Below are 71,888 nucleotides of genomic sequence, written 5' to 3'. Positions count from 1 at the left end.
TGCTCACTGGTTTTCTCCACTCACCCTCCTTTGGATTTCTGGGCTGCGAGCCACACTGGTTCTTCTTCCCCGCCCCCCGCTCCCCGCTGTGACTTTCCCCACACTCCTCTAATGTCGTCGCTGTAGCTTCTCACTGCCCCCCTCACCTCTGCATGACTCTAGATGACTCTAGAATCTACAGTCTCGTCTTCAGGCTTCTCCTCTGCCCCGGGCCCACCTTTGCTACTGTCTGCTGGGCCACCCTCACAGGATAAACCCCTCTCTGTGGGTGAACCCCTAGGCAGGCACACTCGTGCCTGAGGACACTAACAGTCCAGTCTCCTACTCTCAGATCTCTTCTCCCTCCTGACCTCCCTAACTCGGCTGTGGATCCCGCCACTCTCTAGATACCCAGGTCTGAAACCCTGCAGTTTTGGACACTTCCTTCTCCTCCCAAATCCAGTGCCTAAACTAAAGTACAGTAAGTCCCCTACACATGAACCTTCAAGTTGTGAACTTTCAGAGGTGCAAACATGCCCCTGGATGCCGGCTGTTGTGCTGTGCTACTGTACTTTTCAAGGTACTGTACTGTAAGATTAAAAGTGTTTTCTTTTTTGTTTGTTTTTTATGCATTATTTGTGTGAAAAGTATTATAAACCGCTTACTGTACAGTACTATACAGCCAATCGTGTTAGTTGGGTACCTAGGCTAACTTTGTTGGACTTAACAAACAAATTGGACTTCTGAACTTGCTCTTGGAATGGAACTTGTTCGTATGTAGGGGACTTACTGTAAGTGTTTAGTAACCAAAGGTTATAATCAATGAATCCCATTGGTTGCCAAGTCCTGCCCTTTTCTTACTTTCTCTCTAGCTCATCACTTTTCGATTCCCACTATAGGCCCTATGGTAAGCATTTGCTATACTTATCCCAATTCATCTGTTCAACCCTGTAAGGAAGAAGTTGTGTTTTTTTCTGTTTTATGTACATGGACACTGGGGCTGGCAGAGTTTAGGGAATTTGCTAAACGTATGCTGGTAAGCGGCAGAGCTGGGATTCGGACTCAAGCCTGCCTTTCTCCAAAGCCCACCCTCCTGTTATGCTCTCTTGCCTCTAGCAGTTCCTGTACCAGGCTATGCTCTTTTCAGAATTGAATACGTATCGTGTATGTACATGAACACATCCTTCTGTGCCTGTATTGTTTGCATGTTGGTGTTCTATATACCCTGCTGTTACCCAGGCTCATCGCTGGTTTATTTCAGAGTCTGTGCCTTGACCCTCAGTGTCAGGACTTGAAAGCCTTCACTGAGCCCAGGTCCCCACCAGGAAACGCCAGAGCCTGGAAGTAGGAATGTGAACACATCTTCCAACAGGACATATGTTTCCCTTTCTCGGGTCTCAGGCTCCCCATCTGTAAAATGAGAGAGTTGCACAAGTTAATTGCAAGAGCCTGTCCTGCTCTTAGGCTCCATGAATCTGTTTCATGGTTCTGCTTACCTGGGGCCTACTGTATGCTCAGCACATGACAGATGCTGTGGGCAATGCAGAGAGAGCACAGGAGGGATCGCCCCAGCTGTCAAGGAGCTGACAAAATTATTCCGGAAAACAAGCCAACATTCAGGAAACTACCAGCAGTATAAGACATTATGTAATTATGCCTGCAATCTCAGATTATTGAACCATTTGTGATGGTTCAATAAAGGAGAAGAAAAACTGCTGTTCTTTTAAAAGAAAAAAAAATTACATAAAAGGAGCCGTTAGTGAAAAGCATTGTCTGGCCAGACTTCTCGTCAGATTTGCTACTCTCTCTTCCCTCTCGAAATCAGTCCATAAATACTTACTGTCTACTAATGGGCCAGGTCCTAGGGACACACACACTCCCTCATTGCAGCCAGAGCTGTATCCCAAACCCAGCCTTCATCTGGTTCCTCTCCTGCTGAAGAACCTTTGTGGGTTTCCTACTCTCTATAGAATAAAATGAGCTGACTTCCAGCTCCTGCCTTCTCCCTCCTGGGCCCCCCACCCTGCATGCTAGGCCTGGTGCACTGGTCATTCCTTAAGCCCACTGTACCTGTTTTCATCTCTTGGCTAGAGGGCTGCTTTACCCAGCCTGCCTAGTGAACTTCTCTTCATTCTTCAAAGCCCAGCTCAGATACCACACTGTGATGCTTTCGTGGTCTTCTGTCATGCCTTTGCCCACCCCTATGACACCATGTGTACTTGTTTAGGTCTCTACCTCCTGTTTTGAACCATGAGTTCCTTAAAGGGTCTTTATCCCCTGTCTTCATCATCCACGAATCCACAGAACCTAGCCCTGAGCATGAACAATAGTTTCTGATGAATGGCTGATTGAATACCATCCATAGAGGTTGATCTTTGAACAGGAAGCTCCCTTGCTTTCTCTCAAGCTGCTGGGCTGTTTAACTCCATGCCTCATGGCCTGCGAAGGAGACTGGATGGTTGAGAAAGCATCACTGTTTTCCTCTTTCCACACAGTAGTGGGGACACACCGCCACAAGAGCCTCACTCTAGCCCTGGAGGGGGACTTTCAAAATCAGCGGCCGCTGACACCATACCTAGCAGGGGCTGCGCTGAAGGAGGCCTTTGTGTTGGGCTTGGCAGGCAGGGGGCTCTGTGTTCCAGAGCACAAGTGTGTAAGTATGTCGGGCAGGCTCCAGGCTGCACACACCCGCCGAGGGCCTGGGCCCCTAACGGCTCCTGCCCTGGGAAGAAAAGGAGGCATTGTGTGCGCTGGCTGCGCTCCAAGGGAAATATTCCTGTTGTTCTTCTGTTTTGAACTGCTCCCTTTTTAAAGGGGAAAAGTCCGGAAGTGCAAATCTCTCTCCCACTCCAACACATCCTGTCCACCAATTCCAAATCAGTTGCTGCCTTCAAACTATTAATCAATCTGCGAACCCATCAATTCATTCGTGTGACTGCTATGTCTTCAAGGAGCACTGCTAGGGGTCAGCACTGTGCTGGGCACGAGGGGGACAGCCCTTGTCCCTTTGAGGCTCAGTTCGGGATTGCCGGGTGTCCAAATCCTTGTGGAGTCTGGCCCTGCTCCTTCTCTGGGGCCCGATGTCCCTCTGCAACTCAAGACTCTGCCTTGAGGCCTCTGCCCCTGCCTGTCCTCCACCTCCACGACCTGGCCCTGCATTATATCACCTCCGAGAGGCACGGGAGGTGTTATCAGGCCACCACCCTACCCCCACCCAGGCCTTGCAGGCAGGTGTGGTCAGAACCATGGCCCAGTCTGGACGGTTAGAAACTTAAGCAGGAAGACCTGATTCAACCCTAGCTCTGCCTTTCACTATCTTTGTGACTTGCACCAAGTTACTCAAGCTCTCTGGGCTTCGGCTTCCTAATCTGCAAACCAGAACAAATGATACCTGGCCTCACACACAGAGCCATTGGGAGGAGGCAATGGCAGTGTACTGCCTGGCACCAGGCCTCTCCTGCCACACGGCAGCTCCAGATTAATAATAACCAAACAATGAACAACTACTGAGCACTTACTAGTCTCATCCTTCCCTCAGAAACAACAGCAACCACGGCTTCTGTTTGAGTGTTTTCTACATGCCAAGTTTTGTGTTAAGTCCAGGCACAGCGCCATCAGAACAGCCTCTAAAGTGCTTGGTTCTTTCTTATACCCTTTCATAGCTGGGGAAACTGGCTCCGAGATAGAGTGACGTGGCCAAGGTCACACAGCTTGCAAGCACCGGAATGAGGAATTGTGCCTAGGTCTGTTGGACCCCTTCCCATCCCTTCCCAACCAGACAGATGCCCATCACAGGCCTGGCTTCTTGGTTCTGGGACCTGAAGCATCAGCATCTCCTGATAGCTCATCGGAAATGCAGATTCTCAGGCCCCGCCCCACACCCACTGAATCAGCATCTACATTTTATCAAGATCTTTGGGCGCTGTGTGTGCATAATACAATTTGAGAAGCACTGAACTGAGTTTCTAAAGTGTTTTTAAAAGTAAGTTAGAAAAGGACTTCTCAAACTATAGAGTGCATAAAAATCACCAGGAGGGCTCGTTAAAACACTGATTCCTGCCCCGGAGATTCTGATTTTTGTATCCATTGCTCCTTCCATTCTTATCTATTGCCTTCACTTCGTGGGTTCCTCGGTGTAGGTGTAGTGGATGTGAGTAGGATCCAGGCAAACTTCTGGCTCAAGTCTTGGCACAAGGCTGCTCATGGGTTACGTATGCAGAGCCATTAAGGGAAATCTGGGCTGGACTTGGGGCCTGCACTGAGTCACTGGCAGCAGCATCCCTCTGCTTTGGGGGAAACTGCCCCACTGGCAGGGAGGTACATCTCTCTCCTGAGTTATACGAGGAAGGAGCCATGGATCCCTGCAGCAGCCACACCACCCTCCCTACCCCTTTGAACAACAAAGAAAGGAAATTAATTTGTAACCTAAAAGCCTGAAAAGTACATCTTTCTAATGGAAAATTTGACAGAGCGATAGATCTGCAAAGAGCATTTTCTCTAAAATTCACATCTCTGTGACTTGACTGCTGCTATCTGGTTAAATAGCAATTAAACAGCTCAAGCCGCCTTGGAACTTTCAAAGATTATTTGAAAAGTAATTGTGTTGTATTGATTAAATAATTTTAAGTTAATCAGAAAGCCACTGCATTCCTTAGTCTGTTCCTTTGCAAATAAATTTATCTTATTTATAGTCCTATTGCATGCCTCCCAAATGTTGTTTGTTGATAATCATCTGATATTTAATGAGCACGGCTGGTGATGGAATTTAACGGTAAATTCGTTCCTTTGCTAAATCCTATCTGGTTCCTTCTCTTTCTGTTCTGACTCCACTGGCAACTTACTTCATAGACAGTTGCAGAACTAGAACCTGAGAGACAGAGAACACCGTAGTTAAGAGGTTGGTCTCTGGAGTGAGACACACCTCAATTTGAATTCCAGTCCTGCAGCTGACTAGCCTGTGCCCTGAGCCTATCATCTGTGAAGAGGGTATAATAGCACCTACCCAATACGATCATTGTGAAATTAAACGTCATCATTGTACAATACTGGAGAGTGTCTGGCTAACAATGATATCATTATTATAACAATATGAGTAGTCACTGTTATGACGATGCCACCTCAGTTTTCTAATCTGTAAAATGGGTGTGACGGGGAATAAAAGCATAAACACAAGAGTATTCAAAACTTCTCTGCCCGTAGAGCCTTGGAGTAATTCCCTTCTAGGAAAATTTCTGGCATAGCTTGCTTGGCTGTTACCCCTCCACTATTATGCCATCACTGGGGTCATCCAGTGATGAGAAAGCTCTGGACAAATGGAGCCAATATTGGGATTGTGACGAGGATAGAGAGAGATGGCAGCGGATGGGTGCGTAGATGCCAGAGGTGAGGGAGTGAAGATCCAGGCAGAAGGGATTGCATAAGGGATGTTGGGGATCAGCACGCTGCTTCTGGAGCAGTTACTTTGCTGGAAATAGATACTGAGAGTAGCAGAGATAGGAAAGGAAAAATTTAAGACTTTTGCTTTGTGCTAAGAATGCACTTCCTCTTTTGTGTTTTCTCTAGAGACTGCAGTGAAGCTTTGGATTGCCTCCAATTCATTTTTTTCTACTTAAATGCTGTTTCTTTGAACACAACCCTGAGCTGTGGCTGGGCCATAAGGTGGCCATCTTTACCTCATTTACAGGGAAATCGTGATAGGACCATCCCAGGGCTGAGTGAGGATGGGTGAAGGACTCAGTACAGAACACGTGCTTAATTGCCATTGGCAACTATTTCCATTGCTGTGCATCATACTTTGTCTGTTTCCAGAAGCTGCAAGCAAAGGTCACCATTAGGAAAATGAGCAGTTCTCTGGCTCTCTTTACCAACATCAGGCCATTATCCCACATTTAAACTAGGGACACCAGCCATATTGTTTTCAAAGAAGCCATCAGTTCGGTGCCCTCCAATGCCTACTGCAGACCAGGGCCATCAGCATGAAATTTATAAAGGAAAGCAGGAGTCTAGAAAGCAGAATCTGACCTTGGCCCTGCTGTATGGTACGGGCAACTCATTGAGCTGCAGTTTCCCCATTAGTAAGTGAAGATAAGGTCCAAAGTCCTGTGTTATGTTCCCCTGCTCCCAATTGTAGATAATCAGCAGAACTGATTGAACATTTGCCACCTGCAAGGCCATGGGCTGGTGACCTCAAGGATAGCCCAAAGCATGAAAGAGGGGCCTCAACTTGAAAAAAAAAAAGCCCTAAAATCTGGCTGGAAGAAAAGATGTGAGCAGGGAAAAGAATCTGAAAAAGAATACACACACACACACATAACTGAATCATTTTGCTGTACACGTGAAACTAACACAACGTTGTTAATCAACTATACTTAAATTAAAAAATAAAATAAAATATAAAAAAAGAAAGAAAAGATGTGAGCGTCTTTATTTTTTTTATTGGAGTCACCTAATGAAAGTCTGCCTGTCCTCTGCTACCAATTCGCAACCACTATGGGGTGATACAAACATGGGATGTCAGTTTTGGAAACATCTTTTCTTAGTGACTTTACTCACATTAAAACAAAACAAGACAAAACCCAAACCACAATAGTGTATGACCTTCCTTTGTATTGCCATGTGGTACACTGACAGCGAACCCTATCTCTAAGGGAATTTGAGGTTGATAGAAGTTTCTAGAGACCTTCTTCTCTCACTGCCTCTCTCTGGCTCATCTCTAAAGATGCCCGACCTTCCCTCAGTCGCATGCCGCTGAGGCTGAGTGTTCACCCTCTTGTCTGACCCACATCACACATGCCCGCTCCTCTCTGGACTGTGCTTGCTAGAGGGCCAGGCGGGGCCTTGTGAAATAATAATAGAAAGTTTTCCAACTTGCCTGAAAAATCTGGAAACATCACTGGCTTCACCCAGGTGTCTGGAGATGACTTATCAGGTTCGGTTTGGTTTAACTGACTTCCCTGCGCCAAGAAAAATCTTCCTCCCAACCCAGAAGGCAGATGCCACAGCCCACGCAAGCCCTAAAGCGTCTGCACCTGCAGCCGTGTTCCAAAGCCAGCCTGATGCCTGTGAAGGCTTCCGCTGGACTCTGACCAGGACCATGATGCTGGGACCGGGGGCTGCCCAAAGAGGGTGGGTGCAGGGGCGCCCCACGGCAGAGGGTGTGTATGTGCTTACCCTTAAGATGCTTTCACTGAACTGACCCAGGAGGGAGGAGGGGAGGCTGAATTCCTTGGTTTACTCCAAGTTGTGGTTCCCAGGCTCTTCGGACCGTGGCCCAGTTCAGCCAAGCAAAAGACCTTGTGGCCCACCGAGCCCACTGATTCCCACTTTCCAGTGAGAAAGAATTTGTTTATAACAAAGGATAAAGGGGAAGAGAAAAAGAATCGAAATGGTCACGCAGCAAATTCTTAGGACACAGCAATCAACAGAAACTCCAAAGAGTAATTCTGCACGTAATGTAAATTAATGGAATAGAGCAATTAAAAAGCAAGCCAACGCCGATGCTGCATCGTAGCAGTCAAGGTCACAGTTGCAAACAATAGAACCGATTCTAGCAAGCTTACGTGAAAGAGGAATTTATTAGAGGATGTCAGGTCACTCCACCACCCTCCTCAGAATCACTTGCCTGCAGCCCTTCCTTTTCCAGGGCACTTTCTTCCAATCTGAGGTCTGGCCTGGGTGCCTCTGCCTGCTGAGTGCAGGTCCCACGACTGGGTCCTAGCTGTAAAGGAGTCTGGCACTGTAAATTCTGTTTTCAACCTTCAGGAGGTGGAACTCCTAAGGAAGGAAATAACCCAGACATAGGAAGGGTGTTCACATGTTCTGGGTAGCCCAAGATAGCAGGACAAATGTCTTTTGCAGTAATAACAAAGCACCCTTCCTGAGAATTGCGGGAATTCCAGCTCTTCACCTGCCCTAGTTCTGCAGTGTTGTTTACTAGTGGATGGAGGCCACACATTTTTATAGAACAGAGACTTAATATTCTCAGTAAACTCTAATAAACTAATTTTTGTTTATGAATGCCAAGGTTTATTAATTCTCAATAACTCATTACGTTCCTAATTCCTTATAAAAATGAAATCCCATGTATGAAGTTTCCTTTGAGGGTGATGAAAATGTTCTAAAATCTGATTGTGGACTTTTCAATAACTGGTTCTGGGAATAGTCACATGCAAAAGAATGGAGCTGGCCTTTATCTTAAACCAAATGACCTCAAAATGGTTCAAAGTCCTAGACTTAAAAGCTAAAACTGTAAAGTTCTTAGAAGAAAACGTTGAAGAAAATTTTTATGACATTGAATTTGGCAACAATTTCATGGATATGATACCAAAGCACAGGCAACAACAACAAAAATAGATAAATTGGACTTCATCAAATAACCTTTGTGCATCAAAGGACACTGTCAAGAAAGCAAAAAGACATACTACAGAATGGGAGAAAATATTTGCAAATCACATATCTAATAATGGGTTAATATCCACAATATATAAAGAACTCTGACAACTCAACAACAGCAAAAACAACCCAATTCAAAAATGGACAAAGAACCGATTTGCAAGGCAGAAATGGAGATACAGATGTTGAAAACAAATGTATAAACACCAAGGGGGGAAAGGGGGGGTGTTGCTGGTGGTGGTGGTGGGATGGATTGGGAGATTGGGACTGACATATATACACTAATATGTATAAAATAGATAACTAATAAGAACCTGCTGTATAAAAAAAATGTGACGGTGATTTTAGGGAAATTATTTTGTCTCCATTTTCTCATGTATGAAATTAAAACTAGGATCATTTAGATGATCTCATTAGATGGATGATGTTTACAGACAAATATCTGATACTTTTTCATCCTAATAAATAAGAACCAAACAAATTTTTTTAAAACATGGACAAGGAACTTAGACATTTCTCCAAAGAAGATATACAAATGGTCAATAAGCACGTGAAAAGATGCTCAATAATCATTAGTCATTAGGGAAATACAAAACAAAACCACAATGAGATAATACTACACACTTACTATACTTACTAGGATGTCTATAATGATTTTTTTTAATGAGAAAAAAACAAATGTTGGTGAAGCTATGGAGAAACTGGGATCTTCATGTATTACTGGTGGGAATGTAGAATGGTGCGGCTGTTTTGGAAATAGTTTGGCAGTTCCTCAGAAAGTTAAACATAGGGAACTTCCCTGGTGGTGCAGTGGTTAAGAATCCACCTGCCAACGCGTGGGACATGGGTTCGAGCCCTGGTCCGGGAAGATCCCACATCCCGCTGAGCAACTAAGCCTGTGCGCCACAACTACTGAGCCTGTGCTCTAGAGCCCGTGAGCCACAACTACTGAGCCCGTGTGCCACAACTACTGAAGCCCATGTGCCTAGAGCCCGTACTTCATAATGAGAGAAGCCACTGCAATGAGAAGCTCACGCACCGCAGTGAAGAGTAGCTCCCACTTGCCGCAACTAGAGAAAGCCCATGCGTAGCAACGAAGACCCAATGTGGCCAAATAAACAAGTAAATAAATTTATATATTAAAAAGAGTTGAACATAAAATTACCATATAACCCAGCAATTTCACTCCTAGATATATATCCAAAATAAATGAAAGCAGGAACTCAAACAGATACTTTCACAGCAATGTTCACAGCAGCATTATTCGCAATGGCCAAAAGTTGGAAGCAACCCAAGTGTCGATTGATAGATGAATGAATAAACCAGATGTGATACTTACATATGATGGAATATCACTCAACCATAAAAAGAAATGAAGATTTTGATGTATGCTACAACTTGGATGGACCTTGAAAACATGCTAAGTGAAATAAGCCAGACATAGGAGGACCAATATTGCATAATTCCACTTATAGAAGGTACCTAGAATAGGTAAGTTTATAGAGACAGAAAGTAGAATAGATGTTACCAGGGCTGGGAGCAAAGGGGAATGGGGAGCTATTGTTTTATAGGTTACAGAGTTATGTTGGAGATGATGAAAACGTTTGGGGTATAGATGGTAGTGATGGTTACACAGCATTGTGAATACCACTGAATTCTACACCTACCAGTGGTTAAAATGGTAAATTTTATGTTATGTATATTTTACCACAATTAAAAAAATTAGGTTGTGGCAATGTTTGCACAACTCTGAGTATATTACAGCTATTGTATTGTACAATTTGTATGGGTAAATTGTATGGTATGTAGATTATATCTAAATAAGGCTGTTAAAAAAATCCTTTCCAGCTCTGGCAGTCTCTATGATCTATCTATTAATCCATTTATTTATTCATTAATTCAACATATTTTTGTTGCATTTCTACCATACCAACAGTTAGGAATAAGGTGATAAATAAAATAAATGCAATCCCTAGCCTTTCCTTGCTTAAAAAACTGTGGGTTTTAAGAAGTAATCATAGCTAGCATTTACTGAGTGTTCATTACATACTGAGCATTGGCACAAGCACTTACTGTACCTTATCTCATGCGGTTCTCACAACCGTGTCCTGAGCTGGGCTCTTCTTGAATAAGGAAATTTGCTCAAGGTCACACAGCCAGGATTCGAACCTGGTCTATCTTACCTTGAAATCTGTGCTCTTAATCATTCATCGTTATATGTGGTAGCTGGGTTCCAGCACCTGGAATTGGGGTATTCCCTGGAGACCTGCCCAGAGACCTGTCTGTCAGGCTGGCTGATCTAGTAAGCATTACAGGGAGAGTTCAACTTGAGATGAAATGACCTCTAGGAGGGATTGGGTTTGGAAAATAAGGCCAAAGTCCATGGAATCTTGCACAGCCATTTATGGTAATCATTATAAAGCAGGTGTATTTTCTAAATGTTATGTGATTAGAATTTTAAATACAAAATTGAATTCAAAGTTGAATTTATATCATTATGTTACTAGCTAATATATTTATTATTTATTGAACACAGACTGTATACCAGCCTCTGTTCTAAGTTGTTGACATGTATTGTCATCTTATTTAATTCTCCTGACAGATCCATGATGGGTAAGGTGTATTACTATTCCTATTTTACCAGTGAGGCAGCTAAGGCACAGAGAGGTTAAATAATTTGTCCAAGGTTACAGAGTCACTGGCAGAGCTGGGATTCTAGCCCTGGCTTCTTGACCTGGAGTCCAGACTCTCAGCCACTCTAGAACGTGCTCTTCAATTATGTTAAAATATGCAAAATAGATGGACATGGCTCTGCTGAGACTTTCTGCGGAGGGTGTGTCCCCTTATCACATTCTTATCAACACTGAGGACCTTTCTTTTAAAAAAATCTGTGTTTTCTAACTTGTAAGAGAGTCTGTGTCATACCATGGTTAAGAGCAGCACGTTACCTGGATTCGAATCTTGGCACTGATGGTCTCAGTAACTGGGCAACTGCTCTGAGCCTTGTCTTTGTCCTCAGATAATGGACATAACAATACTACTTTATAGGGTCATTGTGGGAATTAAATTGGCTGGTTTTGGAATGGACCTATAGTGCCTGGTGCAGTGTAGGGTAAATAACTAGTATGGCATTTCGATGTTTTCTAGCAACTTTTTTATTATTAATCCATGCAGTTAAAATTTTCTTTTTAATATTAACCATTGGTATTTCTTCTTTTCTGAATTGCCTGCTTGTGCCCCTTCATCATTTGTCTATCGGCATCTTTATTTAACAGAGTGTTTGAGTCAAAGGCTAAGAGCATTCTGGAAGGGTCTAAGTGAAGGGAGGGACGAGGATTAGAAGTCTTTTCCCCCGTGGGCCTGATGCCTTTCTTTTTCTCCAAGGAGCATTTTTCACTGGTTAGTGCAGGCTCCTCTCTCCCTGCAACTGGCCCTGTTTCGTGCCTGAGAAATTTTCATCTGCCTTAAAGGGTCAATCATTTGAATAGCTCATTCCCACTGGACACCTACACCCACAGATCTCCCATGTGTGGTTTCTTTCTCTGTCCAGTGAAGTTGCATTTGGTCAGAATGGCTGTAACCAGTCTGCTCTGAGAGGCTGTTTCAGCAGCACGTGTACCTAAGCAGCGCACTGCTCCCCGGCCCTGCGTAATAGCTGACCACCCTGGGCAAAGTGCAAAAGCCTCAGGGACCGCTTAGATAAAGGGCACATTCTTCAGATAGTTCCACCTCTTCTCCCTCTTGCCTGGCGCCATCTTGCCTGAAGTAGGTGGTCCACCTTTTTCCCATCATGGGGCAGAAGGGACCTGGGCCATAAAAGTTGGAGGTTTCTAAATTGCGAAAGGAGTCAAACCTCCCCTTGGCTAAATGATTCCTGCCAAAAAATTTCTGATGGATAAGTGTGTTTGGTCCAGGAGAATTTTCTGGGTATATAGGTGGTAACATGAAATTGGCTACTAATATTAAGACATATGCATGAGTGAGTTGTAAGGGTAGAGACATGCCAGTATCCCCGCATGGCAAGGGCCAGAGGCTATGGAGGGGATCGCCCCCAAAGAAGCTCAGACTCCCCTAGAGAAAGTTGTTGATGTTTCTCATGGAGACCCTCCCTAAATGTGAGGTCACCTTCTGCCTGGACAGCACCAGCATTGAAGCTTACATCCTGGAGTTTGTGTGTCTCCTGCATTCACCTGCATGCCCAGTTCAGGCTGCGTGGTTTAGAGGAAAGGATATTAGACTGGGAGACAGAACATCTGGGTTTGAGTTGAGCCTTTGCCTTTTCTTAGCTTTATACCCTTGGGAACCAACTTTGTTTTTTCATCTGGAAGATGGTGGGTAACATTCTCGGTTCTGCTCACCTCCCTGCTTGACCATGGAGTTAATTGAGAGTACTGGGTAAGTGCAAAGACAGAAAAGACAGAAGAATCTCTCCTCCTATTAGAGACATAGGCAGTCAGCACAGTGCCTGAACCTTCATCTCATGTGGAGCTCAGAGAACTGAAAATGCTACCCATCTTCAGAAAGAGAGCTGAAGAAGGAGGGTTAGAGGTGTGTGTGTGTGTGTGTGTGTGTGTGTGTGTGTGTGTGTGTGTGTGTATCTTCTGTCCTGGCATCTGAGCCAAGCTGATCTATGGCACTGCTAGGGGCTAGTATTTCCTTCCCTCATTCTGCTTGCTGTCTTTTCCAATCTGATGAGAGGCCTGGCACCTGTTGGAAAGGAGAGGTGCTTTCTTGGTACCTAAGGGAGTATCTGGAGAGGTCACTTGTGTTTAGAGTCGTCGGTATCGTGGATAAGTTCAGTTTCACAAACTTTACTGAACATCTAGCCTGTGATCCTGGTCAGGGAGACACAATGCCAGCAATTAGAATTTAGGTGACACCTGCGGCAGTTGAGGGCTGACAGGAGCAGTGTAAGCAGGAAGGCTGGCCACTGCACTTGGAGGGGATGCTGAGTGGAGCTTGGGGGACAGGCAGGAGCTGGCCAGTGTTCCTGGAAGAACGTTGGGTGTTTCAAGAAAGCTTGAGAAAGCTTCCTCTGCAAGGAAGCCTCTCACCATTTTGTCTTGGATAAGGAAGAATTTATCCTGGGAGAGGAAATGAGAAGGCTTACCTCTATCATATAGATAAAGCAGAGAGGAAAAGTGGGTGGCTAGAAGGTCACGGGACCTGGTGAAATGGAGAGTTCTTTTTCACTCAGCTTCCTGGTGAAATGTCTTATGCTTCTAGCCGTTCTCTAGCCAATTCAGAGGGGATGGTCGATGATCATTTAGAATCTAACAGAAAGACAGTTTGCTCCTCAGTTTATTTTAAAATATAACCTCAGAGTTCAAGGTACATTTCTGATTTTTTTAAAAAATTCTGGTGGTTTGGTCTGTGTACTAGTTAAATACTTTTAGCAGTTGAGAAAAGTGAATGTTGGTGTTCCATAGTCTCGTCCATCACATCATCCCATGCCTTTCGGTAAATTTGTTAACCTCCGTCTTGAGCAAGATGCTCCGGAGTCTTCCAAGGAAAATAAGAAATTTGATCCAGTGTAGTGGGAAGAACACAGAATTCCACCCCCTGAAATCTTCATTTTAATCCAGATTCACTCCTGGGTGAGCCAAGGGAATTCGCTGAGTCTGTCTCATTTTCTTCACCTGTACGATGGGGATGCTCAGCCCTGCCTGGCTGCCTTAAGCTGGTGTGAGGCCCTGGATGTGAAGTGTTTCCAAGTGTCCCGGGCTGGATGCAGTCAGCCCTTCAGGGTGACACTCAGCTCTGGCATCAATTTCAGTGTGGGTTAGACAGGAATCTGCCCTCGCCTCTGAGAGCACATCTCGACAGGCAGTGTCTGTAAAGGTCAGAGCTGCTTCGACATGTCTTGCTGATGGGGCTTCATTTCCTAGGACAGCCTCGTTTGGCTAGAGCCACAGAAGGTCAAGGGGATAAGGTCCTCTCATCCTTTTGCTGAGCCTGCATACAGGAGCCCAGATGCTCTCCTGGCCCCGTTTTGATTGCACCCACCCCCGGTATCTCCTTCAGGTCTAGTAGTGCTGCTGGATTTGCAGAGCCTGGAGCCTCTGTGCCTGCACCTCACACCTGCCTCTCTTCCAAAGAGCTGCGGCTGCAGTGGGCTGGCTGAGACACTTCACGGCGCCTGCCTGGGATACTCTGGGACCGTCCTCCTCCACAGCTGCCTTCTCCCCGGCTCCTGCACCCGCCCTTCGGAAGTCACTGGTCTGCTCTGCAGTTAGAAGCCCTGCCTGGAGCTGGATCCTTACAGTAGGTACTTCCTTGCTTTTCTCTTTCTCCCAGAATTGGGTGCATTTTGGTGCTGGGGCATCAGATTCACATAGCGGCAGGAAGCAGGAGCTGCCAGTCTGGCCCCGGGAACTCACTGGTCATTGTTTCTTCTAGCTCTGCCCCGACAGACTTCCAGTCACTGATTGATCAGGGCAGCGAGCAGTCTGGGGATCGCTCACAGAAGCTTTGCTTGGCCGTGGGACCCAGGAGGCAGCCGGGGGAGGGCGTTTCTAAGGCAGAGCCTGGAAGAAGGAGGAGATGCACCACTGGAGGGTTTCAGCTCCTTAGGACGCTGAGTTCTCTTTAGGAGCAAATTTATTAATGAGCCACTCCGCTGCAGGGAAGGAGGGGGAAAAGCATAATTAATTATGACCACCCCCACACCCCAGATAAGCGCCTAGCTTTGGGGGAGTGTGCAGAGGAAGGCGTGCACCGTTTCAGCATCTTTAGATGCGTCCCTCTGAACTGGGAGCAGCTCTGGGAACTAACTTTCCGACTGAATGATTTGAGCTTTCTTCCTCTTTCTGCAAGATCCAGTATCAGGTTATTGAGCACTGAATTCCTTCCTGACCCCAGTCCCCTCTTCCCGTGAGCGAAAGGGAAGTCAGTATTTGCTTTTCCAGCAAGGTCACGGATCACCTGACCAAATCTTTAACAGCTGGGGAGCCAGCGCTGCTGTGCTGGACTCACGAGCCATCAGCTCGGGTCCAGCAGCAGAACCCCGCTTTCCGGGAGGAGGTGACTCCCCCAGCTCCAGGCTATGGCAGGGGGAGGATGCCAAGGGAAGGTAATGTGGTCCCAGCTTTCCTCCCGACGGTTTTCTCTTCTTCATGAAGCTCCAGATTCAGCTGCTGCAGTGCAGGCAAAAATGACAGACACTTGCAGAAAAATGTGGGAACGGAGTTAATGAGATTGTGTTAATGTGTCATTTATTGAGCATGAGTTATCTCTTTGTTTCCTGAGTTGGTGGGAAGTGAGCTGGCTGGAGAACTCGGTCGATGGAATCCTTTTCGGGAGTGCATCTCACTTCCCCAGTGCCTGGACTTCAGCCCTCTTAATGTTAAGCAGTGATGTCAGATGCCTCCTGCTGTTTAGCACAGGGGACGTTCCCACTTGGAGGCATGGGGACCTGGAGTGGGGAAACGGGAAGCTCTCATCATCTGGGGAGATCAGTATGAGGTATAAGTAATTTTTTTCCTCTCTTTCAGAAAGAGCGTTTTGTCTTTGCAAGAGGTCTTGCAGGGATTGACAGATGGCTGTTTGGTGTGCTACCTGGCTAAATATTTGACTTTGTAAGGTTGAATTCTCCAAGAATTCTCATGGCAATAAGGCTGTGCTTTGAGCCAAGCTTTCTTTTTAAGGAAATCCAAGGTGCTATTTATTTTGGCATGCAGCCTGTTCTGGGATGAAATATGGCATTTTTATTATTGCAGAATAAAGAGAGGTTTGAAGAGAACAAACGTACAGAGCTAGGTTTCAGTTTCAGGGCTAAGTAGAGGAAGGCTTCTTTGTATTTGGATTTGAGGTTAAAAGTGAGGTTGAAAATGGCATCATAAAAAGAATAACTGGGGAGAGGGAGAGGGTGGGGGTATATATTGCCGGAGTTGGTCTGGCCCAGGGAAATCCACGCTCCTGGGCATGCACCCTGCTGGAACCGTTTCTAACGTGGCCTGGTAGTTATATATGGGCTAACACTACTGTCTGTCCAGCAACTGCCTCTTCGGTGGATTTGTGCTGGCAGCCTCAGTCCTCACCTCTTCACTGCCCATTGGCTTTGAGAAGCAGTGTGGAGTGATGGAGTCACACAAACTCTCCTGCCCCTAATTAACTGGGTAACTTTAGATTGGCCACATAGCCTCTTTGTGTCTTTGTTCCTCATTTGGAACTTGAAGATGATCTGCCACATGTTAGGATGTAGCTGGGCAGTGGGTGAGGGTGACATGTGGCCACAGAAATGAGTCCTGTAGGAGTTCTGACCTTTACAAGCTTAATAGGGGAGAAGAACTAGAGAAAGATCCAGCTATGTATACTCAAAACATCTAGAATATGATGAGCTCACGAGAGGGGTTGGGACCTGATGGGGCATTCTTGATCCTGGGATAGGCCATAAACAAATGAAAAGTTACATAACACCACCAGGTATTACAATTCTGAACACTGGGGATACGGCTTAACAGAACGAGTCATAAATTGCTTCTAAGTCAAAATTTTAATTGCGCCAGGAGGTTGCAAAATTCCATTTTAAAGGGAAACTGTGTCCAACAAAGCTATCTTTCATATTCTGTCATATTGCAAACAAAGTAGCATGTGTCAATGTAGCATTTCGTCTTTGATTCCACTCCCCTAAACACATCAAACATCCACTCGTGTGAAGGACCCCAGGCCAAGGTGGAGAAGGCTGGGGTGTGTGGAGCTGGAAGTGGCATAACTTGGGCATGATAGTCCCCCCTTTCCTGCAGAGCCCTTTACAGTGAAATCTTGTGCGGCCCTCTTCAGAGAGTTGGGGTATCAACTAATTAATTTCTGTAGCCTTGGAAAAATTCATTTCAGAAAAATTCAAGTCTAAGAGAATGATTAGAGGTCTCTATAGAGTTCTTTTTAATGAACTTTGACCCCAAGGGTGCTGCAGAGTTATTTGAAGCTCTATGATCTGATATATGAAGGACTGAACTGTAACCCTAACCAAGGGCAGTGGGTGTGATTGAACTCCCTGAGGTGATGGTGAGTTCGTGCAGCCAGAGGTCCATCTGCACCCAGGTGGCCGCCTCCTGCTTAGGAAGAGCTTTGTTGCTTGGTGTCCAGCCTCAGAGAAGCAGATCGTACTTTGGTCAGGAGGACTTACTTACAAAAGGAGCGGTTCTCCTTCTGCACGTCCAGAAGATGCATCACATATACTGCGGGGAAAAGCAGAGAAGCGTCGGAGTCAGAAACGTTTCCCCTCACAAAGAGAGCTGGGGATCAGTCACAGCACCAGTCTTGTTTACAGGGGTGGAAAAGTGTTTACAAATCAGTTCTGTTCCCAGCAGAGGCTTGGAGTCAACTAGACTTGAGAGCAAATCCTGCTCTAATACTTGCTTGTTACATGATTTGGGGCAGGCCTTCAAACTCTCTCAGCCTCAGTCTCCCTACCTGGAAAATGGGGACAATAATAATCCTTTTGCGGTTATGGTGAGGCTTGCGCGTGGTAATTCGAGCGTGTCAAGTGCTCCGAGCTATGCCTGTTATTCAGTAATGTTTTGAGGGGGGCGGAGGAAGGGAGCAGAAGGAGAGGAGAGGCCGTGATGATGGAGGGGCCATGTGTAGGGTTTGCATCCTCACCTTTTTCTTCCCCAGTGTTCACCTTGAAGTTGCCGGGCCTCTCCTGCCTGCCAGCATCTGGGAGGCCCCACCCCTGGCTGCAGACTGCAGACCTGGGGCACTGAGATCGGCAGCTGTGTCCTCTGCCCAGGAACCTTCTCTTTCTTTTCTTTTCTTTTTCCAATTGAGTTATAATTGACATATAACATTGTGTTAGTTTCAGGTGTCCAACGTAATGATTTGATATTTGTATGTGTTGTGAAATGACTGCACAACATCCACTGTGTCACATAGTTACAGGTTTCTTCCTTGTGACAAGAACTTTTAAGATCTACTCTCTTAGCAACTTTCAAAAATATAATACAGTATTGTTAACTATAGTCACCAGGCTGTACATTACATCCCCAGGACTTTTTATCTTAAAACGGGCTGTTTGTACCTTTTGATGCCCTTCACCCATTTTGCCCAGCCGTCACCCCCCAGCCCCTGCCTCTGACAGCCACTAATCTGTTCTCTGTATCTATGAGTTCTCTTCTGTTTAATAAAGATTTCACATACAGTGTTTGTCTTTGACTTATTTCACTTAGCATAATGCCCTTAGGGTCCGTGCGTGTTATCACAAATGGCAAGATTTCCTTCTTTTTTATGACTGAGTAATATTCCATTATGTATATATACTATGCACCACATCTTCTTTATCCGTTCTTCCGTCAGTGGACACTTAGGTTGTTTCAGAACCTCCTCTTTCTAACAAGGGCGACCCACCCTCATCCCTGATTAGAAGCTCCCATGCCTCTCCACTGTCGGCCTCCTCAGTGGCCGCTTTTAGCCTCCAGGACCATCCACATTCACCCTCCTTCTCCCTAACTTCTTCTCTGCTCCAGCTCCAAACTCAAGTACTTGTTGCCACAAAGTTAAGTGAGGTATTTAGCGTCTGTGATCTTTCTGCAAGGAGTGTCTCTGCCTATAGAAACCCTGCCTGCCCTTCCAGGCTCTGCCACTCCTGCATAGGCAAAGGCCGCTGCATGGAACGTGGTTATGGGGGAACCGAGACAGGAGCAGGGTGCTAGCTTTGGAGGCAGCAGCAACGCTCCCAGAAAGAGGGTACAGCAAACTTTCTGTCGGGCAGACTTCAGACTTCCTCTTATTTGGCAGGCCTGATATTTCCCAGGCCTCTTCCCTAGTTTGCTTGTTTGTTCCCCATTTTCCATCCCAGGTTGCTGGGGGCCACCCCTTGTCCTTCTCTCACTCCCATATCCTCCCAACCTTTCCCTCATCCCCGGTACGCTTCTCTGATCTGGAGTGTGTGGTCGAGCACATCGGAATTCCTAAAACGACTCCACTTCCACTGCTGAGGTGTCACAGATGATTTATTATTCCGATGTGTGTGGAGTTAAATCATAAAAACCAATTTCCTGGGTGATTTACTGGACTGGGGGCAGGATCCAGGTTGTTTACCATTTGAAGAAATAGTGCTGGAAAAGGATTCAAACTTTGGGGAGAATTTATGATCAAACCTCAAGGTACCCTAATTCAGAGTCAGGAGAGTACGCTGCTTGCATAGTTACTGACGTCTTCTGGCTCCCAGGTTTGAGCTCCCCCTTGTTCTGCCCCTGGTTAGAAATCACCCCAAACTATTAGGTCCTAGTCAGTCCTTCCAATTAGCTCATCTTTTTCTTGAATCTGATTGGGATGTCACAGATCACTTATAGGTACTCTGATTCCAGCTTTTCTAAAAACATGAATTATAATTCTTTTACCATGACGGGAAGTGAGTAGATTTCAGCTCTTGATATTTTGGAAAGGGCACCATGCTGCTTGTCGGAGCCCTGGGTCCAGTTCCTTCACGAATGTGCTGAGAGGCCTTGCACAGAACAATTAAGTTCTAAGCCTTAGTTTTCTCATCTGTCTAGTTGGACCAGAGGCTTCCTTTGGTGTCAACCACTGCTAACATTCCATGAAGACACACCCAAGATTATACTCTAGGAGTGTGTATAGGCTTTTAATTTCCCTCGTTGGAGAGCTACGAGCACATGGGCACCCTGGGAGAAAGGCAAGGAGGGGTGTTACTTTTTTTTTTTTTCTTGGTGCTATGTTCCCTTCATACTTATTCTAATTGTAATGAGACTCTCCACTTTTCCATCCTCTTTCTTTCAGAACACTCCAACAAATTATACAGGCTTATCGGAAGAAGAGTGCCCAAGAGACTGGTGGTCAGCATTCTCTAAGATGGAGAAGACAGACGGTAGGCAGGATCCCTTGTATTCCCTGTTCTACAGTGAGCACTTGGGTTGGAAAGCAGTTATTACCATAAATCCTGGAAATAGCTCAGGGGAGGCCTACGGGAGACCGTCCCCAAATAGGCGGTGCTGGGAAACCCAAACTGTGTGTTTCAGACATGAACAAGAGAAGGTAGTAGGGAATGAAAATGAAGGCTTATGTTTATATTGGAGTTGTGTAATTTTTGTAGTGTTTCTCATCCCTTCCAAGCACCAAGAAGGGAGCAGCATGATCTCACTCATTAAGCTCTTTCTAGAGATGAGGAGCTTGAGGTCTAAAAAGGAGGCACACGGGGCTTCCCTGGTGGCGCAATGGTTGAGAGTCCGCCTGTTGATGCAGGGGACGCGGGTTCGTGCCCCGGTCCGGGAAGATCCCACATGCCGCGGAGCAGCTGGGCCCGTGAGCCATGGCTGCTGAGCCTGCGCGTCCGGAGCCTGTGCTCCACAACGGGAGAGGCCACAACAGTGAGAGGCCCGCGTACCGCAAAAAAAAAAAAAAAAAAAAGAGGCACAATTTGGTAAAAGAGCTTATATTCATACCTGTGTGATTTTCCAAGGCATTTCACTTCTTTGAGCTTCACTTCCCTCCTATATCAGTTAGCTTTGCTGTGTAACAAATCACTCAAAAATGTATTGACTTAAAGATATTTATTATTTCTTAAAAGATTCTGTGGGTTGGCTAAGCCATTATTCTGGGCTGGGCCAGCTTGACTGATCTCTGCTGGACCTGTTCACATGTCTGTGGTCTTCTGGGTGACTTGTCCTGATGGTTTAGAATGGTTACACTCACATGTCTGGTGGTTGACTCCATGTCACCTAGGGCATTGGTGATGATTTGGCCATGTGTCTTTTGTTGCCCAGCAGGCTAGTTGGGGTTTGTTCACATGATGACAGAAGGGTTCCAAGCACAGCAAGGACAGACAAACTCCAATGTGCAAGCAACTTTCAAATCTCTGCATATGTCACATTTGCTGTTGACCAAGTCACAAGGCCAAGCCTAGGGTCATTGTGGGAGGGAAGTACATAAGGGTGGGTTATAATTGTGGCTATTTTTGCAAACAGTCTGCCACACCTCGTCTATAAGCAGGTATTAATACCTACTTCGCAGGATTGGTAAAGGATTAAATGAGATAATGCATGTAAGGATGTTGAGTAATAACTATCTAGCCCAACGAATGTCTCGACGAACGTTCCCCTTTCCCTCCCCAGGAAACTTGCCAAACATCATAGACTAGACTCCGATCCCCTGACTTCTAATGAAATGCTTTTTCCAGATTACCAAATGTCAGGAAACAGGCAAGTCTATATGGCCCTTCACTGGTACAGGACTCAAGGACTGGACAGCAGCTCCAGCCCTGCCTTATCCTTCTTTCCAAATGCAGTTACCATATATTTCAAAAGTCTGCCTCTCTCCCCAGGGAGCTGCCTTTTCAGCGCTTCCCTGGAAGTGGTCCCACAGAACACCAGCTAATTCCCTTAATGCCCCGGGGGCCTGTCATTCCTGCTTGCCTCATTTGTCCCCGCTCAGCATCCTTGGCACGGCTGCTTTCCACGTGATCACCCACAACTAGCTAAGAAAGGCACCCCTCCCTTCAAGCACACACATCTCACAAAATAAAGGCAGAGGAGGGAAAAGACAGCTTCCACTATCTTGGCCTTTTGAAGAGATTCATTTAATTCCCCTTCTTTCTGGTTGTATTTTTGGCCACTTTCTCTCTAGTTTCTGTTTTTCCCATTTCCTTCAGAAACTGAGTATAGGCTTTCGGACTTTTCCCCTCATGTTAAATGCCTCTGATGGGTTCCCTTACCTGCCCCCCACTTCACTTTTTCCCCCAGGGTAATGACTGTGGCCCCTTCCTTCTTCCCTTGTCTCCTTCTAATCCCTTTTCTCATGCCTACCTGTAAGTCTTAGGCTCATGACTGTGTTTGCAGGTCCTTTCCAAGGGTCTAGTGATCTGGGGTGCTTTCAGACCGAGACTCTGTAGGGAATTCTAGGTAGCTCTGAGCCTCATATACCCTACTTTTTTCTTCTCCCCTGACTTGTTTTTCCCAGTTTCTCCAGAATTATTTTCTTGGACTCTCACTCCCTCTTGATGCTGTAGTCCTAACACAGAGTTAAATATTCAAGAAAGAGCACATTCTCCGTGAATCTCCCCCTGCCCCGTTCAGAGCTAGCCTGTCCTCGTCTTTTGGCCCTTTTGTTGAGTACCTATGCCATGTTCTCTACTGCATCGGTGCTAATAATCACAACTCTGCGAGTTAGGTATTCTTATCACCACGTTACAAATGCAGAGACTGAGGCATAGGGAATTTAAATAATTTGCCCAGAATCACAAAGGCAGGAGGTAACAGAGGCAGGATTCAACTCCAGCCAGTTATGTGTTGCTTTGTCAGATCTGAAGTTCATTTTGAGCAGAGACAGTCCTCCTAATTAATTCTCACCCTGGCCCAATGCCTGGAATTCTGAGCTCCTGCATACCTATCACCAGGTAGAATTAAAAGGAGCAGAACTTAATGTGGGCATAGATCTCCCAGCATATCAGATCAAGCTCCCTCATTCAAGGTCCAGCATTCCTCTTGCACTGGGAGAAAGAGAAGGAATGCAGAACGGTGGGTGGCAGGCACAGCGGCACAATGTGTGTGTGTGTGTGTGTGTGTGTGTGTGTGTGAGAGAGAGAGAGAGAGAGAGGAGAGAGACCTCATAGTGTAGCTTAGGAAAGCACCTATTAAACCCATCATCCTGGATAACTGCTCAGTTTCACAGACTTCTTTGATTCACCTCAGTCTCCCTTGTGGAATATTTTCCCATGGAACCTGCTGTTCCTCATTTGATGCTATTATTGTATTTGTGCTCTGGACCTGCTCTCAGAGGCTGATGGGCAAATCAGTTCATTTCTACCGAATTGAGGCAATAGGCAGACAAATAATGCAGTCTCTCCTTTGGAGTGTTCTTTGCCTTCTGGGTCATAAATCTGCTCCCTATTTAACTTTAGACAAATACCTCCTCTCTGATTTGGCTTGTTCCTATAACCCAGGAGGCTGCTGAACTGGCCAGTAGGTCTAAGAGTATAGCCAAGTGCAGCTGGGAAACTAACAGAGAACAATTGCTGTCATTGAGACTACCAGTGTGCCTCTTTGGGAGAAAGCAGGTTTGTAAAAAATCATGTGGGTGAACGGGAACTTATTGGAGTTTTTTGGGTGCTGGAGGAGTGTTTACGCCTTATCTGCCTGGAGTCCAGGTATCTGCACAGAAGCTCTGGAACCCAACTTGGACCAACCCTGTGGATCTGCACCAATGTCTTGTTGTGTTCCCTGCTGAGGCTGTGACTTAACTCACCCACAGGCCCTGCAACTTTACTTAGTACTGAGGCTGGTAGGGTCGATTGTGTCAGTGTTCAAGGGTTCAGCCTTTATGTGTCTACTTGGCTTCTTTAGTTCTTTGGAGATAACTGTACTTCCCTAAGCACAGTTCCTGTGCCCCAAGCATGTAGCACTGGCCAGAAGGATAGATCAGACAGGCAAGTGGGAAGAGCTCAGTCCAAATATGTCATCACTCTTAGGGAAAAAGCAGCTCTATATGTGCCCCAGGTAACGCCATCATTTGCACCTCTTCTTGAACCTGCCCCTTCCTTCCATTCCCTTAGCTTCTTGAACCTGCCCCTTCCTTCCATTCCCTTAGCTTCTTTCACCTTGACCATGTCAGCAATCTCCCAACTGGTCTTCAGGCCTCTGGTTTGTTCTTCTTCTAATCCTCTGTAAGAATGCTCACTGTGAAATCACATTTGACCAAGTCACTCCCTTGTGTAAAACCCTTTGATGACTCTCACTGCCTAGAGAGTAAAGTCAAAGCTTGTTGGCATGCATACAAGTGGCTCCCTGATCTGGCTCTTGCTGACCTTTCCAATTTTGTCTTTTTCTACTCCTCACCCTTCTCTTCCACACTTTAAGTTCCAACCATATCAACTGTGTTTATAGAACCCTGAATTACTATGGATTGTCCCACCTTAATGCATTTGCCCATTCTCTGACATATATCTGATCTGTCCTGGCTATCTATTGCTCCATAACAAACCACACCAAAACTTAGTGGCTTAAAACAATCATGCATTATTAACACAAGTTCAGCTGAGTGGTTCTCATTTGGAGTCCCTCCTGTCATTGAAATAAGATGATGGCCGAGGCTGGAGTCATCTCAAGTTCTTTTATTTATGCCTGGCACCTGGGCTAGGATGTCTGGAACAGCTCAGGCTGGCGAGGCATCTCTCACCGTCTCTTCACATGACCTCTCTCTGGAGCTACTTGGGCTTCCTCACAGCATGGCAGTCTCAGGGAAGTTGGACTCCTTATATGGCATCTGGCTTCCCCCCGAGTGTGCACTCTAAGGGACGCAGGTAGAACTTAGAGGCTTCTTATGACCTAGTCTTGGCATTCTCTCAGTGTCATTTCTGCCATTTTCTTTTGGTCAAAGCAGTCACAGGCCAGCTGAGATTCAAAAGCATAGAGAAATGGACCCCACCTCTCAATATAAGATTCCCTTGCCTGTCTAGAGAAGGTGGGAATTGAAAATGGCCATCTTGGAGATAAACAGCTACAATGTCTTTCACCCTCTTGTGTTTTCCTGGCAAACTGCTATTTATTCATTTAACACCCAGTTATATGTCGCTCTTATGAAGTCATCCCTCTCCAACCAAGGCAGAATTAGCCTCTAAGTCCAAGAAAGTTTTTCTGAGAAACTAGGAAAATAAGTCAAGAAGGAACACTGGTCCTTGAGCATGTATCTGTTACCATCCTTGTCACACTGCATTGTACCTGTTGGTGTTTCTCCTACTTGACCATACTTTTTTTTTGAGGGCAGAGCTATACCTGATTCATCTCTGTGTCCTTAAGATCTATCTTAGCAACCAACAGAGGTGCTCAATAAATAGTGGTTGAGGTAAGTGAACTCCATTACTGCTATATTGTCATTTTTCCCCCAGGGCCTATTACTCTTGGAGTCAAGCAATCAGTCAGACACAAAGAATTTGAGGATCCCCTCCTATGTACCCAGCAAGTCAGCTTCCATCAGGGGCTTCAGTTCTCTGTAATTTGGACTTCCACAAAGATAATAACTGTAATATTGAGTGTGTATTAAATGTTCATCACGTGCTAGGCATTGTTCTAAGCACTTCATATGTATTAATCAGTCCTCACAATCTCATCTTACCTGTTATTATTGCTATCTTATGGATGATGAGACACAGGGAGGCTAAGTAATTTCCCCAAGGTCACAGAGCTGAAATATAGACCGGGCTCCTGGCTCTGTATTCTTGGCCTCTGTGCTCTCCACTAATGTCCTCTCCTGAACTCAGCATTTTCAGAGCATATTTGGCAGAATGTCACAGAGATAATAAAGGGTGTCACATTAGGAACATGAAAACAACAAAGATTATTTAACCTGAGGAAGGCGCTACTTGGAGACAAATCCCTATGGATACAAATAATCAAAGGACTGACTTGTTCTCAGCAGCCTTTGCTGGAGTCAAGATCAGTGGCGCCTTGGTGCGATGGAGAACTTTCTCATCGGGATATTCTCCTGATACTTTGGGCTGCTCTGAAAAATCACGGGTCCCACACCTCTTGGAGGAATGTTTGCCAATGTCCCTTTTGACATTGATTGTCCCATTTTCCTCCGCCACCTTTTTTTCCAGTTTGTGAAAAAGGTGGTCTTTCCTTACCTGGCATGAGTTTTTGAGGGTGAAACTTGTTTGTTAAGCACTACGCAGTTTTCCAGTGGAAAAGAGCATAGGCTGTGCATGATTGTGGGTGCCCGTTCTGAGCTTCATGTACCTAGAGGCTCAGCCATCAGAGGAAGCTTAAATAATGCAGGAGGCACGGCTCCTTGATATCTCTGGATTTAGCAAGATTTACTAGGACCTATTTCAATAATGCAAGGTCCTTTTTTAATATTGAGACAATCGTGTATCTCATCCTTTGTAAATGTCCATATTCATAATTACCAATTAGTACCCTGATTTGGCAAATTCCTGGCCACAGTGGTAACTGAAATGCCATACTGCAAATTGGAAACTATTCCCTCTACATATTTCCTTGGAGACATTGGCTAAGTCCACATTGATTTAATAACAGGATTTCTCAGCCCAGCCAAAAGACGGTGAGCATCTCAGCATAATTCAGAGGCTGGAACATTTAGGAGAACGCTTATGCGAGAGATATTAGGTCTCACCGCCTGTCTTTCTCATTAACGCTGTGCTTCTTTTTGACATGTCTTATCTCTCCCAGCCAAAGACCAGTCCTCTCAGGGGGATGAAGAGAAAGACCCTCCAAAGAGCCACCCCTACTCCGTGGAGACCCCATATGGCTTCCATTTAGACCTGGACTTCCTCAAGTATGTGGATGACATCGAGAAGGGAAACACCATCAAAAGGATTCCTATCCACAGACGGGCCAAGCAGGCCAAGTTTAGCACTTTGCCCCGAAACTTCAGCCTTCCCGACAGCGGCGCTCGCCCCCATGCTGCTCTTTCCCACCCGAACTGGCCCCCAGTGGTGCCAAGTAAGGTGTCGTTCGGGACAGAGGCGCGAGCCCAGCCACTGCTGCTCGGTGATCATCCCCAAGCCGCCGGCGGGAGCGAGGCGAGCTACCACCGGAAGGCCCTGCTGACGGAGACCGCCAGACAGCTGGAGGCTGAGGTCACCTCCGGGAGTGGACGGCCCCAGCTCTTGAGAGCATCCAGCATGCCGGCCACGCTGCTGCAGAACAGGGCCTCAGAGGACCCAAGCGTAAACTCAGGGCCCCCTACCCCGCCCGCCCTCCCCCCACTTCAGGGCGAAGGCGGTGTCTGTGATGGCGCCTTTGGCCCTGCGGAAGGGTTTGCAGGTTTTTCCAACTCCACCCAGCGAGCAGCGGCCCAACTAGAAGTCGGAGAGTCTGGAGACCTGGTGCCAGGAATACCGGAGCTGATCCTGAAGGAGCCTGAGCCTCCAGAGGGTGAAGAAGAAGCTGCAAGTCACCTCCCTTTCTCAAGTCCTCCTTTCTCATCACTTGTAGTTCTAGAGGATGCAGAAGACCAACAGGAAAGCAGACAAGCCGAGGTGGCGGTCACGACCCCCGGCTCCCCAACACCAAGCCCCCCACCTCTGCCATCACCCGTCCCTGAGAATGAGCTCCCCCTAGAAGAAATCGAGCTCAACATCATCGAGATCCCACCGCCGCCACCTGTAGAAGTAGACGTGAGAAGCATCGGCATCCGGGTCACGGAGGAAAGCCTGGGCCTTATCTCCGTGGATCCTGGCAGCATCTCCAGCCTGAAGCAGCAGCTCTCGGGCCTTGAGGGCGAGTTGTCTGGAAGAACTGAGGAACTAGCCCAAGTCAGAGCTGCCCTCCAGCGGCAGGAGGAGGAAATCAAGGCTAGGGGGCAGAGGATTCGAGAGCTAGAGAGCACTGTAGCTCAGCTGACAGAAAAGCTTAGCCACGAGAACGCCAAAGATGCTCAGGGCCAGACTGATGCCATGGTCAACACTGACCCTCTGCACGGACTCTTGACCAGGGAGTCGTGTGACAAGAGCATTGGGGTCAACCTTATGGGCAGCACAAGATCTGAAAGCTGGGGGGCCTGGGGAAAGGGGAATGGCGTCCTGTGGAGGCAGGAGAGTCACAAATGGGGGGATCGGAGCCCAGCAGAATTTGTGTCACCATCCCAGCTGTCACTGCCACAGGGATCCAAGATGGTCCTCACCCCCTCTTTACATAGCTGCCTCTCCACTGAGCTCAGGATCGAAGAAGGACGCTCTGACCAGGAGGGAGGCCATCAGGTGGGAGCCGAGGGTCCAGTCAGGGGAGCAAGAGGCTCTCCAAGGAGCAGCGAGAGAAAGCCTCCCCCAGCAGGGAGGAAGGAGGCCGGTTCAGAGCTCCCGGGGAAGGAGCGCCCAGGAAGGCCACCGAGCTCGCCCACCACCGATGCCACTCTCGGGCAGTACGTTAAGAAGATCCAGGAGCTCCTGCAGGAGCAGTGGAGCTGCCTGGAGCATGGGTACCCGGAGCTGGCCCGTGCCATCAAGCAGCCCGCCTCTAAGCTCAGCAGCATCCAGAGCCAGCTACAGAGCTCCCTCAACCTGCTGCTGTCCGCCTACTCGGCCCATGCTCCACCCCAGAAGGAGCCCCCGGGCCCCTCTTCCTCCCCGCCGACGGGTAAATACTGGTGCCTGCGACGGGAAACCATTGCTCCTTGACGAGTCAAAGGGGAAAAGGGTTTTAATTGCATGCATATGTTTTTTTTAAAAGGTTTAAGCACATCCAGGAACCCGGTGGAATAAAAACTGATCTCTGCAACAGTGGAGGCTTGGAACCTCTGCTCTCGTCCTTGCTCTAACGTTGGGACTGACTGCAGGGCCACCACATACAGCCGTTCACATAGCACAGGGCACAAAATGCCAGAGGGTGAACGGGAGCTGAAACCCAGCCCACACTTGCCAAGCCTGCAGCACTGTGTGTCTGCCCAGAGAGGTGCCTCTTTCTCATTTGCATTGTCTAGGGTGAAGAAAGGCCCTGGCTGTGGGTGCTGTAAACCTCTGCCTCTCTTAATTGTTTCTTGGGCTCTTGGATTCCTGTGGTCCTGCCCAGTTCTTGCACATTAAGAGGTTTTTTGTAGCCTTGTTTTGGAGGATCATTATATTGAGAGCTGAGTTATTTGACTGAATTATTTTCTCTCTCTCTCTCTCTCCCTCTGTGTCTGTGTGTGTGTGTGAGAGAGAGAGAGAGAGAGAGAGAAGTTGGGCGATACTCACACGTGGAAGTCGACCCTTTGGCGGAGCGGCTCTTCCTCCTATAACAGATCACACACTCTGGAGTTAAGTGGAACCATATTTTGCTTTGCTCAATGGGCAGCAGCGTGCGAGTCTGCTTCCTGCCGCAGCTCACAAATTGGCTGTTTTCTCGTTATTTCGGTGCTAGTTTTAGTCTTACTCATCGTGAATTGCCTCCTGTAACTTTGAGCCCAGCAAAGCCCAGCAAAAGAAGACTCGTGCTCTCGCTCGTGTGTTTTTCGTGGCTACCCCACATCACAAGTGTCATCTGGCTTGTGAGTCAGGAAGGACTGCTGGGGTGCCCTCGAGCAGAAGTGGGTGCTGGACCAGGGGTCGGGATGCCCAAGTTCTACTCCTGCTCTGCCATTCCCTGAGCACACCTGAGCCTCAGATTTCCCCAGACTGAGATAGGGACAACAGTGGCACTCACACCACATGGTTCAAGGATGCTCCAATAACTCTACTCTGTAATCCACACGTAGAGGGTTTGTGAACCGGAACAATTTGGCTGGCATTGACCAGAAGGTTGGGGCACCTCAGAGACCCTCAGTATATTTGATTTAAATTATCTAGTTCCCTTTCTGCCCCTTCACACACCTTCAGCCTGTGTGCCCTCAAAGCAAGAGTCCCAGTTCTGCTGCATTCTGGGGCATCCCCAAGATCATGCTAACCTGTGATGTTGTGTCTGCCTAGAGATCTCCCCGTCGACCAGCCTTAAATCCATAATGAAAAAGAAAGACTATGGCTTCCGTGCAGGAGGTAATGGGACCAAAAAGAACCTTCAGTTTGTTGGGGTTAACGGTGGGTAAGCATCGCTCGTGAAGCCCAGCCTACCCTCCACACTACCTCTCCTGCTGTTGTCCCAAGCACTCTCTTTTCCTAGGGGAAGCATCTGGTTTTCATTCTTCTTCAAGGGAATTAATCTCAAACGGCCCTTTAAAACTCCCTCTCGGGTTTGCATGTGTTTGGCTTCTTGCCAGCTGTGGTAGTCTGTTGGATCCTGTGCTTTTAATATGTCTTGGCTTTGGTGTTCCCTGGGGCCAGAATTCTGGTGCCTTCTGCTAGTTTGGGGGACACATGAGCCCTTTAAGGAAGACGTTTAATCTGAACCGTAACACTGAACCTAGGACAAATTCGTAATTTGTAGAACTTCAGATTTCATCCTTTTAATTTTTTCCTTCCTTTAACTAACTTTCGGCAAACCAGACCAACTTTTTTAGGATGAAGGAAAATGATCAATGTCTATTGACTCAGAACGTGAACCAGACCTTATATAGTGTAGAGAGTAAATCACTGGATTTAGAATATTTTCTAAATCAGCCATTCAACAGACATTTATTAAGTACTGATGATGTGTTTGGTGGTAGGGTTAAAAAAGTCAAATAAATCATTGTCCCTGCCTTTAACTCACAGTTTGGGCATGGGCAGAGATAAGACAGAAGTAAAGGGAGAATGCTGACAGGATGAGATGAGCTCTAGTAGAGAAAGAAGTGGAGGATGGTGGGAAAGCCCAAAGCAGGGGCACCAGGCCCAGCCAGGGGTGAGCCCAGGAGGCTGCCAGGAACAGGTCGGAACCCCTGCTAATTTGGGTGAGACCAGAAGGAAGACACTCAATTCAGACAAGGGTGACGTCACTACTGTGGCAGGTTCTGTGAGGGAAATGTCAGAAAGATTGAAATGGGATGTCATAGGAAGGTTGCTGTTCTCGCGTCTGCTGACGCCAGACACTGTGGCCAGAGGAGAAACCATTTTTTTCTGAGCTTTCCCCAGTTAGTGTACAGAAAGCAGAATCAGACTAACCTCAAAGTCTAAAGCAGGTCCCGTCTCTCCCCTGCTTAAATACTTGCAAAAGTGCCAGGTTTGTTTTTTGTTTTTTTAATATTTATTTATTTATTTATCGGCTGTGTCGGGTCTTAGTTGCGGCACGGGCTCTTCCTTGCGCTATGCAGGCTCTAGAGCGCCTGGGCTGTGTAGTTGCGGCACACGGGCTCAGTTGCCCCATGGCACGTGGATTCTTAGTTCCCCAATGAGGGATCGAACTGGCATCCCCTGGATTGCAAGATGGATTCTTAACCACTGGACCACCAGGGAAGTCCCCAAAAGTGCCAGCTTTGTACCAAAACCTGGAGGTCCATCTCGTGACTACAGCCGGCCTCATCCCCCATCACTGGCTCCGGGCTTTCTTCCCTTAAACATGCTCAGTCAGGCTGATCTTGGGGCCTTTGCATTTGCTGTTTCCTCCACTTAAAGTTCTCTCCCAGATATCCCTCAGTATCTGTCGATCTGGTGCAGTGGTTCTCAACCTTGACTACACCTTGGAAACCCTGGGGGAGCCTTAAAAATACTGACGCCTGGCTCCCCCTCCTGGAAGACTCCGGTTTAATTAGTCTCGGGCGCAGTACAGGTATTGGGAACTTTAAACACCCTCAGGTGATTCTAACATGCGGCCAACGTTAAAAACTTCTGCTCTAATTAAAGTAGCCCCTCCTCCCATCACGCTATCCCATGGCCCGTTATTAGTTTACTCATTGCTCTTATCATTATCTGAATATATTGTTTGCGTGTTTATTTTCTGCCTTTCCCTACTTAGAGTTTAAGCTCAGTTACGATAGGGACTTTGGTTATAACATTTAGAACAGTGCCTGGCACATAGTAGGTATTCAATAAATGTCTGTTGAATGAACTTCCAGGTGGAGCTTTTTGAAGCAGTTCTAAGATAAGAACTGTTTGGTAAACTTAATATGTCCCGTTTTCTTAATCACAAAAGCAAAATGTGCCAAGCCCAGTAGAGGAAGAAATATCTGGGGTTTGAACAAGACAGAATGTGAGCATACCAGGGAGCAGTCTGGGTTTGCAAATCCAGTGAGCACAGGGCCTTTACATAGGGACCACCATTCAGATAAAGGGCATGAGGGGGTTCAGTAGAAGCTGTGGCCATTGGTATCCCCTGGTCTCTGTGGCAGTGCCAGTAGGCCAAGAACCCGAAATCTTCATCTTAACTGGAGCATCCTCCATTGGAGGTCTCCTGTTGACCATCAGCAGAGGGATCAATACATCTTCCAGAACTTTCCTCTCTGGTCTCTGGTCTTTCACCTCAATAGAGTTGCGTATAACTGAACATAAGGATCATTGCTGGGGAGGGAAGGCCAGTCAAGTGGCCCACGCCCTCACTTTTGCTGTTTTAAGCTGTGGTTGAAACAGCAACTGAGAAAGGCAGGTGCTAGGTTCAAGTATCCCAACTGTTCACGTGTCCCATGGAACCCTGCCAGGAGTGAACACAGATGGTTCCTCCCTTGTCAGGTGAAAGCTGGGATAGAACAGGGCAGCCAAAGGGAGGCTTCACAGTCACCCAGAGATGGGAAGATTTGTTAGACAATTCAGAGAGCTCAGGGTGGGGGACGTTTGCCTAGATCTGGGTCCCTCTCAGGACAGGACATTAGGGGTTCCAGAATGGAAAGCTTTCATGAGAGCCTTGGATACCTGGATCATCTGAATGCATCGACCAATTAGGCCATGGGCTGTTTGTGTGTTTGTTGCAAAGAGCTTAGTTAATTACCCTTTTCCTCAAATGGCCTCCAGCGTTAAAGGTACAGAGCTCTTAAAAGTATGTTCCTCTGACAGTAGGTTTCCTGGGAGTCCCCTTGCCCAGCACTGCAAGTGTAGAGAATGGAGGATGAGGTTAGCAAGCACGGAAGTGTTATTTAAAGCCCACCAAGTTCTCATTAGTGTTGACATGAGCGTCAGGCAGGAAGCACGGAACTAGTGACCTTGTCTCCTTTCCCAGCTATGAGACCACCTCGAGTGAGGAGACCAGCAGTGAGGACACCTCCCCAGAAGATTTGTCTGACAGCGAGGCCGGGAAGAAATGTGATGGCCCAGAATCTAGGCGGGGCAAGGATGCCCACCTCAGCTACAAGGCGGGGCAGGGCATCCCCGAGGGCACTCGTGACACAGACCAGCAAAGCAGGCCTGGGGAAGAGCTTCCCCATCCCAAGGCTGAGAGGTGAGTCAGATGGGGACAGATGGGGCACTTGATCCTCTGAGAAAGAGCAAGGGCATTTATTCACCCTTTCATCTGGTCGCTTGTTAATTCATTTGTCTATCCATTCACCAATATTTATTGAGTTTCCAATCTATGCCAGGTACAGTGCATTGGTTAAACTAAACAGACCTAACTTCTGCCTTCATGGGATATACTGTCATAGACAAAGCTCTGCATATGAAGCTAACATGGCCTTAGCACTGAAAATGTGAAGGACTCTACAGGTATTCTCTTGATGTAATCCTTCTAACAATCTGTAAGGTAGAAATTATTATAAGCCCCACTTTACAGATGTGGAAACAGAGGCTTCGAGAAGTCAGTGATGCAGCTAGCAGAGATGGTGTTTCAACGCACGTCTTTTGTGATTCTCCCACCTGTTTTTCTGCCTCTCCCTTTGGCCATACTGACATAACCCTGTTTTTGAAAGTGATGAGAGGTCACATGGCATGATGAAGAGAGTACTGACTTTGGGGTTGGACACACTTGGATTCAAATCCTACGTCTGCCACGGTGTGTTTTAGCTGCGTTCGCCTCAGTTTCTTCATCTGTAAAATGCGGATAGTAGCAACCCGATAGATTTGATCTGAGGACTGGATGAGAAAAAGTAGGTAAAAAAGTATGCAAAATGCCTCCTGCAGTGCCTGCCACATAGTAGGCTCTTGATAAATGAGAGAAATGAGAATAACAAGTACCATTCATTATCGTTACCATCATCCCCAGCCTGGTTGCTGAAGGAATGATGAGCAGTGAATGGCAGCTGATCGTCCAGCAGTGCCGCAGGGCTGCTCCGGAATAGCAGCGCTGTAAGGACTCGATGAGAGTGGAGCTTCTCCGTGACCGATGCCATTGACTCCCAACCTAGGCCTCTCAGTGCTGCGTCTGCCCTTATACTAGCACAGGAGGAGTGCGTATCATTGAGAGCGCACCAGCTTAATCGATTTTCATTTTATTGACTCAATTAGCACTTACTGTATCCTTCATGGAAGAGTAACTGGAAGAACTTTGCTGCTATGCATTGAGTCCTTTGGATTTGTCAAGTCACTCAGGCAGAAAATGTTGGCTCCAAAGTCGGAAAGATAACTCTCCCTTTCTCAGCGTGTCAGGAATGGCATTTGGGCCCGTGGCCCCCAAAATGCTTTGGTGGTCTGCTCCTGCCCCCCGAAAACAGCAGGATCCAAAGGGCAATGCGCTTAACTCACCCTTCAGAAGAACTCAGAAGCCAAGCCCCCTCGTCAGGAGGCTGTGTTCACCTAGTATTTCTGAGGAATGCCCCTGACCCTGGGAAGTTGCCCAGTTTGGGTGTTTGAGTCGCTGAGAGGTAAAAGATGAGAGTGAAAGTCAAGGTAGGGGATTTTTTTTTTTATCAACATGGAGACTGTTTTATATATATATATATATATATACACATACATACATATATATTTTTTTCTTTAGATATAAACCCTCAGAGGAATTCCTTAATGCATGCCGGGCATTGAGCCAACATCTGCCAGAAACCTGGACGACCACTGACCAGCTCTTGGTACTGTGATTTTTCATCATCATTTAAAGATTTCTATACTGTTTAAGTTTCACCTGGGTGACTTGGGTGCCGTGCCTGAGGTAGCGGTGTGGGTGTGCACGGGTCCCTGTCCGCTGGCTGTTCTCTCATTTGCCCAAACTCTGCTACCCAAGGTGATGGATTGTGCTGAGAAAGTGGAACCCATGCATGTGCACAGGAACCAGGCCTGCGGCTCGGAGGCATTTACCAAGTGTTATTAGGCGTCCCAACCTGAATGTGTCATAGAACTTTTGTGGCTTAGGCTCAAAATTGCCTTGCAGTTTGAGAGAACCGTGAGTAGAGTGGAAAAGAGCGGGTGGAATGGGAACCGTGGTTCTATTCCCAGGACCGCTAGATAGCGGTGAGATATTGGGTGAGTCAGTTCAATGCTCAGGGCCGTGATTTCCTCATTAATAAAAGGAAGGTGGTGGACCGCATGTCTCCACTACCCTCAAGCCCTGGCATTTCATTCTGTAGTCTTTACTGTTTTTCTTGAAGTGCATCTATGGGTCAAGAGACCAAAAGCAAGAAAATACATCTGTTTGTTCTTTAACACCACCATGGACCATGGAGATTTAAACATGTAAGGATTAGTTTCTGCTGGAATCAAGAGGGACTGGTACAGACACATTTTCCCAAGTCGTGAGAGCAACTGATAAGACCCAACGTGTAACAGCTTGTAAGCATTTTTAAAGCCCATTTTGTTCTCCTTTGCGGAAGAGACTTAGGAGTAAAAACGGTTGATTAGCCCATTTTCATGAGTATTTTATCTTCGCTGATTTGGCAGATAACTTGTTCCCAGATTGTTAAAGAACCAAGAGGTGAGGTGGGTGTTGATTAAAGCTCCTGCTTCTTATTCTTAGATGAATTACAGAGCTAAGTTATTTCTTGGATCTTCATTTAAAATCTACCACTATGTTCCTTAACATTAGGAACTTTTTCCAGATTCTCCTGAAGATTCCACGGGTAAAGGAGATATTCTGATACATAAGAAGTGTTTCAGCCACAAAAGGTTCCGCTGTTTCTGCCTAGAAGATCAATCAGAGGACATACAAACCTGACATCACACCCACTTTAGGATCAAAGCACAGGACACCCCCTCTCCACCTTAGAGACAAAGTTGGTTGTGCAAGGACCTCTGTAGAGCATGGGAAGTTAGGGACCCAGCCATTTTTTCACTGCCATTTTATAGACCAGACAGGAAAGATTCAAAAGGGTTATAGGACTTCCAAGGTCGCACAGCTGAGCCAGGACTTATGCCTGGCCCCTAGGGTGTAGTGACTCCTAATTCAGTGCCCTTTCCAGAATGAATATGAAATCATCTCTAATAGTCACAGCCTCATCGTTTCTCCTCCCCCTTAGAAAAATAATGCAGTCAGGTTCCATTTTAAACACTTAGGTCATGTCACATGCAGAGCTGGTGTCATTTGCGTTCATGGTTATAAAGGAGCTGAATACTGCAGATGGCGCGGTCCTGCCATGGGTTGTTACACCATCTTCTCTGAAGGTCCTCGCAAAACTTAAAAGCCAAAAATAATTCAAGCACATCTGTTTGGGTTTTACTTCAAGCATAAATTGGGCATGTTGTTTGTCTTAGCTTTCAGTGTGCATTTTTCCCATTAGTAAAATGTTGTGACTTTCCAGCTATGCCTGTTAAAAACATGCACGTGCCCTGGTGGAGTCTGGGCTAGGGTCACATAGGCTGGTGTAGACGCGTGAAAGAGGGGGTCATGGTTATCCTGTGCATAGGGAGGATGTGATCGAAACGTACAGTAGACTCAAACTGTCCCCGAGTAATGAGCTGTGTTATTGGCTATTGTGTTGCTGTCCCAATCCTCCTGTCTACCTCATACAGGGGACCGATCCCACGGGTTCAAAGTGTGCTGCTGCATGGGGACCCCACTAGCTCTGAGCCCCCTAGGAGTAAATCACATGGAGATTTGGAGGGAGCTGAGGGGATAGAAGTGGAAGCATCCTAAGCGGACCTTTCCTAGTGGAAATTAACACCCCAGCTGGAGCACCCAGGCGGGTAACCTCCTGGACCTGGAATCTGTTGATCTTTCAGAAGCAGAGCTTAAATGCCATCAGTCAAGAGTGGTTCCGGGTCTCCAGCCGGAAGTCATCCAGCCCTGCTGTGGTGGCCGCCTACCTCCGCGGGGTCCAGCCTCACTCCCCACACTTGCTAAAGCTGCTTGTCAACCTGGCTGATGGCAATGGCAACACAGCTCTTCACTACAGCGTATCCCACTCCAGCTTCTCCATCGTGAGGCTGCTGCTGGAAACAGGTCAGAAATGGCTGCCTCTGTGCAACCTGGGTCCCTCTGTGACAGGCAGTTCTTGTTCCCACTTCTTTCCAGCGAGGAGCTTCTTCACTGTTCTGAGTTCGTCCTGTGTTCTAGGAGCTGGGCTAGACCATTTTTCCCTTTATTATGTCATTTATTCTTCACAACACTCTTGTGATGTAGGTATTACTGTTCTCATGTTACAGTTGAGGAAACTGAGGCTGAGAGAGTTATAAAACTTGCTCAGGTCACAATGCTGGTAAGTGGTAGAGTCACACTTCATATTCAGTTTGTCCAGCTCCAGGTCTATACCACACTGCCTCTAGGAAAGGTCACATTTTCCATCTTCATAAGTACTTTGTAACAAGAGTCATGGCTCCATTTGATCAGTTTGACTCAATTTGATTCATTCACCCTTCATCAGATATTTGTGAACTACATATGGGGTGCATACTGACTACCACCAGAGATGCAAAGGTGAGCTAGGCGTGAGTCCTCTTCTCCCCAGGAGCTTACAGCCTGACAGTCAGGATGGACAGCATGATGGCTCACCAGAGAGGGGTGCAGAATGTGATTTCAGGGCTCAAAAGAAGTGAGATAATACCCTGTTTAGAGAGCAGGAAATGTGCACTGCGGCGTGTAGGTTCTGGCAGACAGAGAAAAGTCCCAAGCCATTGAAGAAGAAAATGTCAGGAAGAAAAGAAGATTGTCCACTGGCTCAAATACTGTACTGTAGTGTCCCTGAAGGATGATGCCTGGGGTTGGTTGGCAGATTTGGGAAGGGGTCACTGATGACTTTGGAAACAATTGTTTCAGGGACCTGTTGGGAGGAAACCAGATTTCAGAAGTGAAAGGAGTGACGTTCATGGGCTAGGGAAGGCAGTGATGTAGCACGATAGCTGGAGGAAGCAGGAGAGGATGGGGAGAGTTATTTTTGAGTGAATGGGGATGGAGGAGACCTGAATATGTCTGTTGGCTGAGAAGAAGAATCAGAGAGAGAGGGAGAGAGAGAAAGGGACAGACAGAGAGAGACAAAGAGAGAGAGAGAGATTAAAGATACAAAGGAGAGAAGATGCTTGGTGGAGCAAGGTTTTCGAGGAGCTGGAAAAACCTGGAATCCACAACAGAGGCAGACGAGGTCAGCATAGGCAAGCTGCTGGGATATTTATTCCTCCGAGATGGAAGAAAAAGGAAGGGAGAGTGGGTGAAGGTCCAGAGGGATTTGAGGAGGAGAGAAGGGAAGTGAGCATTAGATTCTTAATTGTTGGAAGTCTGGCGGAAGGGAAGACTCTTCCCTCTGGTGGAGAATCATTGCAAATGGCCTTGCTCGTCTTAGGGGCTGGAAAGGGTGGTTAATAGTCAAACAAAGAACTCTACGTCTGCTGAGACCACCTCACAGGGCTTAGAGTGGACTTTCTGCAGAGCGTGTGACAACACCGAGCAGCCTAGGAGTGCCTGTGTGGACAGGCAGGGGATGGGACCGACTGAAGGTGTGTGAGTCCCAGTCGAATGTCATCAGTGAGCTTAGGAGGGCTGTATGAGGGATATCTAGGAGGTTACCTACAAGAGGTATAAAACCGCAAATGATCTACACGGATTAGGCCCTCTGCTAAGCACCTGGCACCTGAGATGTCATTTAATCGTCCTAACGATCCTGTTATTAGGACGATTATTCCTGTTTTATAGGTGATGAAAGTGACACTCCGAAAAGTCAACATACTTGCTCTAGATCATGCAATGACTAAGTGTGTTGCTGGGATTTGAAGTCGATACCGTGGCAACCAGGAATTAGAGCGCATGCTAGAACAGTACACCCTTACTTAGGAAGCTGGAGGGGGAGTTTAAACAGGCATCAGGAAGTCTGAAGTTTGGATCCAACAGCTTCCCCCCAACTTGTATCTTGTCCCCCGCCCCCCCCCCCCGCTTAAATCCCTCCCACGGCTTCCCCTTGCTCTTGGCCTTCAGGAATCCCAGATGGCCTGGGCCTGCCTGCTTTTGCTCTCTCTGCCACCACCATGCACCCTCCTTCCCTCCACTCCAGCCACCTGTGGGCCTCAAACTCACCACGCTCATTCCCTCCTTAGGACTTTTGCATTTTCTTTCCATCTGGATCCTTTTCCCTGAAACTCTTCTCATAACTGGCTTCTTCTCATCATTCAAGTCACAGCTCAAATGGCACCGCAGAAGGCTTCTTGGTGATCCATCTGAAGTGGCTGCCCCATCTCTCTCTAGCAGTACACCAAGTTTCTTTCTTCAGGTGACCTTTGCTTGTCACTTCTCTCTGAGTCTAACAGAACTCAGTTAACCCGAGGGAGGCTCTTGTCTGTCCCCTTCCTTTTAGTATCCCCAGCACCTAGACCAGTTCCTGGCTTATGGTGGGTGTCGAGTGAAAATATCTGTTAGATGAACGAGTGGACGGATGATTCCTGGGAGCTAGGTTAAATTCCAGTACACTTTCCTTCTCCAAAATTCCATTAAGCAGCCTTGAGGCTCCTTACCTGCATGGAAAGGTGATGTACATAATGACAGCCTGAAGTTCTTTCTGCATCATCAGAGGAAGACGAAGTTACAATTCTAACATTCTTCAGGGATTCATGGATACCCTAAAAATGGTAGCTCTGTTGAGAAAGGCACATAATTAAAGGAACATGCCTCTGGGTTGCATTTACTGTGTTCAGTGTTAGGGCCTTTCATTATAGAATGTGAATAACACCACCTACTGTTTGATGAGTGCCTTCCCCAGCCCAGGCACAGTGCAATACTACCATATTGCAGTCCTTGCGGGGATTGTGAAGCAGATATTTAATGCATTTTCCAAGTGAAACAGCTGAGGCTCAGAGAGGTCAAGTTCTGTGGTCAAAGTCACAGAGGCAGTAGGTAGCTAAGCCAGAATTCTAACCATGATCTGTCACCCTCCCAACCTGGGCTTTTTTCTACTACCTGAAGCTAGGTTCCAGGGACACTGTGAGGCCTTAGGCACACCTATTATGTACACAAAAACTCTAAAGATCCATAATGTAGCCCCTTCATCTCTAAGTAGCTCACAGGCTTGCAGCCTGTTAGAAGTCCTCTGGTTGGGCCAGGCTGGAGAACAGACAACTTTTGATTTGTTTGTTATAAATTTCTGCTGATGTTGTCTGAGATCCACTCAATACTCATCAACCCTAAAGTGGTTTGGAAGCTTTCCCCTTTAACATGCTGAAATAGCACAACAGCCGCAAGCATAAAGAATGAAGGGGGCTGGGGAGACGGTCTGAAAGCACCATTCCTTTCCCTCACTGTAGTAGGGGTGTTGAGGAAGGCAGATCTGTCCCACTCCAAGCTGGGCTCCCTTCCCAGCCATTTGTGAAGCATCTGGAAAGCACATTACAAACTGTAAAGAGCTGCACAGAAGTGACTCATCATTATCGAGAATAGAGCCATGGGTGCACCTCCACCCCTTTAGTCCGTTGTGATCCGTCCTCTATTTCGCCAGGACGCCTCTGCAGAAGAGGAAGCTGGCCGAGTTGGAGGATGTTCAGTCAAGAGTCTTCTCCTTGCCTCCGGGGAGGTTGGTTTGCTCCCTGGAGCTGCTCAGAAACATCTGCTGTGAAAGCCAGGGGTCCTCAGCCCCTTTTCAGAGCCCCTGGGTAGGAGTTAGTTCTCACTCTACTGAGTTATAGGTCACGTTTCTGAAGAGAGTATAAAGAATCGTAACCTGAGGCTCATTTATGCATCTTAAAAGCAAACATAAAATAGTCACGGGGTAAAAATTTTAAAGTCATTAACGTTGCAACGTAGATATTCCCGTCTTTATCAGAACAGAGTTGTGAGGCGATGCATGGAGTTATTATTTGGCTTTCATAGCCCAGCTTGTCATGACAGTGGTCAGAGAGGCTTCTGGCGAGGAAATTGCTGATACACGAGCCCAGCTGTATCCATTGGCATTCTGGTTCACTATGACACATTTCTGAAAAACTGTTTGGGGTGGAGTGGAGGGAATGTCAAACAAATATTGTTGGGTTTTCTTTCCCTTGCACAGAACTTTTTTTTTTTTTTTTACATCTTTATTGGAGTATAATTGCTTTACAATGGTGTGTTAGTTTCTGCTTCATAACAAAGTGAATCAGTTATACATATAAATATGTTCCCATATCTCTTCCCTCTTGTGTCTCCCTCCCTCCCTCCCTCCCTATCCCACCCCTCTAGGTGGTCACAAAGCACCGAGCTGATCTCCCTGTGCTATGTGGCTGCTTCCCACTAGCTATCTATTTTACGTTTGGTAGTGTATATATGTCCATGCCACTCTCTCACTTTGTCACAGCTTACCCTTCCCCCTCCCCATATCCTCAAGTCCATTCTCTAGTAGGTCTGTGTCTTTATTCTTGTCTTACCCCTAGGTTCTTCATGATATTTTTTTTTCTTAAATACCATATATATGTGTTAGCATATGGTATTTGTCTTTCTCTTTCTGACTTACTTCACTCTGTATGACAGACTCTAGGTCCATCCACCTCATTACAAATAGCTCAATTTCGTTTCTTTTTAAGACTGAGTAATATTCCATTGTATATATGTGCCATATCTTCTTTATCCATTCATCCGATGATGGACACTTAGGTTGTTTCCATCTCCTGGCTATTGTAAATAGTGCTGCAATGAACATTTTGGTACATGATGACTCTTTTTGAATTATGGTTTTCTCAGGGTATATGCCCAGTAGTGGGATTGCTGGGTCATATGGTAGTTCTATTTGCAGTTTTTTAAGGAACCTCCATACTGTTCTCCATAGTGGCTGTACCAATTCACATTCCCACCAACAGTGCAAGAGGGTTCCCTTTTCTCCACACCCTCTCCAGCATTTATTGTTTCTAGATGTTTTGATGATGGCCATTCTGACTGGTGTGAGATGATATCTCATTGTAGTTTTGATTTGCATTTCTCTAATGATTAATGATGTTGAGCATTCTTTCATGTGTTTGTTGGCAGTCTGCATATCTTCTTTGGAGAAACATCTATTTAGGTTTTCTGCCCATTTTTGGATTGGGTTGTTTGTTTTTTTGTTATTGAGCTGCATGAGCTGCTTATAAATTTTGGAGATTAATCCTTTGTCAGTTGCTTCATCTGCAAATATTTTCTCCCATTCTGAGGGTTGTCTTTTGGTCTTGTTTATGGTTTCCTTTGCTGTGCAAAAGCTTTGCAGTTTCATTAGGTCCCATTTGTTTATTTTTGTTTTTATTTCCATTTCTCTAGGAGGTGGGTCAGAAAGGATCTTGCTGTGATTTATGTCATAGAGTGTTCTGCCTATGTTTTCCTCTAAGAGTTTGATAGTTTCTGGCCTTACATTTAGGTCTTTAATCCATTTTGAGCTTATTTTTGTGTATGGTGTTAGGGAGTGATCTAATTTCATACTTTTACATGTTGCTGTCCAGTTTTCCCAGCACCACTTATTGAAGAGGCTGTCCTTTCTCCACCGTACATTCCTGCCTTCTTTATCAAAGATAAGGCCTTGCACAGAACTTATAAGTAACCCTGACATTTTGTCGTAAGCCAGATTTGTTACAATGAAGCTCTAAGTCTTCAAGAGCAAGTAACAAGGATGTAAAGACAAGAATAACCTTCTGGACAATAATAGTAATAACAGCTAACACTTATTGAGTGTTTATTATGTGCTAGGCGCTGTTCTAAGTGCTTTTAATACATTAACTCACTAACTCTCACAGTAACCTTATAGGTCCTGTTATTATCCCCATTTTACAGAAGAAATGCTAAGAAAATCTCAGACTTGCCTTACTGAGATAGTTTTATTATTGTCCCAAAGAGACACGTAGATTTTTTGCAGGAGCAACAGTACAGGGAAGATTTGGTTTTCCACACTGTACCGCCCTTATGCAGTGCGAGCCTTCAGACAACAGATAACAGGCTGAAGATCTCCTATGTCTCCTTTGGTGGGAAGGGATATGAATGCATATCCCCAGGGTTACAAAGCAGAAATTTCTTTTGAGTTCTCATTTAATACTTCATCTTAAAAATATGCCAGTTTTTCATTCTATTATGAAATGTATATTCTTAATTGCTTTAATATAAAAATTTGTGGAGTGTTTTATTTTCCACTCTGCTTTTCAAATGAAAATGGTTATTCCTGGAAGATTTCCCATGTTTATCCTGGGGTGTTCTTCATGTCCCCTGGTCCATTGCACAAGATATCACTAGCCTTTGAAAAGACCTACAACCATAGACAGCTGCTTAAGAGTTACACATAGACATAGAACCAGACCTGAAATACACACCTATGGGTGACGTGAGGCCATGTGAGTGATGGGCTCTAGCGCCGGATAGACCTGAGTCCTGGTCTCACTTCTCCTTCACTTGGGCAGTTGATATAGCTTCACTGACTTTCAGGGTCCTCATCTGTAAAATAGGACTAATGTTTGTCCTCCACTTTAGGAAATAAAGTCAAGGTCATTGGCCCCCTTGGCCACCTCTGACTCTCCTGTGGACCTTTCTTGCTGGGTATCCTCAGAAAACTTGTAAAGAAAAGTGGCCACTGTTAAAGGCTGCTGAAAAATGTAGAACATAGATTCCACCACTGGGAAAGGATTGCTCTATCCTGTGGCCCTTTAACTAGCTGGCAGCATCTTGTTGAACAGGCTAAAGCCTGGCTTCCAGCCTCTCGGGAGCTGTTCCAGCTTCAGTGTTTCTCTCGCAGGCGTCTGCAACGTGGACCATCAGAACAAAGCTGGCTACACCGCCGTGATGATCACTCCCCTGGCTTCTGCAGAGACCGATGAAGACATGGCTGTTGTCTGGAAACTCTTACGAGAAGGAGATGTGAACATCCAAGCTACTCAGGTAGGAGGTGTGAACATGATCTCCTCTTTAATGAACATGGGCACCTCACAGTTTTATTCTGCCACTGGGGTGAGAAACTCCATGCAGATCCATGTCGAGTTTTTAACCCGAGAAGTCTGGGCCCTCCAAATGGCATCTGTCCGAAGACTGGACATTCAGTTTCCTCAGAGCCTCCTGAGACCCAGACAGGCCGGGACAGAGGTCATGAGCTTGTAATCTATGTCCCCGTCTGAAACTGGGCAAATTCCATCTGGGTCTGACTCCGCAAACCGAATGTTCCACAGTTAGCACCTTGAGAAGGCGTTTGCTAGTTGTGCTCTAGGAAGCCCCTGCAGGAGATCCACCTTGATCATAAATTACAAAGCAGTCCAGAGGGTTGGGATGTCTCTGTTCAGCTTCTGGGCCCTTCTACTTGAGAACACAGAGTAGGGGTGTGGCCCTTAGCCAGTAGACAAAGCTCCATATGGAACAGTGGGCATTCCTCGAAAGGCCACTTATCCATCTTTGACCAATAGAAGAACAAGCAGAGTGCATTCCACTCTCCATTTCCCCCTAGAGTGATCATCAGTGTAGCCTAACTCTCAAGAAGTGTAAAGGGGGCTTCCCTGGTGGCGCAGTGGTTGAGAGTCCTCCTGCCAATGCAGGGGACACAGGTTCGTGCCCCGGTCCGGGAGGATCCCACATGCCGCGGAGTGGCTGGGCCCGTGAGCCATGGCCGCCGAGCCTGCGCGTCCGGAGCCTGTGCTCCGCAACGGGAGAGGCCACAACAGTGAGAGGCCCGTGTACCGCAAAAAAAAAAAAAAAAAAAAAAAGAAGTGTAAAGGGTCTGAGATTTTACTCTACCTTAAAGCTAACATGTGTCATGGATGCTGGCAGATGACCCAGGACTCTTGTGCAAGAGACGAAGGACAGTGTGTTACTCACAGCAGTGGCAGTAGTCAGAGCATTGGTATTTATACCAGTTCCCCGAGTCCCAATTCCCACTTCGCACAGGGTGGTGTGAGGAGGGCCAGATCCCTGCACACAGAGTGGATTGTGTTACTGGGGAAGAACCCTGAGCTTAGGGAACCTGAATCTTTCATACTGGATAGTAAGCGTGTCTGCCCTCTGTTCTGGAGGGGACACTGTCTCTAAGTTCCAACGCTGTTCATTGTACATTCATCCTTAAAAAGATAGTCTAAAACAAAAGGTCACATATTGCCTGACTCACGAAATATGCAGAAAGCCAAGAGACCCATAGAAAATAGAAAATTGTCTCCCAACCACCTATTTAACTCTGCTCACCACCCCGACCCCAAAGTGAATCCTGACAGTAGCCTAACCTGATGGCAAAGTCTCTTTGCACACATCACATACTAGCAATTCTATCGGTGGCAAGAAACAGACATTTGTAGCTTACTCTCTAGTTTTCAAAGTATCTTCACCCACCTACTCCATAGGACTCAGTAAAGCTGTTTTCATTTTAAATAATATGTTTTCCATAAACATATCAAATCTTTTTTTTCTAAATTGGTCCTCTTGAAGGGGGAGTGCTCACTAATGATCAAAATCAATGCCCTTCTTATAGAGGAGAAACCAGTGCTCTAGGAGAGTAAGGGACCCATCCCAGGTCACCAAGGGAGGGATGGGAATTCATAGTGCAGCTCCACCCTTCAGCACCCTCTGGGGCTTTACGTATGAGGGGAGCTGCAGGTACCAAGTTAAATAGGAGTGAGCTGGGAGGCCAGGAGTCTCCTGGGCTAAACTACTTATTTCTCTCTGTATCTCCAGGGTCAGCGCTGCACCGGGCCATAGCAGTGCTCTGTAAATGGTTGTTGAATTAAATTGTATGGAGCCAGACCAGGAGGGAGGGGCCCCCAAGTCAGGCAGGAGGCAGACAGGAAGACATCTGCATATGTCATCTGGCTTTAATACCACTCAAAGAGAGGGGTCTGGAGGGAAACCTATGGTCTGGTTAGTGCAGTAAACAAGCATTACCTCAGGGCTGAGCATAAGCAAACCAAAGAGCAAACAAGCTTCTCTGGAAAGATCTGTCTGGGTTCCAGAGAAATGGGGAACCAGGACACCTAACGATGCATTCACACGTCCCAGGCGATGGTCAGACCTCATCTCTAATGCTCATAAATGCAATAATAGCTGAAGTGTACACAGCATCTGTGCCGCACTCAGGCCTCACACCAGCCCCAGAAGGGAGGTAATGTCGTTAAGCATTCCTGCTTTACCAGATCAGGAAGAGTCACTGAGAGGTTAACTCGTCCAGATTCACATAAGTACAGAATGCGGCAAAGCCAGGATTTTTCTGATTGCAGCCCCCTTTCTTTTCTCTAAGCCCCAGCCTTCCGGGCAGGGAAGCATAATCCATCAGTGACTGCAGATTGGAGCTTTAATCAGTGAACTCATCAGCCAACATATTTTACGTGTAAGACACTGTGTTCAGAGCCACAGGGGATCTGAGAGGAAAGAAACCAGTCCTTACCTCTTCTCACATCCCTACAAAGCCTGACAGTCAGAGAGACACGCCTGAGCTGCCTGGAACCCGGGAGAGAACCACGAGGGCAAAATATATAATCAAGTCGCGTAAGAGGACTATGTACATACAGGAAAACCCAGGAAAAATGATGATCAATTTGTAATCAGAAAAGTTACTGCCACACATTTTTATATTTATACCCTTTATCTCATTTGATTTTCACAAAAGCCCTGTGAGGTATACAGGATGGATCATAATTATATTAATTTTTAAGAAAGAAGGACCAAGGTTCAGGGACACAAAGTGACGTGGCCAGGGTCACACAGTAGGAAACAGCAGAACCAGAGCTTGGTCTTACTTTCTGAGTCTAATCCATTGCCATGTGCATTGATGATTACAGGGTTGTGAAAGATTGTTGTCAATGGCTATGGATTAGAAATGACCACAGGACCATGTAAACAGAGAGCTTCTTGAGAAAAGAGGGTTCTGGGTATCATTCAACTGAAAATATCACAGGTGTTCAGAGCAGCCCCAAACTTCCTGTAGGAAGTTAGGCTGGGGCGGGGGAGTCAGAAGCCATGGTCCTGAAGTATTCAACCCTTCGTTTATTCCATCATTCAGCACTTATCAGCATGTACTTGGTGCTAGGCACTGGAGAGACAGAGATGAAAAAGACTTAGTTCCTGCCATCAAAGATGTCACAGTCTATGAGAAAGAGACAGGTTGACAGGTTGAAATGCCAAGTGGTAAATGCTGTGTTACGAGCCCTGTGCCTGGGGTGTTAGTAGAGGGCTTTAGAGAGGATGCAGCATTTGACTCGTGTCTTGGAAGAGGAGTATAGAAGTTAACCAGGCCAAGGACGATGTGTCCTTTACCACAGAGATTCAAGTCAACTGTCATTTTCCAGAGAAGTCTCTCCTGATTACACCCAGGCTGCAGAGGGGGTCCTTCCCATCAGCCCCAGCCTCACCACACCCCTGCTCTCTGTGTGCAGGGAGGCCAGACTGCGCTGATGCTAGGAGTCAGCCACGACCGGGAGGACATGGTCCAAGCGCTACTGAGCTGCCAGGCAGATGTCAACCTGCAGGACCATGATGGATCGTCAGCCCTCATGCTGGCCTGTCGCCGTGGCAACGTCGACATGGTCCGGCTGCTCCTGGCACACCCGGCCTGTGACAGCAGCCTGACTGACAAGGTGAGACTTATAGGCAATTAACAAGTGGGTGTTCCACTTCCCTTCCTGAAAGGTACCCTGCCAGCCGGCAAAATTCAAGGAACCATATGGCAGTAGGAACAGAATTGACCTCATAAGGCTGTTGTCGGATTTAAATGAGATGACCCATGTAAATGCTGAGAGACTTGGAGCTGAGAAACCCCAAACCCTAGCCTTTCACACCATTCTGAGGGATTGCGCTCAGCCCTGGTCTTGGCCCTGAACCACATCTGGTCATGGCAGCATGTGGGCTTTTGAGGCAGCAGCTTGAGTAGGGAGGCTATGCTGTCCATGGGGCTCCCAAAGGCTGGATGAAGGCACCAAGTACAAATTGTGTCCACGCTTGGACAGTGACCTACCTTACAGAGTGGCCCATTTCATCAAGCCACCCTGCCTGAAGTTGCATTGCCAGATACATGCTTCTTGTAAGGCGATGGCGTTGATGATGATGATGGTGATGATGGTGGTGGTCGTGGTGGTGACAGTGATGAGATAACAATAGTAATAAAAGCTAACCTGTGTCATATGCTGGCTTGGTGCCAGGTACTGTACCAAGCAGTTACCACGGACTCTCTAGTTTAAATCCCACAACAATCCTATTAGACTGACTCTGTTGCTCATGGGGGAACGGAGGCCCTGAGTGGTTAAGTAACATACCCAAGATCACACAGCAAGTGGAACCAGCTCCATCAGACTCCTAAGAACACTCACAGGAACTAACTCTTTCCATGCATTACCTCACGAATCCTCTCAGTAATCCAGTGAGGTAGATACTGCCGTCCCCATTTTGTATTGATAAGGAAGCAGAGGCCTAGAGCGTTTATGTAGCCGTCATAAGGTCACAAGCTGCTGATTCTTGAAGCAAGAATTCGAGCCCAGGTCTGACTTAATGCTGACACTGTAATTTAACGCTTTAAACAGACTTCTCTGTACTTTCTTAACACCCACACTTCAAAAGGAACAAAGGCCTGAGGGGGGAAAGAGGACCCCCTCCCCGCCCAGGTACAGCCCCTCTTACCAAGCCACATCTGAAAACGCCCTGCCACTGTCCCATCACTGATTCAAGCTGCTGGGTCCCTTGTACCACACCCAGGCAGCAGGCACCCAGGCCCAGTATCTTCAGGTCCCATGAGCTCCAGCTCTGCCCAAAGCCATTTCCGTGATCATTAGAGAGCACAGACCCTCTTGAAATGCCTGTGGGAACCGTGGTGGGCTCTGGAAGTAAGAACCTCCTTTTCCAAATGTGATACAGTCAGATAAATGCTCTATGTTAATGAGCTCCCTGCAGGGTCACCGTGGGGCAGAAGGAGGTGGCCCCTTAATCTGGAACAGGCCCAGGGCCTTCTTAGGAGTGACCAGTGCAGTTGGCCAGGGGAGGCCTGAGAGGGCAGGCCTGTGGGAGGGGGGCGGGAGCTTTGGAAGTCCCTGGTTAGCGGGGGTCATCAGGCAGTGAGACTGAGTCTCCTGCCACAGATTAGAGAGCTCAGTAGCTGCTTTCAGTAGGTGGAGGTAGGGCTCTGTTGAACTTCGGACAGATCAAGTGATTGTTAGAAGCATGGACTTTATTTTTTTTTTTTAATTTTTTATTTTATTTTATTTTTTAAATCATCTTTATTGGGGTATAATTGCTTTACAATGGTGTGTTAGTTTCTGCTTTATAACAAAGTGAATCAGTTATACATATACATATGTCCCCATATCTCTTCTCTCTTGCGTCTAGAAGCATGGACTTTAGAATTAAACACTCGTGAGTTTGAAACAGGGTTCTGTGACTGTGTGCCTTTGGGCAGGTCACTTAACCATTCTGAGCCTCTGCATGCTCGTCTGTAAATGAGGATAGTAATAGACCAGACCTAAATACGGTAACATTTGTAAAGCCCCTATTTGACATCTAGGAGATACTCAGTTGATGACACCTGTTATTGTTGGGAATAGGTGAACCATGATAGCAAATACGAAGCAGCCTGGGGGACCTGGGTATTTGCAGGCAGTGTCTGGAGGGAGTAGGGAGGATGAAGGTCTGGAGTTAGAGGAGCCATTCAGAGGAGGCTGGAGCCCAAAGGGAGAAGTACTCCCATGTGGGAGTGCTTTTGCCCTCTAGGGGAGGTTCAGCAGTGTCTGGAGACATTTTTATCTGTCATAAGTATGTGTCGGGGGCAGTCCTGGCATCTAGTGGGTAGAGGCCAGGGAAGCTGCTAAACATCCTACAAAGTACAGGAACAGAGAAGAATTACAGATTATCTGGCCCAAGATGGCAGTAGTGCCTCAGCTGATAAACCCTGGTATAGGGGAGTGCTGAAATCCAGGTGGGCTGAAATGCTGTCCCAGTGAAGTGCTGGAGGTTGAGGACAGGCTGGTTGCAGTTCGGGGCAGCCTGAGAAGAAGGAACTAGGCAGCTAAACCGGAGATGGCAGCGGAAGCCTGTCTTAGGGGAAGGTGGAGAGCGTTCGGGGATGCCCAGTGAGCACAGGGGTGCCCAAGCGATACAGGTGGCAGGCCCACAGAAGTTTCTAGACCTTGCTCACGGCCCAGTCACCTGCTGCCTGCTGGGGACAGGGTTGACTCAGGAGTCACACCCAAATTTCCCAAAAGTGACTTGGGTGAAAAGTTTCAGTGGGAGATGGGTGACCGATGACTGGGTCTTGGCAAGCACCCAGCCCTGTGCCTCCAGCTTTGCATTGAAGGGTGGAGTCCAGCCCTTATCGTGATCACCATCTCGTTTCAACGTTCACTTTCCTGTGGAGAATTAGGTGCTCCCTTGGAAAACCAAAAGAGAAATCATGTCCTGAAATTGGTTTCTCTCATCCTACCAACATGTAAAGGTTGCTATAAATGCAGAGCCCCCAGAACAGCCAGCAAGGCGCCTTCCCCACATTTAGAAGGTAATTCGGGAAATTGGTCACCCAGCCTATTGGGACCCCCAGAGTGACGAGAACGAGGAGGTGGTGGTGAGACCTGATCCCCGGCCCCCAAGGCTTACCCTTTGAAGGACTTGTTTGGGCAGTGACTCCAAAGCATGCATCAAAGCGAAAGCTTCTTGAAGGCATAGACTATTCCTTGTTCACCTTTGCCTGATATGTAGTGGCTTCTTGGTGAGCTTTTGTCATATTGAGAGATAACCCCCTACCACACACACACACACACACACACACACACACGCACACCCTCACACACAAGGTGTGCTGGCTGCCTGACCCCTTCGGGCTCTCTGGGCCTGCAGTGCTGCCGAGCAGGGACTTGCCGTGCTTGGCTTCCACCAGAGCCGCGGGCCGAGGGCATGTTCCCAGGGCTCGGGCAGAGGCATCTCAGGGGCACACCCTCCCTAGGTGGTCTCTCTGGCCACACTTTCTGAAATGAATGGGGCCCCCACTTTCCACGTGTGTAGTTGAAGAACCCACAGATGCAGGCTGTCATCTCCAGGTGGGCCCTGTTCAAGGGTGCGCATGTCCCCTGGGACTGGCCCTGTGGCTCTTTCCCATAATAACGTTAATCACACCGTCTCCTTGTTTACGTGGAGCGTCAGGGTTGACAAAGTGCAGCAGGGGACAGGCCTAAATAAACCGAGGCCCCTCTGGTGGGGCTTTCACAAGAATCTTCTGTGGAAAATCTTTGCTTTCTTCCAGACTTGGCCAATCTAAGAACATACTCATTAAGATTTAGGTGGCTCAGGTTCTTCATCAGCTTGAAATGAATACTCTGTTATCATCCAGCATTCCCTCTTCAACAGTGCTTATTGAGGGCTGACCAGACTACAGGCACGGAGCCAGGGGCTAGGCCAGCAGAACAGGCCAGATCCAGTGTCTGACCTTGTGGAGACTGAGATTTATCAAATAACCCCACAAATACCAACTTACAAAGATGGGTAAAAGTGGGGTACAAGGAGTCATGAGGCCTTTTCAGGGCAAGAACTTCATCTGTTTTGTGAAGCCTGTCTGCTGAAATGCCACTTCCTTCCTCTCCCCACCCCCTGCCCTCCCCCCATATACACAGACAGGGTGGTCATCCCGTCCCTTGAGCTCACTCTGTTCCTTTGCTGGCTTGTTTGGCCTTTGGCCATACATTATAGTTATTTACATGTGTGTGGAGCCCCGATGGCAGCTGGACTCCATCCTGGAGCACAGAGAAGAGACTGAAGGGTTTTTAGCTGAGCGTGAACACTTCCCACCTGCTTCTTTGGAGTTTCCACATTTTAGAAAGTAATTTCCCCCATCTGCAGTAGAGTGGAGAACACTCTAGCGGGGTCTTGGGTGGCCCCCATGTGTCAAACCCATTTGTATTTATACAGCAAAATGTAAAAGTATTGATACTTAAATGAGCTAAGTAAGGACCAGAGATAACCTCACGTTTTGCCTCAAAATGAGTTGCCAAAAAAGTGGTTTTCAGAGCTGTTTAGATGTCAGAATTCTGGGTTCGGGATTGAGCCCTCAGAGCTCAGCGTCCACTGCATCATGGCAGTCCTTCCCCTCATCTCTGGGTAGAGAATGGTTGGTGCTTCCTGCTGACAGCTGCTCTGTTTGCAGCTTCTTTAGACAGCAGAATGGGAAGCTTCTTGCACAGCAGCCATGGTGAGAAAAGCAGCATGGTATCACACATCGGGAAGTAAAAATGAGTGTGTCCTTCTGGGCTGCAAGCCCACTTCAAAGAATTTGTCCTTAGGAAATAGGAATGGGAGGATGATTTCTGCTCTAAGTTTATCATGGTGAAGACTTGGAAACAACCTAAATCTCCAATAAAAGGAAAATAGTTCAGTAAATAATGGAATATTATGCAGCCAGTAAAAAAACCTTTATGTCCTGATGACTATGTAAGAGCAGGGAAAGTCTTAGAGCATATCATGGTGAGTTAAAAATAAAAGTACATTCAGAATTGATATACATTATCATTCCTCTATTTAAAAACCAACAACAGGGCTTCCCTGGTTGCACAGTGGTTGAGAGTCTGCCTGCCGATGCAGGGGACACGGGTTCATGCCCCGGTCCGGGAAGATCCCACATGCCGCGGAGCGGCTGGGCCCGTGAGCCATGGCCCCTGAGCCTGCGCGTCTGGAGCCTGTGCTCCGCAACGGGAGAGGCCACAGCAGTGAGAGGCCTGCATACCACAAAAAAACCCAAAAAAAACCCAAAAAAACAACAACACATTTGCACAGGAGAAAAGACTGGAGGGAAACTTAGCGAAATCCTAACTCTCATTTAGGTCTGTGTAATGGAATAATGGAAGAGTTGTTTTCATTTCTCTGTTTTCCAATTTTTTAAAAAATGTATTAAAAACCAAGCAACACTTCTTTATTTTCATTGGCACAGATTTCCCAGGAGTGAATGATGTTTCCGTGGAAGGGGGCCCATTTCTCTGATCCTCATGCCATTTGAGTTTCCTCCTCTCCTCTGTGAATAGACTTCTATGTCCCATGCGTACCCCTTTCTCCCAACTCACCCTTCCTTTCTGCGGTGGGAGGCAAATGGGATAAAAATTTGTTTTTCCTTTTCTTTCTCCCTTGTAGGCTGGCCGAACAGCTTTGTCCATCGTTCTGAAATCGCCCGCCCATGTGGAAATTGCAGGGCTGCTACAGGCCCACGCGAAGCAGGGCAGGTCCCTGGGACCGTAGGGGCTGCAGAAGAGCTGGCAGCAAGGAACAGAAGGGGCCTTCTCTGGACTCCTCCCTCGCCCTCGGAGAGGGCACGGGTCATAGCCAGGGGGCCGCCCCGCAAGAGAAGAAACTATGTCAAATACGCACATACATTCCTCTTGTATAATTCGCTCATTACGATGCTTTGTAGTTTTTGCCTTAGGCCAAGCCCCCAAACTGCGGGCTGCAGAGGGGTGCAAGGTACAAAGTGCATTGGTGTTGGCTAAAAAATCCCGGCTATCTTCAGCCTCGAGTTCCTTGTGACTCTACCCTTTGTAGCACCGTGCAGAGACCAGGCAGGCAGGAGCACAGCAGCAAAGTAATACTTTTCACGTGGAATTTTAAAATGCATCATCTTTCTGTTTTTTAATCAATTATATATGAAGATATCCCATTGAATATGCATGTCTAGAGAGGAGGGGGTGGGGAAGGGGTGGGATTTAAGCAGCTTCCCTGGCAGTCATTCTCTGTAGGACCCTAGGAGAATCACCATGCAGGCAGGTGAAACTGGACAAACCCCTCTGGGGCCTTTGTTTAGTTGGCGTTGACAGAGAAATCTGAAACTCAGACGAGGTAGGAAGAAGCACATTGGCATCAATGCCAGATATACAGTCTTGACCATTTCCGAGTCACCAAGTGGCTCTGCTTTGCTCTAGGAAATCAGAATTAATCAGGAGGTTATCCAGTCCAGTGAAGCACACCACATAGATGTAGGTAGAGTTCAGTTACATCAGCTCTTCTGAATCTGTGAAAGAAACAAATGAATCAGAGTGCGCATACTTCTTGGGATGGGTTATTATCATCCAGAAGCCACCACTGTTCCTTTGTAGCAGTACCCATGGGCTCACGGTAATCCTGGCTCCTTTCCCCTCCACCCTTATGAGCAGGCTATGAGCTCTCATGTGGCTCTGTGGTTTCTGAGGCTCCTAGCTGCAGAACTTGTCAGCCTGCATCAGGAATGTGGAAGCTGGGCTGGGCAGGGCCCGCTCTGCACTGACATATCTGTCTACTGGAAAGTTAGTTCTTAAACTTCCACAATCCCAGGGGCCCACATGTGCATGGCTTTATCTATGAATTTGTTCTTTCTTAAAAATCTCTTATGCAAAAAAATCTCTCTTGTATAAAAAGGAAAGACATCAAAGCTGGGTGAGCCTCACCCTGGTAACTCAAAAGCTTGAGTTCTCATTTGACTCAGCTATCAATTTGCTTGGTGCCCCTTGGGTGAGTCATGGAACCTCTCTGGGCCCCATTTCATCATCTCTAAAAATGGAGATCGTCATACAACCTTTGTCCTGGGGGAGCTGGGCAAGGAACAGCTGATGGAAGTTTTGGAATCCAATTTGTAATCCATAAAGACTGTCTGCTGAAATGGCACAGCAAACTTCAGTACAACTTTGTGATTCATGAGATTGGCTCTAAGTCCCAGAGAAGGACAGTGATGTGTGATGGTGTTGCTCAGAGAGAATGCAGCAAATAATGATCTAAAATGCTTTAAATGGGTTTATTTTGACCTCACAGCACATTTTAAGAGCAGAACCCCACATTAATAAATGTTCCAGCCGGGTGCTTCTCAAACTTTGATGTGCATACAAATCACCTGGAGAGCTTGTTGGAACACAGTCAGTCTGCGAGGGAAGGGGCTGGAGAGTCTACATTTCTAACCAGTTCCCAGAGGATGCTGACGCTGCAGGGCCACACCACACGTGCAGTAGCAAGACTCTGGCCCATCCTGACCATTTATATATTAAAATGCTGCCTCTCGATATTCTGTCTCAAAGTTTCTTTGCATTTCTCTGCTCTCAGCTCTGGTGAATTTGCAATCATTGCAAATTATTTTCTATTATGGTTCTGCAGAGAGCATTAAGGGGGTCCATGCCCTGTGTTGCCAATTTAGGGTCTATCTCTGCCTCTCATGTTAGGGTGGCAAATTTTATTTGGTCATATTTTAAAAAATTATCTCATTCGAATCCAGCTATTAAAAACTGCTTATTGACCAGAGAAGGCAGACTGGTTTTCCTAGAGTTTGAAGCCACTGAGTCATTATCAGAAAGACTTTTCCACCCTTTCTGAGATTTTAAATGTTTCTTTTCATGTTGAGTTTGGAACGTGAATACATGATCTCATCACTTAACCATTCCATTCCATTGGAATGTCTGAGCCCAGAGCATGGTGAGATGAACAAGCACAGCCTGCCTCCCTGTCATTGTCACTGCTCTAGAATTCATTCCACAAAAATCTGCTGAAACCGGCCCGGTGCCTGACACTTTTCCCAGCACTGGCTTTTGGAAAGCAGCTGTGGTCCCCTCTAGAAAACCAGTGTCTGAGGTTGCCATGATCCCAATCCCAGGCTTTCCAGGACTTTAAGCCAAGGTTCCACTGATTAATACATTTATCAAGTGTCTGACAGCACAGCCTCCAAGCAACATAAGTCAGGCTCACTGGAGAAGAGAATTAAGTTCAGGCCTGGAGGGGAGACCCACAGATATTTTAGCTTCCCTCACTGCCTGCAAGGGAGCTTGCAATCTGCTTTGGAAGACAGGACACATATGCTAATAGTAAAGAATAAAACCAGACAACATAGTTTATTCCACAGATATTTCTGGAGTACCCACTGTGTGCAGGTGCTGGGCTTGAATTAGAAACATCACAGTGACACAGTTCAGATGGCCACTTCATCTACTTGCGGAAACAGAATGTGAGAAGGAAGCCTAGAACACTACAGGGGTACCAATAAAGGGCACTAGAGCGGGCCTTAGGAAGTCAAGGGAGGCTTCTAGAGAAAGAGGGGTCTAATTGAAAATGTAAAGATTAGTGGATGTTAGCCAGAAAAGGAAGAGTACTGAGAGGTGAGGAGAGGACAGAGTGTGTCAGGCAGAGAGACCAGTGTTGCCAAGGCTGAAAGATTTGAGAGCTGGCATTTGGGGACCTTCATTCAGTTTGATAGAACTGCCATGTAGAGTTTTAGAGGGACGCTGAGATCAAAGGGTGGATTTGGAAGAGATGAGACTGAAAATACCTGAGGACCAGATCAAAAAGGGCCTGAAATCTGTGATAACTCTTTGTTCTAAAGGCAATGAAAGTCTACTGATTTATGATTGAGAAATTCACTCACCTAACCTTCATTTAACACAGATTTGTCAGATACTTACTCCCTTCCAAGTCCTGTGTTTGGGGATGGGGGCATGCTGGTAGGCAAGTTAGGCACAGAACACACAGTTTAGCAGGGAAGAAAGACAAATAAGTCCTCTTGGCCCAGAATGATGCACATTGCAACTGGGAAAGTACAAGGTGTGATGGGGACACATAGGTGGGAGCCTCAGTCTAGTTGGAAGGTGGGAAGGGAGTCGAAGAAGGCTTCCCGAGGAATGTTTAAGCTATCTGAAGGATGAATAGGCAGTAGCCAGGCAAAGAGGAGCTGAGGAAGCATGCATAAAGCCTCAAGACAAGGGAGAACACTGACTTGGAGCATTAGAAGAACTCCAGTGTTCCTGGAATAGAAAAAAGGAAGGATGGCAAGATGAGACCAGAGAGAAATCCACTGTAACAAGACTTGAAGGAAATAGGAATATAGTAAGCGATGCTCAGATTTACATTTCAGAAATAACACTAGAGCTTTGGGGGTCATGAGTGACATTTATTCAACAAACATCTGTGGACTATCTATTCTGGGTCCTAGGTTCCAGAGTTCATGGTTTGGTGGAGGAGACAGGCATAGGCTGACAGCAGCTAGGCGATAGGATGAATAATGGAAGTCTGAGTCGTGCTGAAGAGACTGACTCGGCCAGAGGGAGTCAGGGAAGCCTTCAGAGGAGGTGGCTTTTGAGCTAAGCCAGCGGGATGCATAGGAGTTTGCCCAGGCATTCTAGATAGAACAGCAGGTGTAAAGATGTGGAGTGTGAAAGAGCACGGCCTGTTCTTTCAGAGTCATTTCACGATGACTTGGGTTTAAGATGCACGGGGGAATGCCTGGAGAGGAGATTTGAGAAGAAGGTCGGTAGACACATCTCACTTGTTGACATGTATGTTGACATTAGGGATTTGAACTTGAGCCTGTAACTTGAGGGGAAATCACAGAGTCCTTGGACACTCTGAAGCTCTCTTTGGGAAAATGCACATATGTCCCAAATATGCATGTAATTTCAGGGACTCAGAAATCTGCAGTTAAAATCTCACTGCTCTGGGCAGTGGGCAGCCACTGAAGAATTTCTAAACGGTGGAGCCACATGATCAGATTTGCACTTTAGAATGATCACAGGGGGAGGGTGGAAAGAGACTGGAGGCAAAAAGGTGTGCTAAAAGTTCTAATAATACACCAGGTATAAATCTGTAAGGGCCGTTCGTCCTGGTGTCAGTAGGGATAAAGAATAGGGCCCTATGGGAAAGGCATCAGGAGTGGGCATGGGCCAGGATGTGATGACAAACTGGATGGTGGAGAAGGGTCTAAAATGAGTGACAGGAAAATGATGGTGTCGCTGTCCCTAATATCTGTTCTTCCCATCATCCTTAGTAATAGAATCCCCAACTTTTAGCTGGACACATCACCACCCATAATTGAAACTCCATCTCCCAGCCTCCCTTACTGTTTGACGTGTCCACATAACTAAATTCTGGCTAATGAGACGTGAGTGAAGTGATGTGTGCAAATTCTGGCTCCTGCATTTAAATGCATTTCTCCCTTCCCACTGGCTGGAATGTGGTAGCGATAAATCTTGATCCATGAAGATGAGGCCAGCTCTCTAGGGATCATAGAATAAGTCAGAAAGAGCTTAGGCCCCCAACACTGTAAAGCCATCAAATCTACCCCTGGTTGTTTATTTCCCATTTGATATGTGAGCAAGAAATAATTCTTTAGCTTGTTTACACCATTGCACATTTGGGATCTCTGTTGCAGGAGGAGCTGGACAAATGTACTCAGCATCCCATGGCAGTCTCAAGGGTCGAAAGCTGAGGTTATAAGTGCTGGGAGAAAATATTTGCAAATGACGTGACCCACAAGGGCTTAATTTCCAAAATATACAAATAGCTCATACAACTCAATAACAAAAAACAGAAAACCCAATTGAAAAATGGGCAGAAGACCTAAATAGACTTTTCTCCAAAGAAGACATACAGATGGCCAATACGGACATGTTAAGATGCTCATCATTGCTAATTATTAGAGAAATGCAAATCAAAACTCCAATGAGGTACCACCTCACACTGGTCAGAATGGCCATCATTAAAAAGTCTACGAATAACAAATGCTGGAGAGGGTGTGGAGAAAAGGGAACCCTCCTACACTGTGGGTGGGAATATAAATTGGTGCAGCCACTGTGGAGAACAGTATGGAGGTTCCTCAAAAAACTAAAAATAGAGTTGCCATATGATCCAGCAATCCCAATCCTGGGCATATATCCAGACAAAACTATAATTCAAAAAGATGCATGCACCCTTATGTTCATAGCAGCATTATTTACAATAGGCAAGACATGGAAACAACCTAAATGTACATTGACAGGTGAATGGATAAAGAAGATGTGGTATATACGTATATGTGTGTGTGTGTGTGTGTGTGTGTGTATGTGTGTGTATATATATATATATATATATATATATATATATATATATATATATACACACAATAGAATACTACTCAGGCATAGAAAAGAATGAAATAATGCCACATGCAGCAACATGGATGGACCTAGAGATTATCATACTAAGTGAAGTAAGTCAGAAAGAGAAAGAAAAATACCATATGATATCACTTATATGTGGAATCTAAAATATGACACAAATGAAACTATCTAAGAAACAGACACACACATAGAGAACAGATTTGTGGTTGCCAAGGGGGAGGGGGTGGGGGAGGGAAGGATTGAGAGTTTGGGATTAGCAGGTGCAAACTATTACATATAGGATGCATAAACAACAAGATCCTACTGTATAGCCCAAGGAACTACATTCAATATCTTGTGATAAACCATAATGGAAAAGAATATGAAAAAGAATACATATATGTATAATTGAATCACTTTGCTGTACAGCGGAAATTAACACAACATTGTAAAGCAACTATGCTTCAATAAAATTAAAAAATACAAATAAATAAAGCTGAGGTTAGTGGATTTCAGGGGGAAAAGCTCAGGAAGGCCTTCAGAAGGAGTATCCTCTCAATGGCTAAGTATAATGGATATGTCCTCAAGATACAGGCCCCTGTTCCATGCTCACAGTGAAAACACCCCGCCCACAGTCTTGCAGGTGAGGCCTCGTATCACTATAGCAGATTCCTAAACACAGGCTCTGCGCCACAGGGCAGCCAGACCTTAAGCAAGACAGTGCCTTAAGCAAGACTGGTCTGGTGTGGAAATATAGGCAAGACCACTGAATTATCTGAGAAATTTGAATGAAGAAACATGTAGAGTTTTATCTACGAGTAGAAGGTCATGTTGGGGAGTGAGAAGAGAGAGAAGCTATGAAGTGGAGTGAGGTGTGAGGACAGGTAGAATTTGCATGCACAGAGGTCAAGCCAGGCAACAAGTATGAGCAACAGGGAGCTACGCATAGAGAAGAGTTGGAGAGCAAAGTCTATCAAGTAGACACCTATGGATTGTCTGCCAGGTCCTCCTGTCCTAGGAACCTCCCCTTCCCAGCCCCATCCAGCATCCACATGACTGTGGCAGGAGCGCCACCTTCCTACATGAAATCTTGGCCCCTGGCCACTGAAGGATGGACAGTGGAACTGACTGGGCCAATCAGGCCTTTGCCAAGGAATTTTGGAGCTGGGATTTAGGAGAGAGATTCAGTCTCCTTCTGGGTGTCTCGGTTATAACATGTTGATCTCAGAAGCTGCTGGTGGCCAGGGACAGCCTTGTGCACTGAGGAGAAAACGTGACTCTTCAGCCAGAAAGACTGAAACAGACTTCCTGGCTTCACCAGAGCAGCGCTTGTTCCTTCTGAAGACCCCAGTAGATAACTACCCTACTTGTTTTCTTTCCCAGTCTCCCCTCGGGGCTGTGTAGCATGGTGGGAGGCTAGCCAGACCATGGTGTCTGGAATTGGCTGTCTCTGGTGCTGAAGCCCAGCTAGACCACTTGGCCACTCAGGCTTCTGATCTGTGAACTGGGGGATAATAGTTCCCCCTCTGTTCTCGTAAGAGGTTAATTAGATTAGGCATCCTTTTAACGCTTGGCCCCAGTGACAGAACTCAATATACAGAAGAGTACTTCCCCTTTCCACTGGCCATTTGATCTTTTCCTCTAGACCTGGCCCCATAAACATAGAAGCTTGCCTTCACTGACTACTTAGAAATACCCAGGCATCAGTCTTAAGGGTGTTGTATGAAATCATTTACTCTCACAATAACCCTTTGAGGTTGGCATTAATATTATCCTTGCTAAATATATGAAGAAACTGAAGCACAGAGAGGTTAAATAACTCATCCAAGGCCACACAGCTACTAAATGGCAGATCTGGGATTTCAAGCAGTGGATTTGGCTCTGTGACTCCACTCCACCACCTGCCATATATCTGGAGCTTTCCTTGCTCCCTTGCCAGTGACCCAGGCTGGGGACGAGTGCCCAGCAGCAGTCAGTGGCTGACCTGCAGGTCCTGCTGGGTGGCCCCAAGACAGAGGAGACAAACAGGCAGAGCGTTTGGGACTGGAACAGCTGAGGGGTCAGGACCCCCAGGCACTCAGCATTCCTGGGGAAGAAAGCAGCCTTCTGTGCAGGATACAGATAGTCTGAACTCACATTGCCTCAATTGCCCCCTAAGTAGGGAACTCCCTATGATTCCAAATCAGTTCCTTCACCCCCTGTCCCATCCCAGAGAGGGATGGTCCTGGAGCAGAGGAGCCCAGCCGGTGATGGAGGGAGTCCCACCAGCCTTCCTCTCCGCCTCAACTCCACATCCAGACGCAGTGAAGCAAACAGAGCCACCCTACTGCTGAGTAGGGAGCGGGGAAATATTCTTAAATCCTCATTTGCCTTAGAAGTGACGAAATTTCCACTCTTCTCCACAGAAGGGAAAGCTATGAGAAGAAACTAGATAACCTCCTCCAGTGTCATTGCAGTCAGATCCGGAGCAGGATGGGAGCAAAGCCCAGGCCCCGTCTGTGCTCTGCCTGCCCACAGAGAGAATGCACACAGGTCTGCTTTCCACCCCCCTGCTGGCTCAGCAGGACTGGCTTGGCCATGCCTCATTAGGCAATTGAGATTCTGATCACCAATTCCAGTGTGTGGGGTTTTCCCCACATCCAAGCCATTCTTGGATACCAGTTGGGCGTCCTACCTTTCAACTTAATTCTGACATTATGTACCTGGAAAGAGCATCCGATTCCACAAGTTAAGGGCTCAGTCCCACAATACTGCCCTGCACTTCAGTTGCCAATCACAAGCCCAAGTTGGCACCTGTGCTTTTGATGGACAGGCTATAGATTAGAGTTTCCCATGACCTCCTCCTTGGGTTTGATTAATTTGCTAGAGCAGCTCACAGAACTCAGAGAAACACTTACTTACTAGGTCATGGGTTTATCATAAAAGGATATAACTCAGGAACAACCAGATGGAAGAGATGCATAGGGTAAGGTGTGGGAAAAGGGGGAGGAACTTCCTCATCCTCCCTGAGCATGCAACTCTCTGCATTTCCACGTGTTCACCAACAGGAAAGCTCTCTGAACCCTGGTCCTTGGGTTTTTATGGAGGCTTCACCACACAGCCATGACTGATTAAATCACTGGCCACTGGTGATTGATCTCAATCTCCAGCCCCTCTCGCCTCCTTGGAGGTCAGAGGAGTGAGACTGAAAGTTCCAACACTTTAATCCCATGGTCGGTTCTTCTGGCAATCAGTCCCCAACCTTAGGTGCTGTCCAAAGTCAGTCCTCAACATAACAAAAGACACCTTTATGGCTCTCATCGCTTAGGAGATTCCAAGGGTTTTAGGCGCTCTGTGCCAAAAACAGGACAAAATTCAAATATATATTTCTTATTATTAATCACAATATCACAGGGACACTGCAGGGGGCACCGCGGCTCTGCCTGTGACCAGAGTGAACCTGTGATTCTGGGCTCAGGTGCGAGATACTCGCTGTGTACATTTAAGCCACGTCCTTCTTTCCAGCTGTGATCAGTAATAAAGTTGCCATCTCTGGTGTCTCATCTCGCAGTGGTTTCCCAGCTTTGGAAATGAGAAAAGTAACGGTATTTATTGTCCCCGAACTCCTTCTCCAGGTCCCCCACACTCCCTGGTCAGCACATTGATCTTGTGGATGAGGCCCAGCCTGGCCTTATTGGTGAAGTGGGGTGGAAAAGAGGGGTTGGGGGCTACAGGCAGATGAAGGAATCTTGCCTGAAGGGGGCACTGCCAGACCCAAAGTCTGTCTGAGCCTGCAGTGATACTAGTCACTTCACTTGCACAACTCCAGGGGGCGCCATCTCACTGTATTCTAGTGAACATCACCTTCTGCAGTTGTGTTCCAGGAGCTGCCATTCACAGATGGCACAATGGTGCCCCTGATAGGGCTGAAACAGGGTGCCCTGGGTCAGGGTGAGGTAGGACAGGGCCTCATTTAGGGGGAATTTGGGGCATCCAGGTCTCACGGTTCAGAGGTCTGGTCAGGCAGGCAGGTGGACGGACATGCAAGTAAATAAGACCGTACCAAGGGGCAAGGTGTGCACACCAGGAGCCCATCCAGGAATCAAGAGGAGGGAGTCAGTGGTCCAAGGAGGGGCCCAGCCAGGGAGGATGGAGCGTGACAATTCAGGATGGCACAATTATAAAGCCACCCGAGTGCCACCCCCAATCGACATGATCTAGGCTTAAAAGCACTCACAGCCCAGCAGGGAGCAGACGTGAGGCCTGAGGGCTCAGCTCAGCCGGGGCCTCTCTGCAGTCTTTTGGTGGCCCCAGGCACTTCTTGGCCTGTGGCAGCATAACTGCAGTCGCTGCCTCCACCTTCGTGTGGCCGCCTTCTCCTTGTGTGTGTCTTCACATCGTCTTCCTTCTGTGCATGTCTATCTCTGCGTCCAGATATCTTCTTTTAGGACTTCCCTGGTGGCACAGTGGTTAAGAATCCGCCTGCCAATGTAGGGGACATGGGTTCAAGCCCTGGTCCGGGAACATCCCACATGCCGCAGAGTTACTAAGCCCATGTGCCACAACTACTGAGCCTGTGCTTTAGAGCTCGTGAGCCACAACTACTGAGCCTGTGTGCCGCAACTACTGAAGCTCATGTGCCTAGAGCCTGTGCTATGGAACAAGAGAAGCCACTGCAATGAGAAGCCTGCACACAGCAATGAAGAGTAGCCCCCGCTCGCCGCAACTAAGGAAAGCCCAGACCAGCAACAAAGACCCAATGCAGCCAAAAATAAACAAATAAATAAGTTTATAAACAAAACACAACAAATTTTTTCTTTCATAAGGATGCCAGTCATGTTGGATTAGGGGCCCCCCTAAGTACCTTATTTTAACTGGATTAGCTCTGTAAAGACTATTTCCAAATAAGGTCACATTCTGAAGTACTAGGGGTTAGGACTTCAATATATCTTTACTGGGGGAAAGGGGGACACGATTCAACACACATCACGTGCTTTTGTTCCTCTCTTCTTAAGATGCTCTTCCCTCTAGCTCTCACCCTTCCTCACAGCTAATGCCTAGCTTTTCTTAAAGTTGCACCCCAGTGTAAACTTCTCTGGGAAGCCTTCTGTGACCTCTGCCCCCAGCACCACTACAGATACCCACACAGCTGGAGGGATGGTGTGCGGCCCTGGTACACTCCACGTCAGTGCCACTCAAAGTGTGGCTAGGAACTTTACAGTAGTTTGACATTCTGCAATCAGTGGGCTTCTATTGTGTTTAATTTAATTTTCCAACTTACTCATTTTTATGGATGTTGTGTGTTGAATGGTGGTCCTCAAAGAGATGTCCTTGTCCTATTCCCTTGAAACCTATGAATGTGACCTTATTTGGAAAAAGAGTCTTTGCAGATGTAATTAAATTAGGATGGCAAGATGAGACCATCCTGGATTATCCAGGTGAACCTTAAATCCAATGTTGAAAGTCCTTAAAAGAGTCACACAGAGATAGAGGCAGAGATTAAAATGATGCAACCACAAGCCAAGGAGCACCTGGAGCCACAAGAAGCTGGAAGGAGCAAGAACTATCTTCCCCTAAAGTTCCCAAAGGAGTATATCCCTGCCAACATCTTGATTTCAGACTTCTGGTCTCCAGAACTGCAAGAGAATACATTTCTGTTGATTTAAGCTACTCAATTTGCGCTAATTTGTTGCAGCAGCCAAAGAACCTGAATACAATGGCATTTTACAAATGCATTGATTCACAGTAGATTTGGTAGGAAAAATCGATTCTTAACCACATATTGTTTAAGAAGCACTATTCTGCATAATATCATTGCACACGATACAATGTACTTTATCTGTTTAAATGTCTCTCTCCCGACTAAGCTGTAGACTGAAGGCAGACAGGGTGACTCCATATTTCTTCAGCTTTTAATTCCCATCGCCTAGCTTCTGAACTCACAAATAGTAGAAAATAATACATTGAATTTACATGTAGGCCCAGGCAGATCACCTAGGGCCATGTGTGTTGAACATAAGACTAGGGCCTTTGTCCTACTGGACCAGAGTCCCTCTAACCCATAACCTCTTTGTCTGAAGTCCGAATGGGTTCCAGAACTCGGGGAAGGCTGAGATGACAGATGAAATTGTCGTTGAATGCTGCCTTCCCCCCAGATAGCACCAGGACAACCTGTTGTTAAGACAAGACTGTGTTCATTCTTCTCTCAGTAAGATGGAGTCTTAGTAGTGTCTTGGAGAGGGGAAGGCAAAGTTGGGAGATCTACAAGTTTTTGGAGTCTGGTTTCGGAAGCTCTTTCAATGAGGGGCTTGATTAGGATTGGGTAAGTATCATGAAATAAGAGTTTGAGATTGATGGCCACAGCAAAGGAAGCAGCAAGGGTTCAAAGAATCTTGGGGAGTAAATTGTCAGTTGATGTTTTCTGTTGAAGAGTTAAACAACTAAATGATCATTTCAATAGTTTCTTGGAAACTTCCAGGAATAAACAACAGTTACTTCAACTTTCATCCTCTGGGCAAGAGTTGCCTGAAATAGTCAACTTATGTTGAAGCAGAGAGTGGAATAGGAAAGTCAGGTTAATATAAATAGTTACTTTGTGGGTGTAGATGGTTTCACTTCTCTTGAGTCAGGTGGCCCAACTGACGGACGAGAGCTCAGGAGATGCTCAGACCTGGTGGGCATAGTCACATATCAACTGCTTATCAGGATGCTAAAAAATAATCTTGCAAGGAGAAACTCCTGTCCCTCATAACCACATAACACAATAATGTCATTTGTATGCACGCTCACTGTTCTCTTGGCATTAACTTTTCATCATTGACCCCAGGGGAAGCCCTTTGGTCTTTCTCCTCCACCTTCCCTCTCCTTCTGGCCCTGGCATAGCCTTGACTCAATCATGGGGCTAGACTAGGTGCCGAAAATCTGGTTAGGCTCCCCTTTTCTCCCAGAGCCCACCATGGCCAGTGTGAGCACTTGCTGGTAGGCCAGTCACATATGACCGCATGGGTGACCTTTTCCACACCCCTCTGGAAGCAGGAGACCCGCCCAGCAGCTTCCAAAGTGATTATCCTATTGCAGACACCCGGAAAAATGAGCAGGCCTGGTGGGAGTGAATGCTGATGCGTGTCGGAAAGGTCAAGCAATGCTGGCGAGCACACAGTCTCTGGCTGGGAAAGACAGGCACGGCTGGCCTCAGACAAGACCTGATCTAACTCCTAAGCTGGAAGAACATAGCTCCCTGTGACGGAACACCAGGCCTGATTTGCCTAGAAATGTATTGGGAGTGGGAGGTGGGGATGATAACTAACATTTATTGAGGGCCTGCAAGGCATTTTTTACACATCATTTCATGGGAAAGCTCAGTATATCCTCAATCTTAGCAAATTGAATAATATTTTCAGTACTCTAAGAGGGACCTCTCTTTAAAAGAAATTTGTAGCAAATCTTCTCTAAACTGAAGGCTACATCCCCTGTCCTTGTTTTGTCCTCTAGTGGACTTCTCTCTGACAAAAGCCCTTATCTGAAAAAAGCACCAGTTAGCATTTTCCGCTGAATACATGCTACCCAGATAGATAAGGTTAAATTTGACCTCCCGGTCCCAACAACAGAAACCACAATTGTCTAATATTTCGTTTGTTAATTGTGAATAGCATGAAAAGATCTGAAGGGTGAAGAGCCCATTCTCTCCAGAACCTACGTCCCATCAGCGCTTCCATTCTGCTCTGTAACACTCACTGGTTTAGTATTAGCAATGAGGGCGCCCTCTAGATCAAGGAGTCTTCACTGAGGTTCGCCCCTCCACCTGCTGGCAGCTTTTCACCCTCGTGATTCCCTGTAGCTCAGCGTGGCTCTGCCCCTTGGCTCGTATGACTGCTCTCCCTGGTTCTCCTCTCCAGATCCCCATGCCGGGCTCCGCTCTTCAAATCCCTTTAAAGAAAGATTCATCCGCGACTCTTCCTCTCTTCCCCCCTCTCCCTTAGAACACTCAGGACTTCTATGATTACTTCCATGCAAACCACTTCCATCCTGCCTGTCTACCCTGACCCCTTCGAGCTCCATTCATCCCACCTGACTTGAGTTCAGATCGTGCAGGTGTGTCTGTTGTCCTGTCCTGTTCACTGTGTCTGACACTCTGGTCCTGGCTTCTGCCAGAACCCCTTCTGAGCTCACGGCATTCTACCCTAAAAGAGCCCATCAAGGGCTCCCCAGAGCCTATAGAAGTTCTCTAAACTTTAGCGTTGGATTCAAGATCCAGTGTTTTCTGGCTTCCAAACGTCTACCACCACCCTATTTGTCATACCCTCCAGCTAGAAAATACCCCTATTCTTTCCCTACATCTGAGAACTACTTACAATTTTTCCTCAGCTATTACAATCTTTTCATGCCCAATTTCTACATATTCGGATCTCACCTAGGGTTCTTATCTAGTCCTTTGCGTTTAAGGTTCCAAAATATCTTGGAAAGTATATACATCCCAAAAGGCCATCTCTAGTGGGTGTAATATCCTGGAAGGTCGATAGATGGCGCATGTCAGCTACCTCAGAGGAAAATCCAGGTACATTAACTGCCATTACAGAAAAAATACCTGAGGAGTCACATCAATATCTCAAGAAGTTAGAAAAACAGTAAAATAAACCCAAAGAAAGTAGAATAAGGAAGCAATAAAGTTAAAATCAGAAAATAATGATTAAGAAAACAAAGAAACGGATTTGTAAGTCTAAAAGCTGGATTACTGAACAATAAGGGTGTCCGTAGCTAGCTTTAAAGAAGAAACAGAAGGAGGAGAAAGCACAAAAAACACAAAATTAGGATAAAGGGAAACTTGCCCTATATACAGAGGAAATATAGATAGGTTTGAGACTATTGTATACTATTATAATTAATATATTTGAAAACCCAAATAAAATTGATGTTCTTTTATAAAAATATATATTACCAAAATCAGATTGGAAAGAGATGGAAAACCTTAAGAAGTTAATAACATGGAAGACATTAAGAAAATTCTTCTCAAAAACTCTAGTCCCAGATCATTTCACATGTGAATTTTTCAAATATTGAACAAACAGATATTTCTGTTGCTGTTTAAGCTATTCAAGAGCAGAGACACGTAGGAAACAATCTTAATTCATTTTGTAAAAGTGACAAACTGGGCTTCCCTGGTGGTGCAGTGGTTGGGAGTCCGCCTGCCGATGCAGGGGACACGGGTTTGTGCCCCGGTCGGGGAAGGTCCCACATGCCGCGGAGTGGCTGGGCTCGTGAACAATGGACGCTGAGCCTGCGCGTCCAGAGCCTGTGCTGCGCAACGGTAGAGAGGCCACAACCGTGAGAGGCCCGTGTACCGGGGAAAAAAAAAAAAAAGAAATTAACGATGGTTCCATATTAGGAAATTTAATAATATAAATTAATTTTAAATAAGTAAAAAGACCAAAACCATCATGAACGAACCTTTATGAATATTGAAAATGCATTTAGTAAAATTCCTACACCTATTTCTTATAAACCTCTTAATAAAATGAAAATGTAGAGGTATTTCCTTATCTTAAGTAAAACATTTCTCAAAGCCAGGATGTGTTTAATGCTAAAACACTAGAAGTATTTCCAATAAAGTCAGACACAAGAGGGGACCTGATAGTACCACCATTATTGGATATTATTCTAGAAGTTCCTGCTAATGCAACTGGACTGAATTAAAATGTAATTGCAAAAGACTGATTTAAAGTATGTAATTAATAGAAAGGAGGTTGAAAAACTATCTTTATTTACAGATCATATGACTGTACATCTAAAAATAAATAGCAAACCCCAGAAACAGCTTAAATCTGCTACAAAAATAAAAGAGGTGAGTAAAGAGATTATTTACAAAATTAAAAACAAATATTTTACTAAAAATAACTTCTATTAAAATTTTAGGTCAAGATGGTAGATTGGGCACATTCTAAAACACTCACTTCCTTGCCTAAAGCATAGAAATGCTTTACAAAATATTATTTAAAATATTTGAATATTAAAATAGTTTAAGAATACATGTCTCAAAGGCAAGAAAAGGGGATTTCCTAGGTGCTGGATATATAGAGCAGTAGCTGAGGGTGTACAGCCCTCAAAAGGACAAGGGACAGAGACAGGCTGTAGGAGCTGGGGTTAAAATGCCCACAGGCCTGGTATTTAATAAGGACCTGGAGCTGGAGCCAGGACCAAGCTGCCTATCCACAAACGGGAATCTAAATGTCCTTCCATTCACCCAAGTTCTCAGCAAGAAGATAGAGTTAGTCCTACCAGATTGGAATCATGAAATTGGAATAGTCGGTCTGCACCACATACATGTGGGACTTGCATTCTCAAAGTAGCAAAATCCAAGCCAATCCACTAACATAAAAAATTATCTAGAGTCAGGGAACCCAGAATAGGACCCAAGCAGAGGCAACCAAATGGAGTTGCCCCAAATGGAGACCCCCACAAGCCAAGTCACACGAATAGAAATCTCTTGGGCAAGAATTATACATGTGAGGAAGCAATGCCATTTAAGTACAATCTACACATTCCTGAAGAAGTAAAGCTACTAGAACAATCTAAAAGAGAAATTAAAATACACGTGAGATGTGTGAATAAAGAAAGAATAGCACCGTTAAGCATAAATAGGAGGTGACGCTCTACCAGCATGACTCAAGCCAGTAAGGCTTCCAGCCTTAGTCACTTGCTCTGCCAGAATCTGTTCTCTCCAACAACCTTCTAGACGAGATCCCCGTGGACCCACCTCCACGGCCCCACCTCCCCCTGCCCATTTGATGCAATTTCCCCCTTGGGATACCTGGATGTCAAGGTGCCATCATCCACTCCAACAGCATTTCCTAAATATGAATTTCTAATAGAAGGGGTTGTGGAGGGACCTCAATCCATTTCTACCTAGAAGACTGTTGTTTCCTTAGGCCATGTTGGCCCCTCCATCCAGAGCTCAGCAGATGAAGGGATAGCTGGAAGGGGTAGCGGCCCTCATGGAAGCACAGAAAGAGTTCTATTACGCCCTTCCCTCAAGGCTGCCCAGGGCCTTTTCCATGGTGACTTGCTTCCAGATTTGTCTGCTGTTTTAAAATTCCAACTCAACTGCCGTCTTTTACATTTTGTTTATAAATCCAAACATAATTCAGTATGCAGAATAATTTGCATATATGAGCTTATTTAATTTGGGTACACCTTTCTGCATACCAGGAACTGGGAAGACAAACTTATTTTAATTTTCTAGAAAAATATACAATAGTAAACCTAGTGCCTAAAACCTAAGCGTCTGCCTTGCAAAATCAAGAACAGTGGCATGGTATAATCTACTGACCTGGGGGAGCCACAGTTCTGCTCCCAGCACTGGCACAAGGATCCAGCTATGCAGGCTGGGCTCAGACCCATTGTGCCCAAGCACTTTCCAATTCCTGGGAACCCACAGCCAGGCAAAGCCCGCCTCACTCCAGCTTTACTGAATTGGGGGCTTTCTGCTGGAAAATTGTCTCGGTGCTTTTATTCAAGCCCAGGATGTCCAGCGCCCCCGATGTCATGTGTGTGCTGCTGGGTCAGCTTGACCTTTCCAGCATTCATTAGCGTTCACCCCAGCCAGGCCTGCTGGTTTCCCTGACAAGCAGCAGGTTTGGAAAAGGTCACCAGTGTCCCCGCCTACAACTGCCTCATCGGGCACACAGAGTACACAGATTCTGCTGTGACACTTTACGCTGAGTGAATCTGATTTTAGTTTCTTGCTCTGGCTCCGTGAGATGGAATTAAGGCTAAGCCGGGAGGTGGGGAGAGGGGCAAAGACACAGAAGCTGTGAGGGGACTACACAGTCTCACGAGTCAGGGACAAAGTCATTGATCAAGAAAACTGAGCACTCCCTGGACCTCCCAGGTGGTCCAGGGGTTAAGACTCTGTGTTCCTGTGCAGGAGGCCTGGGTTCTATCCCTGGTCAGGGAGCTAAAATCCCACATGCCTCACAGCCCCAAACACATAAAACAGAAGCAATATTGTAACAAATTAAAAAAAAAAAACCTTTAAAAATAGTCCAAATCAAAAAAAATTTTTGTTTTAAATTGAGCTCTCCCTAAAACACCTCAGAATTTTGATTTTTTTTTTCTTATGGAATTTGGAGAAATCAGATTGGGAGTGTGGGTGAGAGTACGGACTTTCCATTTTCAGAATCTACATTTTTAAGTGCTTCTCTAGGAAATTGATAGCTATCAGACCCCACTTAGCTGGCAGGCTTTTGGTTGGGCCAACTGACTCTCACCTGCCATCTCAGCAACTTGCCAGGTTGAGGCCAATCCTGACCTCAGGCAGCATTAAGAAGCTCCAGCTAAGTATCCTGCTGTCTAAAAGGGACTGTCAATCTTTCACGGCTTGCCAACGTGGTCCTTCCATTACTGATGCCAGGGAAGGGGGAAATTTCCCCTTCCACTCTTCCTGGGTTCTTACAGCTGGGCGATTAATAAAATTGACACAAGACAGATTCACAGGAGAAAAAGAAACAAATTTTAATTCATGCACATGGAAGTCTCACAGAAAAGGGACCTAAGAAGTGGCCAAAGCAGGCAGCTTTCAGACTTTTCAGACAGAGAAACAATAAATTTGTGAGGAATTGACAGAACAAAGAAACAGGCTTTGGGTGCTTAATTAGTGAAGAATCTGAACGGAGTTTGGGCTTGGGATAGTAAATTAAAAGAGGTAACAAGGTGTGTTTATACAAGCTTCTCAGCTACGAATTCCCTATCTCTGATGATAAGGGTGTCCTCTTACCTCCAGATGCAGGGAGTGCACCTTTCCCGTGGGAGGTTTATCTCTTGCTTTTCAGGGAGACAGAGAAGGGTCAGAGATTCCTTCTTGCATCGGCTGCTTCTCAAGCAACTCCAATTCAAAATAATCAATATGCCATTGTGGCAGATTTTGGGGTGGCCCACGCTGAGCCCCAACATTAAGTATTTGCTTCCAACCTGGGGCTTAAAGAGAATGAAAGGGCCGTATGGTCTCAGGCCTTCGGCTACAGGTACAGCTTCCTGGAGGGGGCAAAGCTGACTCGTAAGTGCGACATGACAAGGAGAATACTTTTGCGGGAGTGGGAATTGCAGATGGATAGGCAGAGGAAAAGAGAACACAGCACATACAGAGAACTGCTGGTCCCAAGAGGTTGTGAGACAGAAAGGGGGCAGGGCACAACCTTCAAAAGAACAACATAGCCGTTGAAGACACAACATAAACTGGTTAGAACCAACTAGGTCCGAGATAGCAGACAAGTCAGTTTCCACTAGA

The 71,888-nt window shown here is 46.4% G+C and overlaps 1 protein-coding gene across 1 annotated transcript; it reads left to right on the top strand.

Annotated features, from left to right (window-relative positions):
* Nucleotides 1-20,181: 20,181 nt before the first annotated feature.
* On the top strand, nt 20,182-53,012 carry KANK4 (KN motif and ankyrin repeat domains 4). The gene is made up of 9 exons (XM_065889750.1): nt 20,182-20,197; nt 26,511-28,418; nt 29,726-29,837; nt 32,817-33,035; nt 34,509-34,596; nt 36,680-36,899; nt 43,585-43,727; nt 47,192-47,392; nt 52,908-53,012. Exons 1-9 carry the CDS (start codon nt 20,182-20,184, stop codon nt 53,010-53,012), a joined length of 3,012 nt encoding a protein of 1,003 aa, XP_065745822.1.
* Nucleotides 53,013-71,888: the final 18,876 nt, after the last annotated feature.

Source organism: Phocoena phocoena, chromosome 1, assembly GCF_963924675.1.
Source record: "Phocoena phocoena chromosome 1, mPhoPho1.1, whole genome shotgun sequence".
Classification (NCBI taxonomy): domain Eukaryota; kingdom Metazoa; phylum Chordata; class Mammalia; order Artiodactyla; family Phocoenidae; genus Phocoena; species Phocoena phocoena.
This window is presented reverse-complemented; position numbering and strand designations above follow the sequence as displayed.

Excerpts from the sequence above, each read along its gene's own strand:
- KANK4 (XM_065889750.1), top strand. Across the intron at positions 43,728-47,191 it reads TGAACATCCAAGCTACTCAG|GGAGGCCAGACTGCGCTGAT; the intron begins GTAGGAGGTGTG and ends CTCTGTGTGCAG. Across the intron at positions 47,393-52,907 it reads ACAGCAGCCTGACTGACAAG|GCTGGCCGAACAGCTTTGTC; the intron begins GTGAGACTTATA and ends TCTCCCTTGTAG.